This window comes from Nicotiana tabacum, chromosome 21 (genome assembly GCF_000715075.1).
Source record: "Nicotiana tabacum cultivar K326 chromosome 21, ASM71507v2, whole genome shotgun sequence".
In the NCBI taxonomy this organism is placed as follows: Eukaryota; Viridiplantae; Streptophyta; class Magnoliopsida; order Solanales; family Solanaceae; genus Nicotiana; species Nicotiana tabacum.
In genome coordinates, this window is record NC_134100.1 from 26,848,365 (window position 1) to 26,920,453 (window position 72,089).

The 72,089-nt window shown below is 40.7% G+C and overlaps 2 protein-coding genes across 5 annotated transcripts; one reads left to right on the plus strand and one right to left on the minus strand.

The window, feature by feature from the left end:
* Window positions 1–24,855: 24,855 nt before the first annotated feature.
* Window positions 24,856–25,797, minus strand: LOC142175170 (uncharacterized). Its single transcript, XM_075241749.1, has 2 exons — window positions 25,338–25,797; window positions 24,856–25,010 (listed from the first exon to the last, which is right to left on the minus strand). The coding sequence occupies exons 1-2, from the start codon at window positions 25,795–25,797 to the stop codon at window positions 24,856–24,858; spliced, it is 615 nt and encodes a 204-aa protein (XP_075097850.1).
* Window positions 25,798–34,291: 8,494 nt separating this feature from the next.
* On the plus strand, window positions 34,292–39,682 carry LOC107824384 (phototropic-responsive NPH3 family protein NPY4). 4 transcript variants are annotated; one of them, XM_075241544.1, is made up of 5 exons: window positions 34,292–34,434; window positions 35,271–35,708; window positions 36,852–36,921; window positions 37,042–38,217; window positions 38,620–39,682. In XM_075241544.1, the coding sequence occupies exons 2-5, from the start codon at window positions 35,647–35,649 to the stop codon at window positions 39,190–39,192; spliced, it is 1,881 nt and encodes a 626-aa protein (XP_075097645.1). In that variant the 5' UTR covers window positions 34,292–34,434; window positions 35,271–35,646; the 3' UTR covers window positions 39,193–39,682. The 4 variants fall into 4 exon arrangements, with proteins under 4 accessions (XP_075097645.1, XP_016506616.1, XP_016506640.1 ...); XM_016651130.2 differs by having other exon boundaries at window positions 34,425–34,599; XM_016651154.2 differs by lacking the exon at window positions 34,292–34,434 and adding an exon at window positions 34,521–34,685.
* Window positions 39,683–72,089: the final 32,407 nt, after the last annotated feature.

Genomic DNA, 72,089 nt, shown 5'->3' on the forward strand with positions numbered 1-72,089 from the left:
TGACTAAAATTCTGCAAATTGTAAAACTACGCTTTATTATTTGAAACTGCTCATACTCAACAGGTATAAAAAATCAGTAGGCAAATGGATTAAGTTCTTTTACACTTTGGTCTTAACTCAATATTGCATATTCACTACTCGCCTAGATATCTTGTTCTAGAGTTCCTCTTAAATATCTGAAAACTGTTGTTTGAGATGTGCACTTACTTGTTTTGTTTGTGGAGGTAAAATGTGAGCCTTTAATTATTTTCTCTTTAATGCAGTCCTAATTGTTTTTTGTTGGCGCCTAGATTTTTCTCCTTTAAGTACCTTAGGATGGTCTAGACCTACCTAAATTAGGGGTCCTAAATACCTCCAGGGCCACAAGGAAGGGACGAGTAATGCACGCATAGGATATTTTTCAAGGTTGCTAGAACGCTTTAGGCTATGACCAAGGGGAGGGAATTGGGTAGTAAGGATATAATGACTACGCGCTAATGTCACGTGTAGCCCCTCATTGAGGAGTGATTAATGGGCATTGTGTGAGTATGATCCTATAGGCTAACCAACCTAGGAACTCTCTTTCCCAACTCCTGTTGCTTAAATAAATTTACTTTTCTTTACATATGTGCAAGTTGTTCAAACCTCTCTCCTGCTCCCATTACCTGAATCATACCTGTGCTTAGAATGTAAAACATGCTTTTATTTGCGAATATTTGTTGAAATTGTTTACTTGCTAAAAGACTAATTGACACAGTTTAAGTTAGGTCGGGACCCACCGTTATGGACTCCGAGGGGTGCCTAACACCTTCCCCTCAAGGTTATTTTGAGCCCTTACCTTAATCTCTGGTGGTGCAAACTAGTTACATGAGTTAACCGCTCTAGGTGCCCTAACACACCATAATCCGTTAGGTGGCGACTCTTCAAATACCCAAATCCTAAAAGGAAACGAGTTGTTCCTAATGAATGTCAAAACTCGGACTCCGCGAGGAAAAAGGGGACGTGACAACGCCACCCCGCTTTCCATGGCGCCTCCCCCTGGTGGTGAGGATGTGGCGGTAAAGGAAGGGTATAGCCTTCCCACCGTAGAAGAGATACTACCGAGAAACCCCATTTCTCGGAATGATTTCCTTAAAGAGCATGTTCCTTCTCTTACTCTGGTGATTTCCAAGACTGAGCAGGCTCAGCTAGATGATCTTTGATCTACGTATAACATTCCCTCCCATGTTGAGATGGTTCCAGCCGGAAGGGACTTCGTAGATGTCACAGACCGAGATATTATTCCTTTTACATATACCCCTTTATGATCGGCCACTCTTTCCCCCTTCTTTCGTTAGCGGAGGAATTCTGTCGGTTTTATGAGGTCTACCTGGCACAACTTTCTCCGTACACGTACAAAATATTTTTGGTATTGACGAAGTACGTGGATTTGGCAAGGTGTGAAGTTGGCCTTCATCACCTTCTATATTTTTTTCCCCTAGTTTTCATAGGGGAACTATGATACATTTGAGGCACCGTAGGACCAAGTGGCTGGTTGTCGGAATGGATGACCAGGCAAGCCGCAGATTTTGGCATAAATACTTCTTTGTTAGAATCAAACATATGGTGTCGGACCCCACTGGATTCCCAAAACGGTGGAATCATAACTGTAGGTGTTGATACTTGTAGTTTACTTTCGTTCTTTCCAACTTTGTGCTTATTTGTAACTCCCCCGTGCAGTTTTAAGGCGTATACCTTATCCCATCGCCAGTATCGAGGACTGGGTAGCCCTCTTATTACCTCACGCAGTGGAGACTCGAGATTGGGCCGCTTTCATGAAGCGCTTTGGGCCGAAGGTTCCATCTGGTAAATGCTTTTCTGTTTTGACCTTTGGCCATTTGCCGCCGTTTATTGATAAGCTTTCTGTAAGCACGTGATTTTTGCTTTACGAGCAATCGCTCCAAAAAAAAATAAAAATAGTAACAAATGGTTTCGCTGTACAAATGTTTGAGTTTTCGTGACATGTGTTGTTAGTCATTTGTGGATCTGTCCATTTTTGCATTTAATCATTAACAAACAAAATATGTATGTCAGGATGATTAAACCATAATTCAGTCAGTAAAAGAAAATTCAAAAATAGATATATATGTGTGCATCGTTTGTTCTAGGTTTTTAACTTACTTAAATAATTTTGTGGTAATTGTGTTAAAATGTTGCATTGTTGTTTAGTTTTAATTTCGTTATTTATTATTTTTATTTTTATTTTTTGTTTTAAAAGAAAAAAAATGAAATTAGAAAACAAAAGTGAAGGAAATCGGTTTGGGCCAAAAATTAAACAAAATAACTGGCCCAACTAGCACTCAGGCCCAGTCCAAATCCGGTTGCCCAGACACCTCCTGAAACGACACCGTTTCAGGCCAATCCATCTCAGCCGTTCTAATCAATCCAATCCAACGGTCCAGGATCATTTTCAGCAACCCGTGTTCAAACCCGACCCAAATAACCAGCCTGACCCAACCCCTCACTTAAACCAAACGACCCCGTTTAACTACCAAACGACCCCGTCTCATTTCCCACCCTCAGATCCAAGCCGTTGAGATCATATGATCTAACGGCTCAGATCCGATCAACCTCCCCATATATAAACTCAGCCCTTACCCCGCACCCCCTATACCAACCCCACCCTTCATCGTCCCCAAACTCAAACCTGAAACCCCCCGAACCCTAGCAGCCGCCCTAGTCTCCTTCGCCATTAAAGCCGGCGGCACGAACGCCGGTGACCACCTCCTGAACACCCTAAGACCCCCTCACTCTCCTGAACATGGATCTACTATCCATTTGCCTCGAATCACTTTCGTTCGTCTCGAATCTTCATTTGAAGATTTGAGTCGAACCCGGACCTACACCAAACCTCACAATCTTTGTATCAGCCACTCCCCTGACCTTCCTCGTGACCAAACCAAGCTTGGTTTGGTCCGAATCTACCCACAACTCCCTAAAAATCAAATCTGGGGATCCAAAACCTAGAACACTAATAGCCTTGGAATCCGGCCGGTCTTGACAAGGGTTTGAGGTCTAATAGACCTTAATCAAGGTGTTCTCATGTGAGAACACCCTGATTAAAGTTTGTTCGGCCTCAAGAGTTCGAAGTCGAGTCAGATTTGGGTTCGTTTTGATTTCAAACTTTTTCGGTAAGTTTCCTTTTCTCTTTGTTTGGTTCTGATTAAGTCATTAGCATGCTTTGTGGTAATTGCTTGTTATTTCCTGATAGTTTCTTAATTTCTTTCTTCTCTGTAAAGACCTTTTATTTGGTCGATTGTGTTCTGTGTATGATTTAAATGTATCCTATGATAAGCATGTCCGATTAGTATAGTCGTCGCATGAATAAACTTATATAGGTTCCCAGTAATTGAACACAAAATTGTCTGATGCCCTTTAGGTCCCCGAACGTATTGTTTATATGAGCGACTGATTATTACCTGCTATAATTAGTATAGTCGACTCGATAAATGTCGTTGATTAGTTTCTATAACTAATGAACCGAACGAGCTAATAAGGTCGCATGACTACTTGAACGTTGCCACTAACTGAATGCCCCAGCATTGTTTAAAATAGTTGGTTTGCATTGTAAAAATGACTGAAAAGGTTCAGTCCAGGCAGTCTTAAATCTGAACTTTCGCCAGTTCAAAAATGCCCTGAGGCTGCAATAGGCAGGGCAGTAATAATCAAGGTTAAGCAGGGGTATTCTGGGGTGTTAAAAAGGGCAGAAAGATTAGTTTAAATGAGCTGACAAGTAGGGTACTGATTTAGGATTAAACTAATACCAATGGGGAGCAAGACATAAGAGTATGGGGCTTGAAATGAATAATAAAATGATGCCCATAACTCTTGATTAAACAAAAGACCAGGCGTGGGAAACAAAGGGGCTGGCACCAAAGATGCTTAGGCATGGGCTTAAAGGGTATGGGTATTCTGCCAATTGGCAGGGGAGGCAGCTCAGCTGCACTAGTTCATTTGGCCTATAAATAGGCCATTTGAGAACTTAAAAAGGGCTGGACTTTTAGTCTTCCGAAAAGGAAAAAAAAGGCTGGAATTTTTAGTCATAAAGCTGAAACTTTTAGTCTGAAGAAGGGTTTACTGAGTCTAAAGAAAGCTGAAAAACATAAGTTAGTTTCCGAATAGATTGTAACCAAACACCATCTGAAAGTTGAATAAGAATTCATATTGGTCAAGCTGCCTTGGCCAAGTTCTGTCATCTGCATTGACTGAGCTGTTTGTTGGTTGCTGAACTGTTGGTATTTGCTGCATTGAACACTCTTTTACTTCTGGGGTTTCATTACTCTTCGTCTGGAATTACTGGTTTGGCACTCGACCATTCGCTGGTTTCTTTTGTTCTGGGAATTATTGTTGGTTGTTCGTGGATTACGGAAAACATTTGGTGTTTGGTTTGTTGCTGTGCTGTTGCTGTGTACCTGTTGTTGCTGTGTTTACTGCATACTGCCCAGCTGATCATTCCTTTCTTCCTTTCATTTCCTTACCAGGTACACAATTGATACCACCAATGTAACTGAGAGTTTGAGCATGAATGCAAAAGAGAGGACCTGCAGATTGTTTTTATATATACATGAACTGTTACATTAAATGTCATGAAATAGTTACATTTTCGTTTGGATAATAGAAGTAGCCTACATGCTCAGTATATCAATGTAGGTTAATGAATGATAGTCATGTATGTATGCGGTTAGGTGAAAAACATTCCCAGTGTAATAAGTTGTATTTTAGACTTAGTCTGATGGTGTAGTATATTCTCTAATGTAGGCCCAATAGGAAAACTATCCACATGAGTTAAAGTTCTTTCCCTTTTTGCCAAATTGTCACATATAAATTGATAAAGAACAAAGAATCAGTTCTAGGCCTCAACCTCAGGAAGGCCGAGCCTAAATCGAAACAAATCAGCTAGGCATGTATCGGGAAAACAGGGGCCCAAGTCTGGCCATCTCGCATGAGCTGGGTTTGGGCCCATAATTTTCGACTAGTTGTCCATAAGTGCAGTCACGTTTTATTATTCTGTAAAAGCACTTTAAATCCTGTTATAAATAAGCTCGCAAGCATGTAATCGACTAAGGCTATTTACTGCTTTCGATTGATAGAGACAAACACGACAAGAAACGTAGTTGCTATAGGATATCCTTTAAAAATAACAACGAGATGAGCCTCGATAAAAATAAACAAAACGCAGATGCGGGGCCCTTGTTAAATATATATTATTGAAGCATTTAGTTTCCAGGACGGGTTGTTTAGCAAATCTCACAACCCTCCTAAAATAACAATACGTTAGACTCTTTAGGACGCACCTTAATAAATCTTACCTTCGTAAACTCGGGTGCACATTGATGTGACCCAAATCCAAATCTCAACGGAGTCAAAAGGTGTCGACGACCACGGGTACATTGATTGTAACGCGATTCGAGATACATTTTCACAACGTTGCAATTCTTGTAAAAACAATAATAATAAAGCGGTTAAAAGTTAGAATTTGCATATAAGGTCATACTTGTATAAAATCAGATAATCAAGCCGAATATAACAGTTGAGCGACCGTGCTAGAACCACGGAACTCGGGAATGCCTAACACCTTCTCCCGGGTTAACAGAATTCCTTATCTAGATTTCTGGTACGCAGACTGTAATATAGAGTCATTCATTTCCTCGATTCGGGATTAAAATTGGTGACTTGGGACACCCTAAATCTCCCAAGTGGCGACTCTGAAATAATTAAACCAATCCCGTTTCGATTGTCCTTTAATTGGAAAAAACTCCCTCGCACCCCCTGCGGGCGCGGAAAAAGGAGGTGTGACAGCTCTGGCGACTCTGCTGGGGATCTAAACCCAGAACCACTGGTTCAGGGTTAAGAATTCGAGCTTAGAATAATTGTTATTATCTGGCTTTATTTATTATCTGATTTTATTACATGTTTTGAGCCTAATGTACTAAATGCTACTTTTACCGCTTTGATATTATTTGAACTGTACATATCAACTGTGCCGAAACCTTTTCTCTTCTTACCTCCAGGGAGAAGCTCGCTGGTCGAGACTCCCTATTCTGTTAGTGTCAATACCTAAAATAAGAAAGAGGTCGGACAAGTTACAAAGCCGGACGATCTCGCGGGTCCCCGGTACGTAGCCCCCTCCTCGACTCGGGTTGTCCGCTCGGTTACACAGTCTAGAACAAATACCCAGGTTACGAACCTAGAATAACTTGACTTCATGTCGGATCCCTAGTAGGAACGTTTATTTGCATCATGTTGCATTTGACTTAGGGGACTCAACACAGGGGTTGGGTCCGTCTAGGACAAGCAACTTGAAAAGAAAAGACCCCCCTGTTGCATCCCATTTGTTTTGCGCATTTATTTGCATCGGTTCCGCATGCTGACCGGTTCCTAGAAAAGGAAATTTTTTTATTTTCCTTTTATTGAAAGTGAAAAAAATATATAAAATTTATTTTTTTTCTTTTATCACTTTCAAAATCAAAAAAAAAAAAAGGAAGAGAAAGGGTATTTATTTTAAATGTTGTTTTTTTCATAAATTCAAAAATGTTGTTTCTTTCATAAATTCAGACTAATAATCCAAATATTGCCAAAAAATAATAATAAAAAAAATATATAATAACAATAATAAATATTTTCTTTAGCCTTTATCTCTCTTCATAATAATAAAAACGCTTATTCTTGATTTCTAGATTTATTTGATTTTTTCTCTCTATTTATGATATCTCGAACTACGCCGGTTTGATTCTCACCGGATGTGAGATACGTAGGCAACCCTCGTCGGGTTCAACCCCATTTTTTGCTAAAATAGCCAAAATCAATAAATAAATAATTAAATAAAAAAAAGAAAAAAAAAAGATGTGTCGAATTTTAAAAGTCATAAATAAGTTAGGTGATGTTGTTGTGTCATAAATAGCCGAATGTTCCCGAAAAGGGACGCCGGAAGGCTGACTTTGCATAAACAGCCACCTTTGGGTCTTGTTTAGCAGTTGACCCACACAGCCTTAAAATCTTCGTCCCCGAAGTGTTTAAAGGCCGTGTTCAAAACTTGATCCCCTTTGTAAAATATTTTTGAGTCAAGTCGTTTTGTTAAAATCACCTTAATAAATGTGCAGGATGAGCACGATGCAAAATGAACATTTTTCAATAATGACCAAAATCCCTGTCAAGCTACGGCTATGGTGGAATGATCTAGGTGTTGAAGGACAAAATGAGGTCAAGAAATATCTGAAAGGTCTCGTGGGTTTGTTGGAAATCCAGCCTCGGGGAGATATCATAAGAGCTTTGGTTACCTACTGGGACCCGGCGCACAATGTTTTCCATTTCTCTGATTTTGAACTCACCCCGACTTTGGAAGAAATGGCCGGGTACATCGGAAATGCTGAACTTCCGTTGAGGCAAAAATACTTGGTCGCCCCAAGAATTGTCACGGTACACCGGTTCCTAGATTCATTGAAGATACCCAGAACGGTCCACAACCCGGATCTGGCAGCCGTATTTTGTACTCCATGCTTCATATATGATAGATACGGTCATGAGGGGGGGTTCAATAATCCGATCAACAAACTGTGCAGCAAAGGAGTTCGTCAGAAGTGGGACGAGCACAGACGGGTAGCGTTCATGATAATGTTCCTAGGCCTTCTGGTATTCCCAAGGAAAGATGGAAACATTGATTTGAAGATATCCGGGGTCGTCAGCACTTTACTCACGCAAAGGGACAGTACTCTCGCACCTATGGTGGTGTCCGATATCTTTCGAGCTCTTACAGCTTGTAAAGCTGGGGGAGATTTCTTCGAAGGTTGTAACTTGCTCCTACAGATATGGATGTCCGAGCACCTCTGCCATCATTCCGAGATTTTGAGCCATGGTTCCCCGGAAAAGACCCGCATAGAAGAATCTTACACAAGAACCAAAGAGATCAGCTTGCCCAAAGGAGTCCTGGCATGGACCTCGTTCTTTCAAGCTCTTACTGCCAGCCAAATACAATGGACGTTGGGATGGTTGCCTGTTGATGAGATCCTGTATATGTCTGCAGCTAAAACTCATTTCTTACTAATGGGGCTTAAGAGCATTCAACCTTACGCACCCTGCCGAGTTTTGAGACAGTTTGGAAGATGCCAGACAGTACCTCATGAGGAAGATCTTAGCACTCAAGCACTTGAGATAAGTCGTGACGGACAATTCCCAGAAGTGAAAATTCGCCAAGTCTGGAGTGAGTGTCAATATTTGAAATCAGATACTTGCGTGCGGGATCGAGCCAAAGGTGAGACGGCACCAGGTTACCTCGCGTGGTATAAAAGGGAATTTGAGCATGAAAGGCCAGCTAAGAGACCCCATATCCTGAATTTCGCTGAAACATCGCGAAAACAATGGGATTGGCTAGCGAAAGAAAGAAGCTATTGCGCCGAAATCAGCAGGTTGAAACAACAAGTGGAAAGCTTGAAATATGAGCACAATGTGCAGGCTGCTGCCAATCTGGGAGAGCGGAACAGGTTAATTCAGGAAAACAAAATGCTCAGATCCCAGATCCAACAGATAAGGATGAATGCGGATGAACAGCCAAGGCGTCGATCAGACGAGCAGCTGATAAAAAGGCTAATAGGTGAAATCAGGGAATGGCAAGATGGTTTGGAGAAATCCGAAAGCGTCATAGCAGAGCTCAGGGCACAGTGGGATACACGAGTAAATAAGCATCGCCGATGTTTGAACCAAGTGAAACATGACCACGAGAAGACTGTTGCCAAAATAAAGAGAGAGATGGTTACACTTAAGTTTAAAGCAGTTAAGCGGGCCAGGGATTTCCAATTGGAGAGTAGATATTGTTACGACCTGTTGGCCCAAATGAAGACAGAAGTACGGCAGCTGAAGAATCAACATATACAAGACTCACAGGTGTTCAAGACGTGCAGTGATCAGATAAGACACCTACTCATAGAGAAGAAACAAGCCAGAGATAAGATCAGGGCCATTGCCCATGCCATCATCAGACGGTGTCGGCGGTGCGAAAACATGACCTGCGTTACCGTTCTCCCAGCAGTGATGGGTTATGTCAAACAGACCATGCACGAGTTGGAGCAGCTCGAAAGGGATCTCGCACCTAGAACCGCGAAAAGGCCGAATGATGCCGCGCGGGTCCCTAAGTTGGAAAATTAACCTCTGGTCGAGTCTTGTTTTAATTGAGCTTTGATGCTTTCCCACATGTTGTTTTCTATTTTTCTTTCAATCAAATAGGGTCAGAGAACCGTGGAGTCTGTACTGTTGCTATTTTGTTTGAAGCAATGTGTAATAGCAAATTTTGATAATGAAATTAAGTGACTCCGGAAGAATTTCTACGTGTCTTTACTTTGAGGCAGAACTACGCCTGGTCTGATTCACGCGGGGACGTGATACGTAGGCAATCCCCATAAGATTCGACCGCTTTTAATAAATAAAGAAAAGAAAATGTAAATAAAATAAAACGCAGGGTTTCGCAAAATACTTTAAAGAGGCGAATGAGCAAACCGGGATGACGCATGTTGTTTGAAGCAAAGCATGTAGAAACGGTTAACTGCCTAGGTGCATTGCATCCTCTATGTGTTATGATCAAATCTGTTAAGCTCTAACACTAACAAAGTTTGTTGTTGTCTGATATCAGACAGTTAGTTGTTAAAGAATTCTGGCAACACATTCATACCAAACCAGATCCAAAGGACCGGTAGCAACAAGCATGACTACTTCGGAGAATAGCAATGAGGAAGAAAGGCCGATGAGCCAGTTGTTAAAAGAAGCGATGGAAAAGATTGAAAGGATGGGACTAGAAATGAATGCAATGCAACTAGCCCTAGCCAAAACACAAAAGAGTCCTGAAACACTGGGACACATGCCGGAGTACCCTCACTCTGGCCCTTCCACAAGCCGCCCAAATCCCCTCTATCATCAAGAAAGAAGCCCTCATGATTCCCAAGCTCCACCACCCCATCAACCTCTCCCAACACCCAATATTCCCATTTTTGTGGGACCTACATCAGCCCCTTTGCAGAGAACGACCAGTGAGCCATTGTTTCAGGCTCACGATACCCAATACTATCCCCCCGAGCCTACATTCCATGCACCCGAACCACAGGCTTACAATCCCCATTTGGAAGTACCGGCAGAGGTTGAGAAGCCGGTTAAGGCCCCTGAACAGGATGAAGTGTTGAGAAAGTTCAAAAGCCTGGAGCAATCCTTCAGGAACTTGCACGGGCTGGGCAATCAAGTCAGCGTGGCATACAAAGATCTGTGCCCTTTCCCAGACGTCCAACTCCCAGCCGGGTTCAAGATGCCCAAGTTTGATTTATATGAAGGGCACGGTGATCCCATGGCACATTTGCGGGGATTTTGTAGTAAAATGAGAGGGGCAGGAGGCAAGGACGAGCTTTTGATAGCTTATTTCGGCCAAAGCCTGAGCGGATCTGCACTGGAATGGTATACCAGGCAGGATTTCAGCAGGTGGTACACGTGGGATGACCTGGCGCAGGCTTTTGCAGGTCATTTCCAGTACAATCTGGAGATAGTCCCTGACCGTCTCACGTTATTGAGAACTGGGAAGAAACCCGGGGAAAGTTTTCGCGAGTTCGGGTTCCGCTGGAGAGAACAAGCAGCTAGAGTCGATCCTCCCATGAGAGAGGGAGAGATGGTGGACTATTTTTTGCAAACATTGGATCCAACCTACTTTGGTCACTTGGTGACAACGGTTGGAAAATCTTTCAACGAGGTGGTCAAAATAGGGGTCATGATAGAAGAGGGTTTGAGGTCGGACAAGATCTTGAACTATTCGGCACTCAAGGCCACAACCCAGGCTATTCAAAGCGGCACGGGAGGTGCATTGAGAAGAAAGAAAGAAGAGGTTGCCACGATCGAGGCAGGCAGTTGGTCCCGGGCTGGCAGGCCGCATTACAACTAACCCAGGTCTCACAAGTCAAACTACCCATACAACCCACCACAAAATTTCTATCCACCTCGAGAACCACATTGTTCCGTACACCAAGCCCAGGTATACACTCAGCCTCCGGTTCGCCCACAATGGCGCGCACCGGCTCCCCAGAACATATATGCACCACCACAAAACACCTACCCTCCACCAAGGGCATATAGAAACCCTTCAGGGGCAGGTTTCCGGGGAAATCCAGATGCTAGGAATGACAGGTTGCGGAAGCAAAGAACCTTCACCGAACTGGGAGAAACCTACACCGCTGTGTTCCACAAGCTGTGGCAATTGGGTTTGGTTAGTCCTGTCCATACTCGGGAACCAAATCCCCTACCTCAGAATGTAGATCGATCAATCAGTTGTGAATACTGTTCAGGGATGCTCGAGCACGATACCGAGAAGTGCTGGAAGTTAAGGCATGCCATACAGGATCTTATTGACACCAATAAGATCGAGGTCCAGACACCGGAGGCTCCTAACATCAACCAAAACCCACTGCCAGCGCACCACGAAACTCACATGATTGAGTTGGTGTGTGAGGGAGGAGAATTAAGAAAACCCTCACAAACAGTGATGATGATCCAAGCCGCCCGAAAGAAGTCTTAACCAGTGGAGGAACAAGTGTACAGTCGCAGGGAGAAGGCGTCAAGCCGGTAGTGATATTGGGGAAGAGCCCGTCCATCATAGCAAGCAAACCCGAGCCAAGCAAGTTGGTAATACCAGGGATCCTGCCCACACCGGCAGTCGTGTTGAAAGGGGTATGTAGAGAACGGGTGACCATAAAGCCTGTGGTCCAACTGCCGATGATTGACAGCAGGGCTGTGCCTTGGAAATATGAAAGGGCAGTGGTGACGTACCAAGGAAAACAGGTGGAAGAAGTCAGTTGTGAAGCGCAAGGGCTGACTCGATCAGGTCGATGTTTTGCTCCGGTGGAGTTAAGAAAAACCAACCCAGTGGCAACCAAGAAGCCAGTGTCAGAAGAAGAGGCTGAAGAATTCCTGAGGAAGATGAAAGTACAAGACTATTCTGTGGTTGAGCAGCTGAGAAAAACACCTGCCCAGATCTCACTATTGTCATTACTCCTCCATTCTGAGGAACATCGTCGGGCCCTGTTAAAGATATTGAACGAGGCTCATGTACCCAGTGAGATTTCTGTAAACCACCTGGAAACCATTGCCAGCAAGATTTTCGAGGTGAACAGGGTAACATTCTCAGATGATGACCTGCCGGTGGAAGGTACGGAGCACAATAAAGCTCTATACCTAGCTGTCAAATGTGAAGACTCGGTGGTAACCCGAGTATTGGTGGATAACGGCTCAAGCGCCAATATTTGTCCATTATCCACCCTGGACCAGTTAAAGATTGACCGTGGAAGAATCCGGGAGAATAGCATCTGTGTCCGGGGGTTTGACGGAAACGGAACAGCCACTGTGGGGGATGTTGTACTTGAACTGACCATTGGGCCAGTCCTATTTACCATGGAATTCCAGGTGTTAGATGCCACAGTTTCTTATAACCTGCTGTTAGGACGACCCTGGATTCATGCAGCTAAAGCGGTGCCTTCCACCCTACATCAGACAGTGAAGTTCGAGTGGGAAAGACAAGAGGTCGTGTTGCACGGCGAGGATACAACATGCACCATGGGCGGAACCATTGTACCTTTCATAGAGACCACTGATGACAAAGGTCCTTGGGTCTACCAGATTCTCGATACAGGGTCGGCCAACAAAATTTCTGAAGGAGAAATCATCCCTCACCCTAGGGTAGCTGCCGCAGCAGTCATGATGGTATCAGAAATGCTGGGTAATGGATTTGTGCCGGGAAAAGGCCTGGGAGTTGGACTTCAAGGGATAGTCCAACCTGTCTCCCTTCCTAAGAATCTGGAAACTTTCGGGTTGGGGTTCAAACCAACCGCAGCAGACAGGAAGCAAGCGCGAAAAATGAAGAAGAGGGCCTGGTCTCTGCCTAAACCAGTGCCACGCCTCTCAAGGTCTTTTGTTAAAGCAAGTGCCAAGGGGTCAGCGATCCCAAAGATTCGAGGACCTTTGATCGGCATAAATGAAGACCTGAATCAGAGTTTTGAGAGACTATTCGCGGATGTCAGTATGGTGGAAGCTGGAGAAGGTTCCAGCAGAGCAGAGATACAATTTGTGGGGCCTGAGGCCAAGATCAACAATTGGACGGTTACTCCTCTTCCGGTCCGAGGGGAGTCTTGGTAGTAGGCTTTGATTAATGTTTTGTTTGTTTGTTTGTTCGGATTACTCAAGGGTGTAATCCAAATTTTACTTTCGTTTTTGTAAAAGTGTGAACCCTTTTTATCCCGCAAATTTAATAAAGTTCTTTTCTTTTGTCCCATTTTAATTTTTGTTTTGTTCTTTTTCTTTCTGAACAGTTCTCTTTTTACTGGTTCTAATGACATGGCATGCACAGCGGATCTTCGACCTAGTCTAATAAATCAATCTGAAACCGACTCAATGATGCAAAAGGTCGTTTGTGACGATGAATCTGAATGTGACGAAGGTGAAGCCTTCGAAGAAATAAACCGAGAACTGTGCCAATTTGAAGAGAAACCTAAGCCTAACCTAAATGACACCGAGGCTGTAAATCTAGGAGACGCTTATAATGTCCAAGAGACCAAAATTAGCATCCACATTGAGCCGAATGTCAGAACAGAATTGATCAAAACTCTCAGGGAATTCAAAGATGTTTTTGCCTAGTCATATGATGATATGCCTGGATTAAGCACCAATTTAGTGGTTCACAAATTGCCCACTGACCCGGCATACCCTCCGGTCAAGCAAAAACTAAGGAAATTTAAAACAGAAATGAGCGTGAAGATCAAAGAAGAAGTGATTAAGCAATTGCAATCGAAGGTCATTCGGGTCACTCGGTATCCCGAGTGGTTGGCCAATGTGGTACCAGTCCCAAAGAAGGATGGAAAAATCAGGGTGTGCGTTGACTACCGCAACCTCAACAAAGCAAGTCCCAAGGACAATTTTCCGCTACCCAACATTCATATCCTGATCGACAATTGCGCTGGGCGCGAGATCGGATCCTTTGTGGATTGTTATGCGGGTTATCATCAGATCCTAATGGACGAGGAGGATGCTGAGAAGACAGCGTTTATTACGCCATGGGGAACCTACTGTTATCGGGTAATGCCGTTCGGGTTAAAGAACGCTGGGGCAACATACATGCGAGCAATGACTGCGGTGTTTCATGACATGATACACAAGGAAATTGAGGTGTACGTCGATGATGTGATCATCAAATCTTGGCGTCAGGAGGACCATGTAGCAGACCTAAGGAGATTTTTTCAAAGACTCCGGAGGTATGATATCAAGCTTAACCCGGCCAAATGCGCATTCGGGGTTCCATCAGGAAAGTTGCTAGGATTCATCGTCAGTCGACGGGGGATTGAGTTAGACCCATCCAAAATTGAATCCATCCGAGATTTGCCACCGCCAAGGAACAAAACAGAGGTAATGAGTTTGCTGGGTAGACTCAATTACATCAGCAGGTTCATCGCTCAACTCACAGCAACTTGTGAGCCCATATTTCGGCTGCTGAGAAAGGATGCTGCAGTAGGTTGGACGGCAGAATGTCAGGAGGCTTTCTACCAAATCAAAGGGTATCTGTCTAATCCACCCGTATTGGTCCCGCCTAAGCCCGGGAAACCCCTAATCCTTTACCTGACGGTCTTGGAAAATTCATTTGGTTGTGTACTGGGGCAACATGATGACACAGGAAGGAAGGAGCAGGCCATCTACTATCTCAGTAAGAAATTTACAGTGCATGAGGTCAAGTACACTCAACTCGAGAAAACATGCTGCGCCCTAACTTGGGTAGCTCAGAAATTGAAGCACTACCTGTCTTCATATACTACGTATCTCATATCCCGTTTGGACCCATTGAAATATATATTTCAGAAACCTATGCCCACGGGAAGGTTGGCAAAATGGCAAATTCTGCTCACCGAGTTTGATATCGTCTATGTGACGAGGACAGCCATGAAAGCCCAGGCACTGGCAGACCATTTGGCAGAGAATCCCGTTGATGAAAAATACGAGCCCTTAAGAACGTATTTTCCTGACGAAGAGGAGAAGCATACGAATGAGTTGGAATTACCCGAGGAACCGGGTTGGAAGCTTTTCTTCGATGGAGATGCAAACGCAAAAGGGGTTGGAATAGGAGCAGTACTCATTTCTGAAACAGGACGGCATTATCCTGTTACGGCTCAACTACGCTTCTATTGCACCAACAATATGGCCGAGTATGAGGCTTGCATTCTGGGTCTGCGCCTGGCTGCTGACATGGATGTCCAAGACGTCTTGGTCTTGGGAGACTCGGACCTCTTGATACATCAAATTCAGGGAGAATGGGAAACACGAGATCTAAAACTCGTACCATACCGACAATGCTTGCATGATCTGAGCAAGCAATTTCGATCGGTAAAGTTCAAACACATCCCGAGAGTTCACAATGAGGTTGCGGATGCCTTAGCCACCTTAGCATCAATGTTGCACCACCCTGACAAAATGTATGTTGATCCTCTACACATCCAGGTCCGTGATCAGCACGCCTACTGCAATGCCGTAGAAGAAGAAGCAGATGGCGAACCCTGGTTTCATGATATCAAGGAATACCTCAGGATGGGGATATATCCGGAACATGCCTCTGGAGACCAAAAAGAGCCCTTCGGCGTCTGTCGAATGGTTTCTTCCTCAGTGGGGGAATATTGTACAAAAGAACCCCGGATTTGGGATTGTTGAGGTGCATAGATGCCGGGCAGGCAACGTCGGTTATGGCAGAAGTACATGCTGGAGTTTGTGGACCACACATGAGAGGATATGTATTGGCAAGAAAAATCCTTCGAACAGGGTGTTATTGGCTAACCATGGAACACGACTGCATCACTTTCGTGAGGAAATGCCATCAGTGCCAGATACATGGAGATTCAATTCATTCTCCGCCAACAGAGTTACATACGATGTCAGCACCCTGGCCGTTTGTAGCATGGGGCATGGATGTCATTGGGCCCATCGAGCCAGCAGCATCCAACGGTCATAGGTTCATTCTAGTGACCATTGATTACTTCACCAAATGGGTTGAGGCTAAAACCTTCAAATCAGTAACCAAGAAGGCAGTGGTGGACTTTGTTCACTCCCATATCATCTGCAGATTTGGGATCCCAAAAGTAATCATCACGGATAACGGTGCGAATCTTAATAGCAGCCTGATGAGAGAGGTATGCCAACAATTCAAGATTATACACCGCAATTCCACCCCATATCGTCCCAAGGCGAATGGAGCAGTCGAAGCAGCCAACAAGAATATCAAGAAGATACTGCGGAAGATGGTGGAAGGATCCAGACAATGGCACGAGAAATTACCTTTTGCCTTGTTGGGGTACCGCACTACCGTCCGGACTTCCGTAGGCACAACTCCTTATTTGTTGGTGTATGGAACTGAGGCCGTGATACCAGCGGAGGTCGAAATTCCGTCCCTTCGAATTGTCGCTGAAGCCGGGATTGATGATGATGAATGGGTCAAAGCTCGATTGGAACAGTTGAGCCTGATAGATGAGAAAAGATTGGCAGCAGTGTGCCATGGTCAGCTGTACCAGAAGAGAATGGCAAGAGCGTATAATAAGAAGGTGCGCCCCAGGAAGTTTGAAGTAGGTCAGCTGGTATTGAAGAAGATCCTCCCACATCAGGTCGAGGCAAAAGGCAAATTCGCCCCAAATTGGCAAGGGCCTTATATCGTGACCAGAGTATTGTCCAACGGTGCTTTGTGTTTGACAGATGTCGAAGGTAGATGTGTCGACATGGCTATCAATTCAGATGCAGTCAAGAGATATTATGCGTAATTTCTTTAATTATGGCAATTGTTCGGTTTGTTTGTTTGTATTTGGCATTTATTGGATAATGAGATGACGGAGGCAATTCTTTCTTCTACCCAAACACTGTTTAACCCTTGCTTCCCCCTTTGAGCCTTAAGTTATTCTTTCATACCCCTCTTTTGGAATCAATAATAGGAAAGACATGAAAAAAGAAGAAGAGAGAAAAAGAAAGAAAAATGAAAAGAAGGAAAAGAAAAAAAAGAAGAAGATAAAATCACAGGAAATACAAAAACGTGGGAACTACGTTTGACCTGATTCCTCAAAGAGGATACGTAGGCGCCTCACGGCTCGGTCATAGTATGCATCATAGTAAATATAGGATGCATAATGTACATAGTGTGCATAATAGGCACAATGTGCGTAACGCACATAGCTCAACATAAGCATAAAAAATAAATTCCCCAAGCAAGAAAACTGGGGCAGAGGTTATGTTTTAAGTTCCAACAAAGGTTTGATTCCAAAAGTTGTAGAACATCACCCTTCAAATTGTTTTCATTTTTGTAGCCTTTCTTCAATCCTACACCAAAACCAACATCAACATCCAAAAGACCTCCCGATCAATGTTCGAGAGATGCCAAATCCGGCAAATAAGGTCGAGAATAATACACTGATCCCCAGCAAAGAAGAGGATCGTAAGACTGGGAATGAGTTGATAGTCAAAAGAATCCCCGGAAGAGAGGTTCGTATCTACAACACCCCGGATCCTCGAAAGAAATAAAATGAGAGAGCCTTATCGGTGAAAACCTTCACAGGCACCGGGAATACATTTTAAGTTCTAGGTCGCCCACCAGTATAATGCGGGAATACATTTAAGTTCTAGGTTGCCCACCAGTATAATGCGGGAATACTTTTAAGTTCTAGGTCGCCCACCAGTATAATGCGGGAATACTTTTAAGTTCTAGGTCGCCCACCAGTATAATGCGGGAATACTTTTTAAGTTCTAGGTCGCCCACCAGTATAATGCGGGAATACTTTTTAAGTTCTAGGTCGCCCACCAGTATAATGCGGGAATACATTTAAGTTCTAGGTCACCCACCAGTAAAATGCGGGAATACATTTAAGTTCTAGGTCGCCCACCAGAATAATGCGGGAATACTTTTAAGTTCTAGGTCGCCCACCAGTATAATGCGGGAATACATTTAAGTTCTAGGTCGCCCACCAGTATAATGCGGGAATACTTTTAAGTTCTAGGTCGCCCACCAGTATAATGCGGGAATACTTTTTAAGTTCTAGGTCGCCCACCAGTATAATGCGGGAATACATTTAAGTTCTAGGTCGCCCACCAGTATAATGCGGGAATACATTTTAAGTTCTAGGTCGCCCACCAGTATAATGCGGGAATACTTTTTAAGTTCTAGGTCGCCCACCAGTATAATGCGGGAATACATTTTAAGTTCTAGGTCGCCCACCAGTATAATGCGGGAATACATTTTAAGTTCTAGGTCGCCCACCAGTATAATGCGGGAATACATTTTAAGTTCTAGGTCGCCCACCAGTATAATGCGGGAATACATTTTAAGTTCTAGGTCGCCCACCAGTATAATGCGGGAATACATTTTAAGTTCTAGGTCGCCCACCAGTATAATGCGGGAATACTTTTAAGTTCTAGGTCGCCCACCAGTATAATGCGGGAATACTTTTAAGTTCTAGGTCGCCCACCAGTATAATGCGGGAATACATTTTAAGTTCTAGGTCGCCCACCAGTATAATGCAGGAATGCATTTTAAGTTCTAGGTCGCCCACCAGTATAATGCGGGAATACATTTTAGCTCTAGAGTTTGGAATCAGTAGCCCCACCTGAAGACGGAAGGTTACAACAGAGATCCCCAAGCAGGAAACAATAAAATCCCCAGCACTAAGAAGCAGAAGGCTGCAAAAGCAAGCGCACATTCAAAAGGAAGAAGGAACACGTCTCAGAAGAAGCAGTTTGAGAACGCTATGGCATGCCCAACATGACGATTCTGATGAAAAGTCATACCGCTGAAGAAACCATTGAAAGATTTAAGGAGGAAAGCCATGTTCCCAGCAAATCAAGCAAAGTGATGAGAACTGACATTCAGAAAAGGTGAAGGGTCAGCATCATCTCCAAGTTCACAAAATAAAGGCGTCAGAAGAAAGCGTTAGCCGACAAGAAAGCAAGACAACAAGAACAAGTTGGAGATGGATGAGATCTCATACTCTAGCTTAACTTCTTGTTTTTCCTTTTAGAGCAACGTAACAGGGAGATCGGTTGAGCAGTAGCATCCTACAGCAGCATGCGACAGCGCGCAACAGCAGCAAGCAATACAGTCACACGGTAGTCCCAGCTACCAAAATTTCCCGAACTACATTGACCTGATTCCTGTTTCAGCCCAGGATATGTAGGAAACCTCTGAAGCAAAGGTTCGGTCAAATCTTTTTCAAAAAATGCTTCACACGGAGTATTCGGACGGGCAAAAATCGCTCGCTTATCTTTGCGCGAAAACCCTTCGTGTCTTCGTGCAAAGAGGGGCAGCTGTAAGCACGTGATTTTTGCTTTACGAGCAATCGCTCCAAAAGAAAATAAAAATAGTAACAAATGGTTTCGCTGTACAAATGTTTGAGTTTTCGTGACATGTGTTGTTAGTCATTTGTGGATCTGTCCATTTTTGCATTTAATCATTAACAAACAAAATATGTATGTCAGGATGATTAAACCATAATTCGGTCAGTAAAAGAAAATTCAAAAATAGATATATATGTGTGCATCGTTTGTTCTAGGTTTTTAACTTACTTAAATAATTTTGTGGTAATTGTGTTAAAATGTTGCATTGTTGTTTAGTTTTAATTTCGTTATTTATTATTTTTATTTTTATTTTTTGTTTTAAAAGAAAAAAAATGAAATTAGAAAACAAAAGTGAAGGAAATCGGTTTGGGCCAAAAATTAAACAAAATAACTGGCCCAACCAGCACTCAGGCCCAGTCCAAATCCGGTTGCCCAGACACCTCCTTAAACGACACCGTTTCAGGCCAATCCATCTCAGCCGTTCCAATCAATCCAATCCAACGGTCCAGGATCATTTTCAGCAACCCGTGTTCAAACCCGACCCAATAACCAATCCGACCCAACCCCTCACTTAAACCAAACGACCCCGTTTAACTACCAAACGACCCCGTCTCATTTCCCACCCTCAGATCCAAGCCGTTGAGATCATATGATCTAACGGCTCAGATCCGATCAACCTCCCCATATATAAACTCAGCCCTTACCCCGCACCCCCTATACCAACCCCACCCTTCATCGTCCCCAAACTCAAACCTGAAACCCCCCGAACCCTAGCAGCCGCCCTAGTCTCCTTCGCCATTAAAGCCGGCAGCACGAACGCCGGTGACCACCTCCTGAACACCCTAAGACCCCCTCACTCTCCTGAACATGGATCTACTATCCATTTGCCTCGAATCACTTTCGTTCGTCTCGAATCTTCATTTGAAGATTTGAGTCGAACCCGGACCTACACCAAACCTCACCATCTTTGTATCAGCCACTCCCCTGACCTTCCTCGTGACCAAACCAAGCTTGGTTTGGTCCGAATCTACCCACAACTCCCTAAAAATCAAATCTGGGGATCCAAAACCTAGAACACTAATAGCCTTGGAATCCGGCCGGTCTTGACAAGGGTTTGAGGTCTAATAGACCTTAATCAAGGTGTTCTCATGTGAGAACACCCTGATTAAAGTTTGTTCGGCCTCAAGAGTTCGAAGTCGAGTCAGATTTGGGTCCGTTTTGATTTCAAACTTTTTCGGTAAGTTTCCTTTTCTCTTTGTTTGGTTCTGATTAAGTCATTAGCATGCTTTGTGGTAATTGCTTGTTATTTCCTGATAGTTTCTTAATTTCTTTCTTCTCTGTAAAGACCTTTTATTTGGTCGATTGTGTTCTGTGTATGATTTAAATGTATCCTATGATAAGCATGTCCGATTAGTATAGTCGTCGCATGAATAAACTTATATAGGTTCCCAGTAATTGAACACAAAATTGTCTGATGCCCTTTAGGTCCCCGAACGTATTGTTTATATGAGCGACTGATTATTACATGCTATAATTAGTATAGTCGACTCGATAAATGTCGTTGATTAGTTTCTATAACTAATGAATCGAACGAGCTAATAAGGTCGCATGACTAATTGAACGTTGCCACTAACTGAATGCCCCAGCATTGTTTAAAATGGTTGGTTTGCATTGTAAAAATGACTGAAAAGGTTCAGTCCAGGCAGTCTTAAATCTGAACTTTCGCCAGTTCAAAAATGCCCTGAGGCTGCAATAGGCAGGGCAGTAATAATCAAGGTTAAGCAGGGGTATTCTGGGGTGTTAAAAAGGGCAGAAAGATTAGTTTAAATGAGCTGACAAGTAGGGTACTGATTTAGGATTAAACTAATACCAATGGGGAGCAAGACATAAGAGTATGGGGCTTGAAATGAATAATAAAATGATGCCCATAACTCTTGATTAAACAAAAGACCAGGCGTGGGAAACAAAGGGGCTGACACCAAAGATGCTTAGGCATGGGCTTAAAGGGTATGGGTATTCTGCCAATTGGCAGGGGAGGCAGCTCAGCTGCACTGGTTCATTTGGCCTATAAATAGGCCATTTGAGAACTTAAAAAGGGCTGGACTTTTAGTCTTCCGAAAAGGAAAAAAAAGGCTGGAATTTTTAGTCTTAAAGCTGAAACTTTTAGTCTGAAGAAGGGTTTACTGAGTCTAAAGAAAGCTGAAAAACATAAGTTAGTTTCCGAATAGATTGTAACCAAACACCATTTGAAAGTTGAATAAGAATTTATATTGGTCAAGCTGCCTTGGCCAAGTTCTGTCATCTGCATTGACTGAGCTGTTTGTTGGTTGCTGAACTGTTGGTATTTGCTGCATTGAACACTCTTTTACTTCTGGGGTTTCATTACTCTTCGTCTGGAATTACTGGTTTGGCACTCGACCATTCGCTGGTTTCTTTTGTTCTGGGAATTATTGTTGGTTGTTCGTGGATTGTGGAAAACATTTGGTGTTTGGTTTGTTGCTGTGCTGTTGCTGTGTACCTGTTGTTGCTGTGTTTACTGCATACTGCCCAGCTGATCATTCCTTTCTTCCTTTCATTTCCTTACCAGGTACACAATTGATACCACCAATGTAACTGAGAGTTTGAGCATGAATGCAAAAGAGAGGACCTGCAGATTGTTTTTATATATACATGAACTGTTACATTAAATGTCATGAAATAGTTACATTTTCGTTTGGATAATATAAGTAGCCTACATGCTCAGTATATCAATGTAGGCTAATGAATAATAGTCATATATGTATGATGTTAGGTGAAAAACATTCCCAGTGTAATAAGTTGTATTTTAGACTTAGTTTGATGGTGTAGTATATTCTCTAATGTAGGCCCAATAGGAAAACTATCCACATGAGTTAAAGTTCTTTCCCTTTTTGCCAAATTGTCACATATAAATTGATAAAGAACAAAGAATCAGTTCTAGGCCTCAACCTCAGGAAGGCCGAGCCCAAATCGAAACAAATCAGCTAGGCCTGTATAGGGAAAACAGGGGCCCAAGTCTGGCCATCTCGCATGAGCTGGGTTTGGGCCCATAATTTTCGACTAGTTGTCCATAAGTGCAGTCACGTTTTATTATTCTGTAAAAGCACTTTAAATCCTGTTATAAATAAGCTCGCAAGCATGTAATCGACTAAGGCTATTTACTGCTTTCGATTGATAGAGACAAACACGACAAGAAACGTAGTTGCTATAGGATATCCTTTAAAAATAACAACGAGATGAGCCTCGATAAAAATAAACAAAACGCAGATGCGGGGCCCTTGTTAAATATATATTATTGAAGCATTTAGTTTCCAGGACGGGTTGTTTAGCAAATCTCACAACCCTCCTAAAATAACAATACGTTAGACTCTTTAGGACGCACCTTAATAAATCTTACCTTCGTAAACTCGGGTGCACATTGATGTGACCCAAATCCAAATCTCAACGGAGTCAAAAGGTGTCGACGACCACGGGTACATTGATTGTAACGCGATTCGAGATACATTTTCACAACGTTGCAATTCTTGTAAAAACAATAATAATAAAGCGGTTAAAAGTTAGAATTTGCATATAAGGTCATACTTGTATAAAATCAGATAATCAAGCCGAATATAACAGTTGAGCGACCGTGCTAGAACCACGGAACTCGGGAATGCCTAACACCTTCTCCCGGGTTAACAGAATTCCTTATCTAGATTTCTGGTACGCAGACTGTAATATAGAGTCATTCATTTCCTCAATTCGGGATTAAAATTGGTGACTTGGGACACCCTAAATCTCCCAAGTGGCGACTCTGAAATAATTAAACCAATCCCGTTTCGATTGTCCTTTAATTGGAAAAAACTCCCTCGCACCCCCTGCGGGCGCGGAAAAAGGAGGTGTGACACTTCCCTGTGATGTCAGGTCATAGGGCTTCCAGGAAGAAGGCCCCAGTCCCTGCATTTTGCTAGGCTGTCGCATGGATGCAATTTATCTTGGCTGAGTCCGTCCGAGGGGTCCATGCTCAGCCCCTCCAGACTAGAGACTCATCTCGTGACATGATTATTCGGGATGAGATCTCCCCCCGACCAGTCTATCACCTTGTGAGCGAGCACTCTAATGGGGATGAATCTCCATCAAGGAAAAGGAGGAGGGTAGAAATCGGGAAGAAAGTCGCCACTAATACTAGAAAGAGCAGAACTGGTACATCGGAGATGGCATCGGTACCTGTTTTTATGGCAAAAGACATTTTGGCAGGAAGGTCTCCTCGGACTGAAGGAATATACCAAGGAGGGGGATTTGCGCGTTCTTCCGAGGGCCAAGCATCATCTACCGTTGGAGGAGGCGTACACGCCGAGGGCGACGGTTCGGGTTCAGACGTCGACCCAGAAGATGTACGAGAGTTCTTAGACCGTCATACTCGTGTAGAAGTAAGGATGGAGGGTTCTGACCGACATATTGTCGTTCCTGGAGACTACGACTTGTTGTCGAATAGTGATCAAGCGACTTCGGAGATTTCGTACCTTTGTTGATATGTAACTAATGTTTTTCAAGGTGGGGATACCTTGTTTCTGCTTCAACTAAAGTTTTGTTGATATAGTAAATCAGAGATTGCGTACCTTTGTTTTCGCGGACTAAAACCGCGCTTACCGCGACTTCGGAGACAACTAGGTAGACAAGGAGGCATTGGCCTGGATCTACCTTGGCGAGTAAGGGTGGTGAGGACAAGTAGGTTTTTAGTTTTCTCAGGGCGTCGACATACTCCGAATTCCACTGGAGCACGTTATCTTTCTTTAGCACACTGAAAAATTTATGAAACCTGTTTGACGATCGTGAGATGAACCTCCACAGGGTGGCAATCCAACCTATCAGTTTTTGTACCTGTTTTTTGCTAGTTAACATTTCCGGTATTCCTTCGATGGACTTAATCTGATCTAAGTTAACCTCGATGCCTCTTTGCGATACCAGAAAACCAAGAAATTTGCCCGAGGTTACACCGAAGGCACATTTTTTGGGGTTTAGTTTCATGTCGTACTGCCTTAATATGTCGAAGGCTTCCTTTAGATGATCGATATGATCTTCTTTCCTTTTCGACATAAACAGCATGTCGTCGATGTAGACATTCATTATTTTTCCGAGTTGATCTTTGAACATCTTGGTGACCAGTCTCTGATACGTCGCCCCTGCATTCTTTAATCCAAATGGCATGACCTTACAACAGTACATTCCTTGGTGAGTGATGAAAGTGGTTTTCTCCTGGTCTTCTTCCTCCATGAGGATCTGTTGTACCCCGAGTAGGCATCTAAGAAGCTTAGCAGCTCGTGTCCTGTAATTGCATCGATGAGTTGGTTGATGTGTGGCAATGGAAAGGAGTCTTTTGGGCATGCCTTCTTTAGGTATGTGAAATCTATACAAATCCGCCACTTTCTGTTTTTCTTATTCACTATGACCACATTGGCGACCCACTGGGAGATATTTTGATTCTCAGATGGAGCCATTTGCGTGCAACTTATCGATTTCTTCGCTGACGGCTTCGTTGATTGCGGTGTTGAACTTCCTCCTTATTTGCCGCACTGACGGGTAGAGAGGGTCAGCATTCAGTTTGTGCGTGGCGATGTCTTTCGGGATACCTGGCATATCTGCATGGGAGAAGGCAAACAGATCAGCATTGTCAGTTAAGAATTTACGAAACTTACCTGGTTCTGAGAGGTTGTGCCCGATATAGAGACTGGACGAGACTGATTGCATGGCTTGTATCTATGGGAGCCTTATGATAGCGTTGTAGGCTATATCTTGGTCCATGACGTGAAACGTCGTTTCCAGGGTGACTCCTCCGGCTAGGACGGGTAGCACTATCTCTCCAGAAGTCCGCTCGACTACATTATTAAAACCTATTAGTGCTATGCAATGCGGTATTATTTTATCTTCGAGTCTTATCTGTACAAGGACTCGAGAATGGATAATACACACGCTGCTCCCGTCATCTACCATTATTCTTTTTACATCAGTATCTGCAATACGTAAAGTGATAACAAGAGCATCGTAGTGAGGGAAATACAAACCGTCAGTATCTGACTTATCGAAGACGATACTATCTTCGAGGTCATCATACCGTTCATGAGTGATTGACCGTTTGAGTTTGTGTGCAGTGGTGAATTTCACATAGTTGATTGTTGTGTCATCGCCCCCGCCGATGATCATATGTATAGTGCGATAAGGAGAAGACAGTTTTGGAGGTCTTTGGGGTTGTTCGCGTCCGCGGGCAAAGTTAGCCCGTCCTCGATCGCTCAGTAATTCTTTTATGTGTCCCTGATTTAGCATTCTCACTACCTCCTGCCGCAGTCCAATGTAATCTTCGGTTTTGTGACCCCTTTCCTGGTGGAATTCGCAGAGAGCATTCGGCTTCCGAGTGCTTGGGTCGGACATTATCTTTTGCGGCCATTGTACCTTTGTACCGAGTTTCTCTAGTGCGTACACTATTTTTGAAGGAGAGACACAAAATTGTGAGTAGATAAGAGCGGAGGCATACCTTTCTCGTGTCGATATGGCGCTGCATGTCGAGAAGGAGCATCTGTGTGCCGCGGAGGAGGTGGGATAGATATCCTGATGTAAGGCTGCTGCCTTTCTCGGCCGAGATGGTATCTCGACTGATCTCTTCGACCGTCGTTGCGATGATCGTTCCTTGCTTCAATTTGAACTAACGTCAACTGTTGGATCAGACCGTTGAGGTTTTCCTCGTCGGCTCTTACCTCGGTGTAGTAGGCATTATGGATTTCTTCCCACGTGGTTGGAGGGTATTTCATGAGCCTGCTTAACAATTTTCTGGTTGCTCTCGACCTGTTCCTGTTTAGTCCATTCTGGAAGGCTGCTACCGCCATTCCCTCTGACACATTTGGCAATCTCATTCTTACCCTGTTTAACCGAGCTAAGAAGTCCCTCATCGTGCATCTGCCTAACGGAAAATATGTCATTTACTCTGGCTTCTACCTTTTTGGCCCCTGCATAGGTGGTGACAAACTTGTCTGCCATTTCTTCGAACGTTGTTATCGAACATGCCGGTAGTTTGGAGTACCAGTCCAGGGCTACCCCTATTAGGTTTTTGCCGAACTTTTTCAGTAGCACCGATGGTTCCTGTTCTTTCGAAAGATCGTTATCTTTTACGATCGTGACGTAGTGGATGATATGATCTTCTGGATCGGTAGTACCGTCATATATCTTCAGGTATGGTGGCATTTTGAAGGTCTTTGGAATGGCGTATGGGGACGCTTCTTCATTGTATGGTTGCTCGACGAATCGACTAACATCCCATTTTGGCAACAGCTTTGGAGCGCCTAGTATTTTTTCAACCCTCTCTTGGTGTTCCTTCATCTGGTCACAAAGTGCCTTATTCTCATTTTCCATCTCCTCCATTTTCTTTAAAACGGCTACGAGCGTGTCATTACCTGCATCAACAGCAGTATGAGTGTTACCTGTACGGGGGACATCTCGCTCATCAGCGATCGTGGTGACATCTACATGTGCAACATTCATGTTATCCCTTTGGGCAGGTTTATCAAGTATGTTGTTCAGAGTACTTGTTAGCCATTCTTCTAGTAGTCTTCTAACTGCCGGTGGTGCCTCTCCTATTGTAGATATGGAGGCTTCCTTCTCGCGCGAAGCAGTTACGCTTTCCTGCGGTGGAGGTGAACCGTCTCCCCTGGGTGTGGTGTTTGGTGTCCCGTTTTCGTTATCTTCCCTACTGTCTTCGTTGGTGGTATTCAGGATGTTGGTTGTGACACCTACTCTTACTTTTAGCGTTGCATATCCTTTTCCTGCCATTGTTAGTTTGTGCAAAGCTAGAAAGATGTGACTATCCCTTTCTATGATCTAGATGAAACTGAAATCTAAACTGAAGAAATCCCCACAGACGGCGTCAAATTGTTTGGCCAAAAGATGTCAAAACCATTTTGATTAGAACAATTAATGATAATGATGAGGTCAATCTTAGTCAAGCACAATAAAATCTAGATCAAGTGATGGAAGGAGTTTAGCAAGATGAACAATGTAACAAATATGTTGAAATCAAATAAATGCTCATAAATGTGAAGACTTAAATACGCAATGAAACCTTAATTGATGAAATCGATGTAGGGGGGATAGGTGTAAGATGATTGTGGAAGCTTAGGATTTTCTCAGATGAACAAGACCGTTGTTGCATTCACTCCCAAATAATACTTTTAAAAAGTGTTCTTTTGTCCTCTTTCTTTCGTCCCCTTTTTCTTCACTCACTCTTCCTATTTATAAGAGACAATCTCCCAAGAAACTCTAAAAAGTACAACATTGAGAATATTCAAAAGGCATATTCTTACTGTCTCCTAATAAGTTTATATTATAGTGGACGTCACGTGTCGACTGACCGTCTTTGGTCGTGCCTTTTGCCACGACGACCATCAGCCAATGCATCATAATAACCTCGTTCCTCGTCCTACTTGGTAATGGTCGTGGTTGCCAACTTTAAACCCATACAGTATTAAGGTTTGATTAAATTTAGATTTGCATTGAAAAATCCCACATTGAAGAATAAAGCGTTTTTTAATAAAAGTAACATCATGCTCAAGGCTCCGACTCAAAATCTTTAATTAAGACGAAGGAATACTTACGCAATCCTTCCTTGTTGGTGCAGGTGTAGAAACAAAACGTGTTGGGTCTAAATAGAAAATAATTTTTTTAAGGGGTATGAAAAAAGCTAATATAACCGTTAAATGGGACGGAAGGAGTATATGTTAAGGTGAATGAATGTATATCTCTTTGATAAGAAATAATTTGATTACCTGATAAATTGCAATAAATAATCTAGTATCACAGAATAGTGACAGTGTGAAGTATCTTTACATTTTTATGGAATATAACTTAAAATCTTTTAAAACATCAAAGAGAGAGAGTGTGTGTATAAATCTCATTTTTTTCCTCGATACCTAATGAAGCACTAATTTGAACATAATTTTAAACCTTAGTCAGAAATTAGGAGTAAATATGCTCACGTTCTCTTGGAGAATTTGGGCACGTAAAGTTAAACAATTAACTATAAATTTTCTATTTTATTATTAATAAAATATTTTTTATAATTACAAAAATATTATGATAAGTTTAAAATCACAAGTGTGAAACACATTTCTATCTTTTTAAAACTCGTATTGAGTTAAATCTTTCTCGTATTTCCTATATTCTTATATTGCTGTTATTTTGTTATTTTATGGTATTTTATGTTATGTTATAGATTTTATGTTATTTTATTATGAGTCTATTGATAGTACTAATATAACGTCTTTTGTTACTTTCTTGAGCCGAGGGTCTCCTGGAAATAGCTTTTCTGCCCCTCGGGATAGAGGTAAGGTCTGCGTACATATTACCCTCCCCAGACCCCACTTGTAGGATTATACTGGGTTGTTGTTGTTGTTGTAGTATTACATAAGTATGTCAATGGAAAAGGGATGAGGATAGATGATTGATTTGAAAAGAATAATCTTAGCAAAAAGGTTAATTACACAGCTCAATGCCATTGTGTATAGGAATGCGTAAAAATGCCAAGAAAATAGCGTAGAATGACAAGGGAAATTTGAAGTTTGGGGCATTCGCATGCGAGAAGTTGAAGGATAATGAGAAAGACTTTACGGGAAAGAGAAAAGGGGAGGTGGCCACAATTTGTCCATTAGGTGGAGAGTGGATATCCACAAGACCACCTTGTAGTTAAAAATTACCTCTACATAAATGTTTTTAGAAGAGGTTCATCCTTCCATCAAATAAACGAGAATTCTATTGATTTAAAAGAGGTTTCGAATTAAACATCCAAACAATGAAACATTAGCATACGGTCCACTTTCGGAGTGCATTTTTCCAAGAGTTTAAAGGTCCAAGTTTGCCCTTGTACTTTACAAATTGAGCATATTTGTCCTTCGTTAATACTTCAGTATATATATGCCCTAAAACTGAGCACATTTGTCCTTCATTAATACTTTAGCCCATATATATCCTTCTTGTCACGTAGTTGGACCATATATGCCCTTTTCGAAATGGAATCCACCCAACTAATTAGCCCTTTCGTTAATTGTATTAGGGTGCATTACAAACATTATTTCCTTTTTATTAGTACTTGTTTTCTTTACCTTTCTCTTTTCTTTCTTCTTTTTTATTTTCTTCTCTTTTTTTCCTTTTCTTTCTCCCATATCCAATTTCCCCCATTGCTGATGCCTTCTCCATTTTCGTCACCAATTTCACTTAACAAAACTCATAATTCCTGTTAATTTTACTATCAATAGTGCCACATGTTCTTCTGGCCTGAATGAGATAAAAATTATCGAAGAAATTTTTTCGGTGGTGTTAATTTGGTGAAGGTAAGATGTGATTATTCAGATTTTGAAGGCCTTGTTCCCTTCAGATCTAAAGCTCCACAATGAACAACACCTTCAAAATCTGAACAAGCTATACTCCCTTCAACCAATTAATACCATCGAAAAAATTTCTCCGACAATTTTTATCTCCTTCAGGTCAGAAAAAACCTGTAGGGTTTGTGATAGCAAAATTAGAGGAAATTTATGAATTTTGTCAAGTGAAATTGGTGACGAAAATGGAGAAGGCATCAGCAATGAAGGAAATCAGATATGGGAGAAAGAAAAAGGAAAAAAAGAGAAGAAAATAAAAAAGAAGAAAGAAAAGAGAAAGGTAAAGGAAAAAAGTACTAACAAAAAAGAAATAGTGTTTGTAATGTACCTTAGTACAATTAACGAAAGAGCTAATTAGTTTGGGTGGATTCCCTTTCGAAAAGGGTATATATGAACCAACTATGTGACAGTAAGGACATATATGAACTACAGTATTAACGAAGGAAAAATGTGCTCAATTTCGTATAGTACAAGAGCATATTTAGACCTTTTCTGTGACAGTAAGGGCATATATGTGATAAAGTATTAACGAAGGACAAATGTGCTCAATTTCATATAGTACAAGGGCATATTTGGACCTTTATTAGTCCAATTTTTTTTTTTACTATGGTGTGATATTGTTTTTTTAAAAGTAATTTTCATACAAGAATCTTTCAACTACCAAAATAAACTTTATTTATACACCTAATAATTTCTCCCTCAAATTAAGTTTCATGTAGCGCACCACCACGATCCAAAGGTCTATTGTTGTGTTCCAACATCAATGAAGTTGTGGATATTCAAATGTATAGTCTTGGATAATATTCATCTTATGAACTAGATTTTGGGGTAAACTCAATATTCATTCTCTCATCATGACATTGAGTCATACCCATCCAATTTTTTGATACACGTGATGTTAGGCCCATCTTATATTGGTAAAAATTACACGGAGCGTCCTATTTGGTCGCCCCCATTTAACTTATACCTATTTTTTTTAAAACTTTTAATTTATACCCACTTCTTAAATAACTTCGGCCTCCTTTCTCCTCCTCCTTCTCCATCACCATCACCATCACCCGACTAGAGAGAAAAAGGTCACTATCTCAATTATTGAATAAACATTGACTTCAACATATCACAAACTCAAAATTCTCCTACAAACTCACTTACAATACCTGTTGAAAGAATAAGGCAATATAAGAGATTTAAAAAAAAAAAAAAAAGAGCGAAGAAAGACAGACAAAGTTCCCTAATTAAATGAAGCATGTTTAATTTGTCATCTTTTAATATAACTTCATTTTGGTGTCTTTTTCTTCTTTGTCATCAACGGGAATGAAACGTTAGTTTTCCCCTCACACCTGCACACCAAGTAAATCGCCTAAATGCCACATTATCTGTAACAGCTCTAAAACTCAAAATGGTGTTGTTGCCACAAGAACAATGTACTTACAAATAAAAAGTCAATTACAATACAAAAATTTCAGCTCTAGAGCCCGACTACTAGAATGCTGAAGTTTTGCGTGATTGTCTTTGCTACTTCAGCCCCGTGTGCTGAAGTTATGCGAAAAAGCGAGTACGCTTGCAATTTTTTTTGCAAAGCAGGCATAAGTTAAAATGTAACACAAAAAGAGAGTATAGATGCAAATCCCCTTATATTGTTCATACTCTACATATCCGGTCCAGGCAAGTGGTGTTAAATTCCCACATCAATAGAAATGTGAATTATTTGCATTTTTATATGATCGTGTATAATTTTCACATCATAAACTAGTGTATAAGGTTGAATTAGAAACAATGTCCATTCCTTTATCATCTCACCATAGTCCAAGGGTCAATTCTCAAGATTTATTTGTGCCTACCACATGGTCGAGCATTTATGGCCATCAAAGCCTAGAGCTTATCTTTTCTTTTGCGTGTGCATTTTCAAGCTACTTATGACTTGATAAAGGTAGAAAATTAACCCCAGCGTCAATCACTTTGGCATCTCCAATTATTAATTATACTTATTTATGATATTATTCACGTAGTTTTCGAATATGTTATATTAATTAAAAAACTTATAGAATTTATGCCCAAATTCGCAAAGAAAATTATGATTCGACCGTTATATTTTGACTCTTTCACATCGAATGGAAAAAAAGTTATTATTTATCAGAAAAAATTACTGATAATTATTTTATAAATGGTATTATAATAATATTATTTCTTTTGTCAATGCATAAAAATAATTAAACTCTAGAATAAATTTGGGAAAAGAGATAATAACTAGAGAAATGAGATGGAAACCACTATTATCAAAGTACACTCAGAGGCGGAACTACCATGTGAAACACGGTTTACGTGAACCCGTGGTCCTCGGGTTAAAGTATGGATATGATGTACATAATTTGAAAAAAATAGATATATATACTTGATGGAACTCATGGTTAAAAGAGACTAAGTGGTGCATTAGTTTTAATCTCTTATTTTCAATAGCCTAAGGTCAGGGGATCAAATCTCTTACCAACGTTTTGCTTTAACTTTTTTTTTTTAATTTTTTTTAAAAAAGTAATAGTGAATCCATCTTCAAACATCCTAGATCCGCCGAGTGGTCGTTATCTCTCGTTTAAACAATGCGTACAAAAGCTAATCTTGTTTATTTGGGGAAAAAGGGGGCAACAAATTCGAGTATGTCAGATTGGCGTGCCTGACACTGTAGAACAATTTTCACAAAAAGAGATATTAAACGATCCTTATTAGCTCATCATGCAAAAAAGAAGCTAACCCCACTGAAACACAGTTAGAAAGAGGCAAAATACAGCTATTCTTTGTTTTGCTCTTTCCCCTCGATCACACACTTTCTTTTTAATCGGTTTAAAAAAGGTAAACTTTTTTATGTCTATTATTTTTTATTACTTCCTTCTAACAAAGAATGAGAGTTTTGGAGCAATATAAAAATTGTATCTGTATAATCTATAAGTTATATATTCGAGTAGTAAAAACAGTAATTAACATTTGCATTAAGTTAGACTGTTTTTATTGTACACCTAAGAGTGGGGTCCTTCTCTAGACGGTATACGAACTGATAATACTTTGTACATCCGGCTGCCCTTAATTAATTTTTCGAACAAATGACATATTTGTTTTAATATTTAAAAATAATTTAAGTTTTAAGTATAGTCAGACCCTATGTTATGACATGTTTAACATTAAAGTTTTAGAAGTCCGTGTCAAGCCAAACTATTTCATACCTTTTTATATACAACAACAGCAACCCAATATAATCTTACTAGTGAGATATGAGGAGGATAGTGTGTACGTAGACCTTACCCCTACCATGGGTAGAGAGGATATTTCCGATAGACTCTCGGCTCATTCCTTCCAAGAACTCTCCACCTTGCTTTTGGAGTGGCTCGAATCTTGATTGGAAGTGGATCATGCTCACTACCACCTTTTTATATATAGAAATAATTTACGATTAAGGGTCTGATTTGTCCCTTTACTATCATAAATAGGTCTTATTTATCCTCCGTTTAAGTTTTCTATCAAAAATAACCCTACAGTTATACATTAGGGTCTACCCTTACACGTTAAAAACACCATCCCTTCTTTTAAAATCCACTTGGCATCCCCTTATTGGACCAACTGACACGACCCATTTTTTAAATTCAAACCTGTCTGATCCCAGCAACAAAACTACACCCACCTATTGGATTGGTTTTGGTTTTGTATTTTAAAAATACGATCAAATTTGATTTGGTTTTGGTTTTAATAAAAAAAATAACCGAAAAAATCGAACCAAACCAACTATAAAAGTAGTTATTTTAATTTATTAACCTATATAAAATTTCTAAATTTTTATGGTGCATATTAGCCCGTCCCATTTTAGTCTAGTTCTTTGTTGTTATAACAATATAGTTATTTGACTCGTGACACTGAGATATATCTCCATAAGAAGATAAATGCCAAACCAAATTTGATTGGATTTTTAAAATAAAAAATCAAAACCAAACCAATGAATGTGTGTAGTTTTGTTGCTGGGATCGGGCATGTTTGAATTAAAAAAATGGGGCGGGTCAGTTGGTCCAATAAGGGGATGCCAAGTGGATTTTAAAAGAAGGGATGGTGTTTTTAATGTGTAAGGGTAAATATGACCCTAATGTATAACGGCAAGAATATTTTTGATACGAAACTTAAACGGAGGATAAATAAGATCTATTTATGATAGTAGAGGGGCAAATCAGACCCTTAACCGAATAATTTAACTCAAGTTTCCTATCTCATACTTTTTATTGCAATTTTTATAGTTATAAAAATATTTATGACGTATTTTAAATTACAAACTTCAAACTATTTCTTTTTTTTTTCTTTCGTACATTTTTATTATATTAAATCCATCATATAAAATGGGAGGAAGAGTGTAATTTTCTTGAGTTCTATTTTTGAGTGGAAGAGAAAATTAGTAAAAAGTAAGAAGTGGTGGTGGGGGCGGTGGTGCTGATTCTAAAGTGAAGTGAAAGATAAGATTTTGGAAACATTCTGAGCTTTGGATTTTTGTGAGAACATTGTGTTGGTGTTGTGGCAGGCAAAAAATAAGGAAAACAACTCATCTTTTTGATGGGTCGTTGTTTTGTGTTTTTGTTGGTTTTGATAGCTAAATAATAGTAGTGGTGAGCAATTGAAGGTGGTTCTTGGATTTTCTCTCAAAGTTGTACTACTTACTTCACGTCACTTAATGCTTTTACACTGTATTTGCACTGTTTTTCAAATGCTCTTTTCCTTTTCATACGTAGCTGAAATTTTGATGATTGCATTGCTCTGCATGAAAGTTAATTTAACAGCTTCTTTGGTGAGTCCTTTAAATAATGAATAGTAAAAAAATCCATTTTTCTTCTCTTATGTTTTGACAATGCATGTTCTATAAGTTTTTCTTTGGTATGTATATATTATACGTATATTTTATACAAAAATATGCATTTTCTGATTTTACATCAGTTTCTGCAAATGGGGTTTGAGCCCTTCTGATGGTTTGTTGGTTTTCTTTTTGGCTTGTTTTCATTATACGTTGTGTTATAAGCAGAGTTCATGGTTTGAACTTGATAGATTCGACTTTTAAGTTTCTTGACAGTGAATTCATGGTACTATATTATTGACTATTGTAATTATGTGGTCAGAATTTGATGTTTGTTGAAATTTTAGTGTATTTTTTTAAATATATATCTATACTTCATGTCGTTATTTCTATTATTTTTTGTTGATAGTACTCATGTATTGTCTCTCTTTTCATCTTCTTGATTCTGCCTACACTCTACCTTCTCGTCTAGTGTCGTGTTATGTTTGTTGAGATGCTACGTTTTAGGAATTTACTTTTTCCATTGCCAATATGAACCACTTTTTTTGGGTCGCAGTGTATGTTTGTTCATATTTGTACAATTTTCTAGAATCAGTTGATGCATTTTGTTGAAAATTTTAGTGGTGGTCTTCACTTCATACCATTCTGATGTGTCTTTGCTGTGACAGGTTTTTCTATTTCAGAGGAATGTTGATTATGGTGTTTGCAAATTGTTTTCTCAAAAAAGGCAATTTGGAAGTTTTCTTAAATATATAAACATTTAGAGTGGAGGGATTTTGAAGATAAAGAATTAGTGGAAGGGCGGTGGTTTCAGTGGACAGCAAGTGGGGTTGCCTCAGATTTTCAGAACTATGATTAGCATTTTTTGCCAGACGCAGAGTCTGTTGGTTGCGATTTAAATACTAGCATTGGCTAGCATTGGCGGATTCAGAATTTAAACGTCGCGAGTTCTGAGTTGAAGAGTCATTTCCTTCTTTTTGTTTGCTGAATTAGTGGAAAGCTCCGAATTGAAATACCGGAGGTGAAGAGAATTTGTCCCTGAAGATGAAGTTTATGAAACTTGGATCCAAACCTGATCAGTTTCAGACTGAAGGAGATAATATCAGGTGAATAATGGACTTAATTTGGTGAATGTTGTTTAGTTCTTTCCCAGTATACTCTTCTTTTTGGATTTGTTTATTCTGCATATATGTCTTATTTCTACCTGACTTTAAGTTTGATGCCCTAAAAGGGTAATCATTTATCACTTATTAGGTAATTACGAGTAAATTTCTATGATAAGGATTAATAGGTTACTTGGTAAAATAATAACCTACTGTGAAAGGTTAAAAATCACTGAATGTGAAATCATTTCCAGATGATGTACTTTTTTATTACTATATTGCTATGGCTGTTAATTTTTGTTGTCTTCGTTTAGGCAAGTTCTTTCTCACACATATTACAGACACATAAAGCACATCATACTGTACAATTTTGCTTGTTAGATGAAAAACGCTTACGCGGTTATCATTGTTTAAATGGTAAATCTATCTTCAACTATTTGATTGAGTGAAAAATTGAAATTCTGATAGTAGTAGCAAAAATTAAAATTAATGTTTGCACATCGGTAGGAGCAATGTGACATAGAGTGGCAATAAATGACTTACGTGCCTATTAGATATTAAATATCTTTCTTGAAACTATATGCTTTTAACAATTTTAGACAATCAAACATCAGGAAATGATTCAAGAAAATTGTGATCTTGAAAAATGTTTCCTTTTTCAAACTAACTGGACCTTTATGTTTATAGTTTTCACATCTATTGGCCTTTCGAAGAGCTCCTACTGAATATTAATTTCCTTGAGCAATTCATTTATCGTGGATCAAAAGTATCGCCAAAAGCAAGTATTTCTAGTTGCTTTACCTATCACACAAGAATTAACTTGCATCACTGACTTAATACTTGGTTCCTGACCTCTTTTCTAATATTATCATAGACATATCCAAAGCAAGATAGATAGTGAGGCGTTTGTTGCTTTCGATATCTGGTCTATTACATTCTAGCCCGATAATTTTGATGCCTCTTAACTCAATTGTACTGATATCGGTGTTTATAAATCTAGTTGTGTTCTTTTGAGCTAATAGTCTGATACCGTGTTGATCTAGTTGAAATCTTTTTCAGAGAGAAGTGATGTGGATAGTTTTAATTGAAGATTGTTTGCTAAGTTTTTCACTAGCCATATGATGTATGAACTTTGTATATATTCAGGTATGTAGCAACTGAATTGGCAACTGACATGGTTATCAATGTTGGAGATGTGAAGTTTTACCTCCACAAGGTATGTAGCCTTTCTAATCCGTATTTGTAGGCTGTTTTCTGCATGAGAAATAGCAAATGTACTATCTTCTCCAGCCAAAATATTATCTGATAACACTGATTGCAATACAACTTCCTCCAGTTTCCCCTTCTGTCGAAGAGTTATAGCTTGCAGAAGCTGGTTGCCTGTACAAATGAGGAAAACAGCGATGAAATCAACATCCATGATATTCCTGGCGGACCTGCTGCTTTTGAAGTATGCGCAAAGTTCTGTTATGGTATGACAGTAACTTTGAATGCATATAATGTCGTTGCAGCTCGTTGTGCAGCAGAGTACTTGGAAATGTACGAGACAGTTGAGAAGGGAAATCTTATCTACAAGATTGATGTTTTTCTTACATCTAGCATCTTTCGGAGCTGGAAGGACTCTATCATTGTTCTTCAGACCACAAAAGCTTTTCTTCCCTGGTGCGAGGAACTAAAGGTCGTTAGTCATTGCCTGGATTCCGTCGCATCTAAAGCTTCCATAGACACGTCAAAGGTGGACTGGTCTTATACTTATAACCATAAAAAGCTTCTATCTGAAAATGAAATTGATCTGCACTGCGACGTAGTGAACAAGCAACAGCTTGTTCCAGAAGACTGGTGGGTTGAGGACCTTTGCGAGCTTCATATTGACTTGTATAAACGGGTCATAACAACCATAAATGCAAAAGGAAGGATGTCTCCAGAAGCAATAGGTGAAGCGTTGAAAGCATATGTCAACAGAAGGCTACCTGGATTCAGCAAGGGTAAGATACAGGGAAGTGATCCTGAAAAGTATCGGTATCTGGTTGATACGATTACTTGGTTACTGCCCGAAGAGAAAAATGGTGTTTCGTGTGGTTTCTTGATCCGACTGCTGCAAGCATCTATTGCGTTGGAATGTGGACAAACAGTGAGAAGTGAACTGAAGAGGAGGGTCGGCCTGCAGCTAGAAGAGGCAACAGTAGGTGACCTTCTAATTCGAGCTCCAGATAGTGAAACTATTATGTTCGATATTGACCTTGTACAAGACCTTGTAGAGCAGTTCATGCTCCACCAAAAGAACGGTCAGATTGATTGTCCTGCAGATAATAGATTCCCGGATATACTACCTGCGTTTGCATCAGACCGTTCCAGGGTAAAGGTGGCTAGGATAATTGACGGATACCTTGCTGAAGTTGCTAGAGATCCAAATCTACCTCTATCGAAATTTGTCAATCTTGCAGAGTTGGTATCTGGTTTCTCCAGACCATCCCATGATGGGATTTACCGTGCTATTGACATGTATCTCAAGGTATCCTTTTGCATTTCTCTTGTTTGAATTACAGTTAGTAACTTCTGTTTCAATTTATATGACGCACTTTTCTTATTAGTTATTTTCATTCCAAAGAGAAAATTTAATTTAAACTTTTCATTTTACTCACTTTACCCTTAACGAGAAGGTTTTATATCTAAACAAATGTCATTGGTCCTGCAAAGCTTTTACCTCTTAAGCTTTAGGACCACAAATTTTTTTAGAATTTTTTTTTTCTTAAACTTCGTGCCGAGTTAAACTATCTTCTATAAATTAAAATAGAGGGAGTAGTTATGCACGTATCTGAATTAAATCGAGTTAATTAGTGAAACACACCAAATTTCTGTGAAGGATTTTTCATCAAGGATTATGAATGATCTTTGGAGTATTTTCTTTTGGTAGGAACATGGGATTACGAAAAGCGAGAGAAAAAGAATTTGCAGGCTGATGGACTGCAGGAAGCTATCAGCTGAGGCCTGCATGCATGCTGTACAGAACGAGCGCCTTCCTTTGCGAGTAGTTGTACAAGTTCTGTTCTTTGAGCAAGTCAGAGCAACAACATCATCCGGCGGTGGCAGCACTCCCGACCTAACTAGATCAGTTAAGGCTTTGCTCCCAGTGGGATCTCACGGGAGCTCCACTTCTGTTACATCCAACACTGACGAAGATTGGGATGCTGTGCCCACTGCCAAGGAACTTAAAGCTCTGAAAGGTGAGTTTGCTTCTCTAAGATTGAGAGACAGGGAAGGTAACAATGGTAGTGACTTGAACAACATGAAAACAAATGCGGAAAAAGTTGATAGTAGCAAAGTGAAGGGTTCAATGATATCGAAAAAGATGTTCTCAAAACTGTGGTCAAATAAAGATAGACTAAGTGAGAATAGCAGCTCAGATACATCAGAAAGCCCATCATCTTCAAATGCAGGGGAAACAAAGTCTACCCCATATAGAAGTAGGAGGCAATCTCTGTCTTAGTATTAGCTGCAGAGCAGCCCCAGGAATTTGGTTCAATAGTAGGAGCATAATGTGTGATCAGTGGATTAGACGCACGTCATGGGTTCGAATCCTGCCGCGGACTAAAACCTGGTGTTTAAGTGGAGAAGAGTAGAGGGGTGGGCTCATTACTCACCAACTTTCGAGCTGTGTGCTTGCTGGTCCTCGGAGATTTCTCGGTTATCAAAAAAAAAAAGGATTAGCTGCTGAGCAAATGAAGTTTTCCTTAGCATGTTAAATGTTTCACTACCTATTGAAACTAGGATTGTTGAAACTAAACCTGTCACTAACCCTGAAATGGAAAAGAGAGACCTCTAAATATTTTTGTACTTATTTGATTCTATTTCATTTGCAAGGTATATCAGCTTAGGACTGCTACTGTATCCTCTAATTTCTAGCTTTTCCAATGAACTCTATAATCCACCAATATGTATAGCTTTTCACCGTGATTATAGGCTATCTTTTTTAGGATTAGAATTGGTTTTGGACCTGCGTTTTAGTTCTTTGTTCTGGTTTAAGTGGTTGAATAACTGTGGCAGATAATTAACAAGATCTTTGTTCAATTTTTGTTACTTGTCATAGTGTGGTTATGATTAAACACGTTCCTGGCGAATACTGAAAGTTTAATTATTGAATCCACATTGCGTGGCTGGTATGATGAAAAATATGTTTTTGAGAATTATATCAATCTTTATGCTTGATTATCAGAAAATATCTTTCACCAAAAGGTGGAAAATGACTTTGCAACTAATTGAATCTCACTGCTTTATGTGAACATTATAAAATTATTACCAATCATTAATTAGAGTACCACTTCCACTTGTAAGTTTGTATATACGATAATATAAAAAAATGTAAAGATCAATTTTTCATAAAATAAAATACGATAAAATAAATCACAGAGATTTTGAACGTGCTAATTGGGAGCCAAAATTGGTGGAACTGAAGATTTCTCTCTAAACAATCGAGAGAGAAAACACCAAAATCTTCGATCAATCACTCACGCGGTGTTTGGCTAAGCTTATAAGCTGGTCAAACTAACTTATAAAACACTTTTCGGCTTATTTACGTGTTTGGTAAAGTTAAAAGTGCTTATAAGTCAAAAGCTATAAGCTGGTTACCCCCATCTTATGAATTTTTATCTTATAAGCACTTTAAGTTTGACCAAGACTTTTATTATTTTATCCTTAAAATATTCTTTTTTAGAACAAAACTCATAGATCGATACTCACTGCCTCAAGTAATTTTTCAACCTAACACCTCCCTTCCCCCCATCCCCGGCCTCTTCAAGTTTGCAATTCTCATTGACTATTTAAGTCAATCAAATTCTCTATTCCTTTGCATATTTGTATCTATGTGATTGTGTATTAATTTTTGAACTGTACATAATAACTGAGGACATATCAAATTTTTAGTGTATTACTCTAGAAGTGTTGCGCTGATGAAGACAGTGTTTGTTTCTCTTCAAATATTTTGTCTTATTTAGGTTTATTTTTTATTGAAAAACTTTTGTCAATTTATTATTATAACGTATGATTATATGCTTATCATAAACTATATTATATTTATCATAAATATTATCTTATCTAAACACGATTATATTTAAAATAAAATGACAAATAGAATATTTTGTATTTGAATCGATCTCGAATCTAAAATTTTGAAGAATTTACGCTCTTATAAGTGTAAACAGTTCTAAGGTTATTTAAGTCATTTTAACAGAAAAAGAACTTATCAGCACTTTTTTATCAAATACTGCAATAACTTACTATTAATTCAGCACTTGTATCCAAACACGTAACTGCTTATTTATTAAATCAGTTTTAGCACTTAAAATTGCTATTCAGTACCTAATGCTTATCAACTATTTCAAATCAGCTAATTCAAACGGGCTCTCAGTCTCTCAATAATCAACGAGTCCAAAACGCTTTTGATGTTTTTTTGGACAAAAATCACTTTTATACTGCTTAAAAAAAGTTACATAAATGAGTAAAACGCAGTACTATACTGCGAACTACGTTAACGGAAATTAGTCCGTTAAAGTAAAACGCAGTACCATACTGCGTTTTACTTTATTTTTTTATTTTTTTGTAATTCGCAGTACCGTACTGCGTTTTACATCAATTTTTTTTTGTAATTCGCAGTATAATACTGCGTTTTATAAAGCTGTTCGCAGTATTATACTGCATTTTTACTCTGGTTTTTGGCCCACCAATAATGAACTGACATAATAATAATTCAATACATAAAACGTAGTATTGTACCGCGTTTTATATTCGGACTTGCCTTATTTAAAGGCGTTTCAATTTTATGAAAATTCATTCAATCTTCAAACTTACGTTCATACTTCTCTCTTTTTCTTATCAATCATTTTTTTACAATGTCTGAAGTGGCAAAAATAAGGGTTTCACTATATTGGGGGGGGGGGGATGAGGTTGTGTTGGAGAATAACTCTATGAGGTATAGCTCACCTCCACAATGTCATGTTAAATTGCCGCTTACTATGGAGTAAGATAAATTGGTATCGTTGTTACGTAAAAAAATGAATGAGAGGTGGCGTTCGGTTAACCTTAAAATAACCGATAGATTTCCGTATTCAGTGACTCCGCAGAGGTTTGCTTATTATTCTGAGTTTAACATTTAACATCGAGGATGATGAAACCCTTAGAGATTTTTTGCGGATTCCGGATGAATACAGGGAATTTATTGTAATAAAATTATTGGAAATGTACGTCAAGGTGGAAGACGTTCCCAATAATGAGGGCGTGCATAGTAGGGATAACCCCCGTCATCGGGTGGTTATTCTGGAGCAGTTTTTGCCGGACAAATTGCTGATGAAAGAGCTTGCCTTGATTTAAACTTGTCACCACCAGCAAATGAGCAGCTGCAAAATAATTTTTCGACTTTATATAATCAATAAGACGACTAGTAAACTTCAATTCCGTGGGTGCTTTAGCGATGTTTATTTTATGTTTTAATTGGATTTGTATTAACACTCATATTTTTCATAGGGGGTACCGTCCGGATACGAATTTTACAAGTTATGACCCCGCCCCTAGTTGGAATATGTGTATTTTTGGAGTATTGGACCACGGTGGTCCATCTGGGAGTCATCACCAACAAGCAAATATACATCATGAAACGTCAAGACAGTACAACTTGTAAGTAAAGTGATATAGCTATATCTAAAGTATTTATCTAGTTGGGTATATTATCATTTTGTTATTTTTGTGCAGTGAAAATGAGATTCTTGAAGCTCCTAACCTCACACAGTTGCCCATAGATGACGTATTTACTCGTGATTTGGCAGATGCACAGAGTCAGGAAGATGATAGTGATTATGACAACAATGCGGATGAGTCTGGGGATGACACACCCTTCCATGATGAGGGTGATGAGGAGGAGGAAGTGAATGTTGAACCTGAGCTGACGAGGGAGCATGTTCCTCCACCTCCCGCTAGACCAAGAGTGTACGAGTCCCACGTGCCATTTCATGAGCGGAATATTCCCTACCTTGATAATTTGCCAAGCATGCCGAACGTGGATGCCCTTACAAGGGATGAATTTCGGTCAGGGATGTGGGATGAGTCTAGACCAGCTATTCTGACAAAGGGCATGTATTTCCCTGATAAAGCTCGCTTAATTAGGGCTGTAAAAATCTACAGTATAAGAGAGTGCCGTGAGATGACAGTAAGTGAGTCAACTACGGAGAAATACAAGGTTGTATGTCGTAGAGACTTTATGGGTTGTCACTGGATGTTGCGTGCCACCAAGAAGAAATCAGGTTTGTGGAAAGTGGGTAAATTTATTAGCGAGCACATATGTGAAATGGACACATACAATGAGAATCACTTCAACTTGGATGTGGACTTGATTTCTCTTGTCTTGATTCCATATTTGGAAGTGTCCATTAGGTTCAAGATTAAAGAGTATATTACAGCCGTCCACCAGGAGTATGGTTGTACTATAACCAAAAGAAAGGCATATCTCGGTCGCAAACGTGCCTTTGAACTTATTTATGGTGACTGGGATAAGTCTTTTTCAAATCTGCCCAGGTACATGGCCGCACTGCAACACTTTAACCCCGGGACTGTTGTTGAATGGAGGCGTGAGCGGAGTCCGGACAGACCCGTATATATTTTCAACTATGTGTTCTGGTCATTTAAACCAACAATTGATGGTTTTGTGCATTGTCGTCCTGTTATTTCCATAGACGGTACTCATGTCTATGGAAAGTATGATATTAAGCTTTTGATTGCAGTTGCAGTAGATGCCAACGAGAAAATATTTCCACTAGCTTTTGCAATATGTGCCAACGAAAGTGAAGAGACATGGACGCTTTTTTTTGAACCACTTGAAGCAGCACATTGTCAAACAGCGTTCAGGTATTTGTCTAATATCAAATCGGCATGGTAGTATTTTAAGTTCTGTACGTCACTTGCCTGAATGGCAGGAACCATATGCATACCACCGTTACTATGTGCGTCACCTGAAGGCCAATTTCCAGAAGAAATATCCTGACAAGGCATTGCATGACTTAATGTGGATGGCTGCAACTGAGCACCAGCAGTGCAAATTCACGAGGCATATGGAAGCGATCCGGCCATTAGAACCACGAGCCTATACTTGGTTGATGGGGCATGAGCTTCACATGTGGACATTACATGCTGATGGCGGAAGACGATGGGGAGCCCTCACTACAAACGTGTCAGAGTCATTCAACGGCTTGTTGAAGTCTGCCCGTGGACTGCCTGTCACTGCCATGGTCCGCATGACATTCAAACAGAGTGCGGAGAGGTTTGTTGAAAGGCATGCAGCTGCATCAGCATTGATGGACAGGGGTGTTTAATTTATGCCAATACCCATGAGAAGATTTGAAAGGTCGAGGAGGCGAGCACAGTGGCATTCATTTATTCAGTACGATCATGAACGAGGTATTTTTGAAGTTAAGACCGCTATCCGTGGACATCGTGGGAATAATCTACAGACGGTGAATGAAAATAGAAGGTTATGTTCATGTGGGAAATGGACCATCTACCATATTCCGTGCGCACATGCGTTGAAGTGCTTTCAACAAGTTGGATATGGGGCAACAAACTATATTGATAGGCAATACAGTGTTGCTGCATACATAGACGCGTATAGTGTGAAGTTGCAACCATTAGGTGCTGAGCATTATTGGCCGCCGGAACCTTTTAGATGGTATGTAACAAGGACTATTTGCGCAAGCTGCAAGTGCAAAAGAGAACGCGTATACGGAACCAAATGGATATTGGTGACACCGTTTATGCGCGTAAATGTGGCATATGCTCGCAAACAGGACATGACCGTCGTAAATGTCCTTAAGGTGTTGTGCGTGGCGGTGGTAATCCAGCTCCTGGTGCAAGTTCGTCGAATGTACCCAACTATCAAGGATACCCCTAGTCTTTTATTTTGGTTTTTTTTTGTAATACGTGTTTGTACTTGTGTATGTTACAATATATATCAAATAAAATTATGTTCCACAATTTGGAATAAGTGAAGAAAAAGTTGTTTAATTGTAGGAAAATATAAATAAAACATTACTACAGCACAAACACAAACATAACAGGACAACATAATAAAAATACATGAAATATGAAAAATACACTAAACACATACATGCCAATGTTTAGTCCCGGTTGCCATTTATTCTCCGCTCCAACCACTTAAATCGTTCTTCTATTCGTTCTTTTTCTTCTTCTACCTCTTTCAGTTTCGCCTTCACCTCCGCAAGTTCACGTTTATATTTTTCTTTTCGTTTCATTTTGTGTTTCACAATTCCATTGTGCTTTTCATTTTTCTTCTCCCACCTCCTTCAGTTTCGCCCTCATTTCTACAATAATTCTATCGCTTTCTCTTTGTGTTTCACGTTGGCATAAACACATATTATGAAGAAACTGTAGTTGTTCTCTGTAGCATTCCTGATAACATGGTTCATCAACCCATTCATCAAAATCACAAATAGGTTCGCCGGGAACCTTGTATAACTGGTTCATACAGCACCAGTAGCGACGTCCAACTTCACCACCGTCCCAACAATTTTGCATCGAGCATTCTTTTCCACAGTTGCACTTTGGTGGACGAAGAGGTTGAGCCATTTAATGAAATATTTGCTTTTAGTAAGAAAAACCTTACTTTTAATGAAATATTTGCTTTTACTAATTTTTGAGCACACAAAATAACTACAATGATGCCGTTATTTATAGGCGAAAAATTTAATACATAAAGTGTGGTATAGTACTGCGTTTTATGGAGTTGTCTTGTCGTTCTGAAAAAGATGAAAACCATGTGAAAAAACTGGTTTATTGCAGAAAATTTAATACATAAAGCGTGGTATAGTACTGCGTTTTATGGAGTTGTCTTGTCGTTCTGAAAAAGATGAAAACCATGTGAAAAAAGCTAGTTTATTGCAGAAAAATTTAATACATAAAGCGTGGTATAGTACTGCGTTTTATGGAGTTGTCTTGTCGTTCTGAAAAAGATGAAAACCATGTGAAAAAGCTGGTTTATTGCAGAAAAATTTAATACATAAAGCGTGGTATAGTACTGCGTTTTATGGAGTTGTCTTGTCGTTCTGAAAAAGATGAAAACCATGTGAAAAAAGCTGGTTTTAGTTATCCTTTGTGCAGTGATGGTTTTAGTTCTACTGTTTGTTTTTGTGTTACGTTTGCAATGTTTGTGTTTCTTGTGTACTGTTTAAGTAAAATTGTTGTTCAAACGCAATTAAAATAAAAATGTTGTTAAAAGATAATTGTTATCATTATTTACATAATGCACTATTTACACAAGCTAAAAACCTAAGTAAATCAGTGAGTCCCGCAGCCTGTGTGCTTCAGTGCTGCTGCTGGCCTGAGTCGCATCCCCTGTCGCCTGGGTACACTATCTCGATCATCATCATCAAGCCGCCTCTTTATGTGAGGATGTGCAGCATCATCGACACAACAACTGGCAGGATCAGAAGAATAGGTCGTCGGGCCGTCAACAACCTACAAAACAAGTACTAAACTTAGCAGGTGACAAAGTATATTTGTATTGTACGTGTTAAGTCAAAAAATATATTCCCACCGTGGTCTCGTCGGCCTCCTGAATATATGCATCCGTGGTGTCCTCATCAAAGCATGTAGTGGCCACAAAGATGGGTTGGGACGAAGCCTTCATACAAACCTTAAAAATTAATTAATGGCAGCTCATTAAGGAAAAGAAAACAAATTGAAATTTTAAAGTAATACAAACATACCTGCGCCTGTGGTAGATCCGCATCAACCACCGGGGATGAGGCATAACTCAACCTGCGCCCGCCATCCACGTCCCGGGTGGGCCAATCCTCAGCTGCGGTAGATGGGCATGTAAAGTACTGGTATACATCTCCGTCGAATGTACTCGTGATCGACAATGCTCCTGACGGGGTGACCTGGGATGCTGGCAGAGATAGCTGAAGGCTGTACGAAGGCATGCTGCTGGAAGGCTCATCTTCCCGAGGTATATAACCCGGCTGATCATCTCCAAGTGCCAAAACTCCAAAGTCCTCATCATGTCCCTCAACATGTGGGTCGATAGATGCCTCAACGCCCCATTGCTGGAGACCACCTCCTCGCCGTCCCCCGCGACCCCGTGGGGCACCCCTACCTCGTGGGGCACCCCTCCCTCGTGCCCTACCCCTGCCTCGTGGGACACCCCTACCCCGATGGTAGTCCTCTAGCGCCGCATACTGAGCCTCGTGGTCCAACCTCGCGGCATCTCTCGCCTGAAACAGGGTCCGACGAGCCAACTGTGCCACCCGCCGGCCATAGTCAACGACTGTAGGGATGTCGGTATGCTGCTGCATCTCCTATCCCAACTGGTAGAGGTGATGATGGCCAATATCCTGTGAAATATTTAAAATATTAATTAAATAACGCTATATCACAATTATACGATATTAATAAGCCAAAAAACATACCAGTTCCTCGTATCTCCCGGCGTACGGTCTGTAGCACTCGCCAAGTACATGAATGGGGTTCCTGATAATCAGTCGGGTGTGACGGCGGTACCATGACGAATACATATGAATAGTGGCCTCCTAGGTAAATGTAGGTGTTGGCGGAATACGGTCAGCTCAGTGCTCCTCCCAAATAAGGACCTGCTGCTCTAGCCATCCCATATATATATCGTGCTCTAGCCAGCCTGGAACGGTCATCCCGCTGATAGTGTATAGCCACCCATCCAGTATCCCTCGTATAGGATGGGGACGGTGAAACTGGCGAAGCACACGCTCTGTGGCATGATACTCAACCATATCGAAGAAGATCATTGGGGCGGAGGTGCTCCAAAGCATTCGATCGACTGAGCAATAAACGGGCAGCTGAGCTACCACTCGTCGCTGTATGGCGTCCAGATGAACTGCCAAATAATAACATAAAAGTGAGTATGCGCAACACAACTCAATTTAAACAAGTAAGTATAGGTACATATCTACCTGTCCGTCCACCAGCATATCTAGCACATCCCTGATAAGGGGAGATTATGATGAGCATCGGTCCCTCAGTAGTTCCCACGCCGGAGAATCCACCTAGAAGCTAGAGGGAGAAACGGATAAGCCTCACCAGGCGCAAGTGCTGGTAGAGGTGGCTGCAACGACATGATCCGCTGCCAGGCCCAAACCTAAGATAAAAGGTTGATGTAAAATTTATGAGTCATTTCGACCATATAGAATTCGGAGAAATGAACAGAGTATTCGAAAATGTTGTCACCTGTAGGAGGGGCAGAAAATCACATATGTCCACCGCTGGGCCCATGCTCGCCCGGCACATGCTCCTATACAGGTATGCGAGAACAGCAGCACCCCAACTGTACTGGGGTAAACCATCCAACTCCTGAAGATGATGGAGAAAGCGCATACTCACTTTACTCCCCGAAGTGTTCGGGAACAAGACACACCCGAAAAGCAGGAGCAGCGCCAACCGCGTGTACCTCTCAATATGGAGATCCTCCGTCTCGCCGGTAATGTCTGGGTGCAAAAACGCCATATGATCTCTGATGGCTGACAAAGCAACGCGACTGCCCCCAGCGTCACCCTGAGGTCTATAACCAGTAAAATGCATCATCATATCCAAAAATTGTGCACGCGTCATGGATCTAATGTACTGGGGCAGTGCTACGACCCGTCCATCTATGCGTAGCCCATACAAAACCTGAACATCCTCCAGCGTGATGGTGCCTCTCCAGTGGGCAAGTGAAAAGTGTGCGTCTCCGGTTGCTACCGCTCCACCAAGGCCGTGATGAGAGACCAATAAAGCTGCATCCGTCCAAGCTCAAAAATCGTATAGAAGCTCGTAGCCTGTAGATGCGCGACAACGCGGGCATGGAAAGGATGCTCCCCGATGAACTGCCACAAATCGTTAGGTCTTCTGGGGCGGAGAGGCTGCATCGATAGCTGTCCCTCCCATACAAATGAGGACCTATGGTCGCCCTGCAACACTAGTAGCTGATCCTCGGCAGGTCCGGGATGCGCAGGCGGAGGAAAGTCCATGTCGTCTACTATAATTTAAACAAAATTAATTGTGTGTGTTAGCTTAATAAATTAAATAATTAATTATGTTTAAAATTGGATTGAATAATTATGTACGGGTTCCAGGCTCGATATTTGAGGCCCGGTAGCACCGAGTTATCCTTAATTATTATACGTGTTAATTTCAACAAAATTAATTGCCTGTTAGCTTAATAAATTAAATAATTAATTATGTTTAAAATTGGACTGAATAATTATGTACGGGTTCCAGGCTCGATATTTGAGGCCCGGTAGCACCGAGTTATCCTTAATTATTATGCGTGTTAATTTCAACATTTTTAGAATTGTGCCTGTTAGCTTAATAAATTAAATAATTAATTATGTTTAAAATTGGACTGAATAATTATGTATGGGTTCCAGGCTCGATATTTGAGGCCCGGTAGCACCGAGTTATCCTTAATTATTATGCGGTGTTAATTTCAACATTTTTAGAATTGTGCCTGTTAGCTTAATAAATTAAATAATTAATTATGTTTAAAATTGGACTGAATAATTATGTATGGGTTCCAGGCTCGATATTTGAGGCCCGGTAGCACCGAGTTATCCTTAATTATTATGCGTGTTAATTTCAATATTTTTAGAATTTTCTTAGCTTAATAAATTAAATAATTAATTATGTTTAAAATTGGACTGAATAATTATGTATGGGTTCCAGGCTCGATATTTGAGTTAATTTTACAACATATATTAATTTGTTACTTTTGTAAGTTTATTGTTATAAATTAAATAATTAATTTTGTAAAGTGTAATTGGAGTTACTACATACTTAAACTACATAGACTCTACGCTAAAAGGCTCTACATTTTACTACGCTAAAAGGCTCTATATTTTACAACACTAAAAGGCTCTATATTTTACTACACTAAAAGGCTCTATATTTACTACACTAAATATTTTACTACGCTAAAAGGTCAATATTACATATAAAAACAACTAACATAAAATACAAATATGAACAACAAACAAAATAAATAATATTAATTTTTTAACAATACAAATAATTTATCAAATTTTAATAACTTTTTGTACCAAAGCTAATAAATCAGTCCGAGTATAAATAAGATACAAATTTAAACACAAACATAACACAAATTAACATGGAAACACATTAAACAATACAAATATGCATGTACTATACGAGTTTCGACATAAACAAATCGAAATACCTTGATTTAAATTTTTTGAATTTGATTGAAATCGAATTTTTGCACCCGAAAGAAGGAATCCAAAGCTTGTCTTGTATGTGGGACCTACACTCCTTGCTCTTTAGGTGACTGGTGGGGCCAATTTTTTTTTTTTAAGTTTGTCGCGGGGTGGGGGAGGAGGGGGGGGACCAGAACAATCGAAATTTTTAAACAAGAAGGGGCTGCGTTCAGTGGTCCAAGGAAGAAGAAGGGGCTGCGCTTTATAAAGTTGTTCGCAGTATTATACTGCGTTTTAGGTAAAACGCAGTATAATACTGCGAACAGCTTTATAAAACGCAGTATTATACTGCGAATTACAACAAAAAAAAAATTTGATGTAAAATGCAGTACGGTACTGCGAATTACAAAAAAATAAAAAAATAAAGTAAAACGCAGTATGGTACTGTGTTTTACTTTAACAGACTAATTTCCGTTAACGTAGTTCGCAGTATAGTACTGCGTTTTACTCATTTATGTAACTTTTTTTTAAGCAGTATAAAAGTTTTTTTTTGTCCAAAAAAATATCAAAAAAGTTTTGGACTCAATAATCAACTCTAACTGACCCACAGCCGGAGACCAATGAAAGGGAGCTCACATACCAACAAAGAGGAAGATCTCCTCATGTGCAGCACACAAAAATCAAAAGAGGCCGACACTAGTATGGAAGCACAGGTAAGCTACAGGGAGACAATAACCCAAAAATCAAACCTTTTCTCTAATGGGTTTCGACTGCACACTTTTTACCAACCTGTCCCTGGAGGAAGAAAAAGATAACACAACAAACCACCCAAATTTCATGCCTATAATAACATCGGACAAAGATAGACTATATGAACCTTGGAAACAATCCCTAATCATCAAGCTACGACAAACGCATGGGCCACAACTTACTGTGCACAAAAATACAAAAGTTTTGGAGCTCAACAGAACTCCTGAACCTCATAGATCTAGGTAACGATTTTTAACTGATACGATTTACATCCATTTATCTCTATCACAAGGCCCTAAACCATGGACCATGGTTTATTCGTTCACAATTCATTACAGTCAGAAAATGGACACAAAAATTCAACCCATCACATCACTCTTTCCACCATCTGGATACATCTTCAAGAACTACCTAATGAATGCTATGACCTAAAAATATTGAAAAAAATAAGACAACTGATTGGGAAAATTTTAAAGATTGACAGCTGCGTTACCATCACGACAAGGGGACGCTATGTACGGCTATGTATTCTGGCCCCCTTAGGAAAACCTATACTAAGGAATGTCATGATTCGAAAACACCTACAAGAAATAAACTATGAAGACACAAACCCAATTTGTACTGTTTGCGGATGCTTGGGTCATAACCTATATCAATGTCATACAAGGAATCTAACAACAACAAAAACTGATGAGCAATCTTCCACATATGCGACTACCGGACAGTGGAAAACGATTTTCTATGCCCAAAAAAGGTACGCCACTACAACCCTTGATCCACAAAAAATTGGGAAAGAAAATATTGGAAAAGAAAAAATTGAAAAAAATGAAGGAAAAATTACTGTTGAAAAAATAGAAAAAAAAGGATGAAAAAGAAAAAGGAAAAGAGAAAAAATATTACAAAAAATATACAAAGTCCGGCGGCCTATGACTTCTTCACACCTAGCACTAATGTTACACTAGGTACAAAAACCTCAAACTTGGAGGTCAAGATTGAAAAAAGGTCGAACACCTATCCAACACCTGAAAGGTCAAATATTACTCAACAAAATATCTTTGGCATCCTGAGTCAACTAGATTTGGAAAATAAATTACCAAGGATAAAAATATCTAGACCAACCATAACTACTGCTTTAGCCACCACATCATCAATCATACATCACCAAGAAGAAACATGCACCCCATTTCTAATTACAGCATCCCAAATGAACTGCCCTTCCAATAATTACACTACACCACCAATACCCAAAACAAATTTACTAAAAAAGAAACTGCTTCGCACACAAAATCACTGTCCACCCCCTGTTTGAACAAAAAGTTTGAGACTATTTTGCCAACGTCAATTATCGATAATAAAGAAGGTAAATTTTAGCCAAGTATAGTCAACTTCAGATCTAAAAGTGTATAACGAGAAATAATGAAAGGTACGAACATCTCGTATCTGTTGATGTCATAATCTTATCTCCGATAAGAGGAAAAAGGAGTTTACATTCTTAAACAAAAATGGAAATTGTAGGAGAAAGAGTCTCGAGAAAAAGCTCCATTTTCCAGAAACCCCCCCTTCTATATATAGTTCCTGGAATCTTTCATCCAGCGGTCTTTGACTAACATGATCCTCTGCGACGGTCCTTCTTGTCAGTACAGTAACGTCTTTGACATATGCTGCCAATGATTTGACCTCAAGGTCGGTCGTGGTACCTTTCACTATTTTCTCACCTGGGTGAGACCCTGGCTTGGTCGACCGCTATGGTCAGATTTTGACATATACAATTAATCCCTCCGTCCGTCGAGGTCGTCCCTTAGCGGGCTTGATGGGCAGATTCTGTCGATTCGAAGGTTAGGAGAAATCTGACTGTACACCTTTGAGCGAGATTTTTTTTTGGATCGAGGTGATAATGTACCACTTCAATAGTGCCTTTGGATCGTCGCATCCGTTCGGAGTTGAACCGTTGTGCTGGTTCGAAACATCGTTTGTAATTGCTGCCATTATGACACATGTTTCGGGAGACTTGAACTGTTTCTCATGCCCTATCAGTTTTGATTGGTGACTCTTGGGTTTCCCGCTTGAGGCATTTATGTTCCTATAAATATGGGAAAACACCATTCCACTGGTACACTTTTTCGATTTATCAAAAGAGTTTTGCGAGTCTTCATCTTCTCCGATACTTCAGATTTTTGATTCACTCTCCTCTTAGTCGGAAATTGACATCACCATCTTCTCTCTTACTTCCCTTTGTTCATTCGCTCTGTTTAATCGGGACAATTGGCTGGTACTTCTTCCCGCGCTGACAATCTTGCCGCAGTTCCGGCACTAGAAAATGATGCTCTTGCTCTCGGAAGAGTGGAAGTGGTGGAGGATGAGGGGTCCCAACAGTGGCCAAAATATTGCCCCGCCCGGGGAAGTCATGGACCGATTACAACAGCCCTGCCGAAGAGGAACCGAAGCTTGTTTCCTCTGTTATGGATGAAGCGACGATTGCAAAGCTTAAGACCAAGTGGGGGATTCCGCACCACGTTGAGATGTTGCCATAGTAGGAGATGATATTATACCTTTCAATCGCCCAGGGTATTGTGCGTTCTACGCATATCCCTTCATTGTCGACTATACGCTTCCTCAGCCTTCCTTGGTGGTAGATTTTTGCCGTTTCTACGAGGTATGTCCGGCTCAACTTTCGTCGTACTTGTACAAATTGTTCCTCATGTTGTTCAAGTTTGCAGAGCTTGCCAGTTGGGAGATCACTCTGAAACACATGCTCAATACTTTTGCCCCTCAACTTATTCGAGGCACAATGATTCACATGCGCCATCGAGGAACGAAAAGTCTGGTGGTTAAGATGGATGATAGGGCCAATCTTCGTTTCTACGAAAACTATTTTTATGTGTGGACTGAGCACCTTGTGGAGGACTCTGCAGGGTTTCTTGAGAGGTGGAACTTCGCACGTAAGTTTCTCTTTGTCGGAGTGGTAGTCGGCCACTTTTCTTTGGGGAGTACTACATTGTTTTTTCTTTTGCTGCCGCGAGACTACCCATACGCCTATTGATGATATCTACGAATGGGTGAATGCTATTCTTCCTCATACGATGAGAGTTTGTAAATGGGCGTCATTCTATGAGAAATATGGACGTAAGCCCCTTACTGGTAAGTCGATCTACCACAACTTTTCTATTTTTCGCCTTACAATCTGACCTTGTTACTTATACGACCATTATCGTTATCAGGGAGAGTATGAAGGGCGAGGGCTCCTCCGCTTGCATTCCGCTAGTCGATATCTTTTGCTCGGCCTGCACTAAGGTCTACTACCCGTCCTGCTGTGAGGGCTACCCAAGCTGAACCTATAACCAGAGCTGTGTGTATGGAAGTTGTTCCCCAATCTAGGACTCCGGCTCCTACTGCCCGCTCAACGGATGAGTCCTCCCATGCTAAGGACAGAAAGGTCCGTCGAAGAGACGACGGGTGGAGTCTGAAATGGCACCTCCAGCCGCGGTATATTCAGAGGGAGACCATCCCTTGACAGCGTCTGAAATGGGTGATGATGCAAACCTAGTTGCAGAGGTAAACCCGATGATTGTGACTGACCCGACAGCAGAGGCTTTGGCTGCTGTGATTGATTAATAGACCACCACAACTGGGAGTCGGGATCCCGAGGCCGTAGTTGCTACTTTGGGTGGGCCTTCGTCTTCTGGACCGAGTTGTGCTTCTTCTTTAGCTGCAGAAAGAGGAAAGGGTGTCGTGGTCGACGAATAGGAGTGTGAGTGAGATATTGATGCTGATGATGTCAGTATGTTCGAGGAAGGCCTTACCCGTATGGTGGTGATGGCGGGAGGTCCATCCCGTATACTAGAGATTCCGTCGAAGATTAACCTCCTGGGGGACACGGAGGACTTGGTACCGCAGTTTGACCTTTTGTGCTCTGCCGCTGAGTGTGAGGCTCTTTGGGACGTTCGTGATGTTGATTTGATGCACGAAGTGGCCGCTATGGGCTTGAAGGTAAGTTTCTCCTCTTTCTTTTTGTGTTCCTTTTGTCTTTGGCATCCTTGACCTTTACTGACCCTTTTTGTCTTTTTTGGGCTTTTAGACGTACATGCTGGAGATTAAGTGCTCGCAGGGCTGGCACTCGAGCCAAAATTTTTCTGATGATGTTGGAGAAGTATCGGCGCTATAGCCAAGTGTCGTAAGATACATAAACGGCTAAGGGCGAATGCCAGTAATCAATCTCTCGGCGAGGAACTGGAGAGGAGGGATCAGGAGCTGATGCAGGATATTCGCAAGAATAGCAAGCTCGAGGAGCTACTTCATGTAAAGGACAAAGAACTTGAGTTGGGAAAAGGGGTCGCCGCAGAGTGTGAGCATCTTTAGGCGAAAGTGCAGTCGTTGTCGTCCGAGTTGGATCACAATGCCATCAGAGTCGAAGCTTTAAGTGCAGAGTGGATTGGGAAATTAACCGAGCTGGAGAGAAAGGTCTCCGAGTTGGAGAGTGCCGAGAGTACCTGGGCGTCAGCTTTGGCCAGGGCGGCGACTTTAGAGGACACTATCTGTGTCCTTCAATCCAAATAGGAGTCTGAGAGGGCGACGACTACGCTCAGGTAGGCGAGGCTTGAAGAGCGTATTGGCGACATTGACCGGGAAGCTTTAACCTTGGGATATTGGGTCGTTGTTCTTGAGGCTGAAAAGGCACAATTGTTGGCCCAAGTTGAATCTGCCTCCGCCGTTGTTCCTCGCCATTTTCATGAGCTGTGGGTTCATGTCGAAGCCTAACAGGACATATACAGGAGTTTCTGGGATGCAGGCAATATTTCTAAGACCGTTTATGAAGGGGCTGGGGCGAAGGTGCGAGAGGCTCGTGTTAACTGTGGTTACGATCCTGCGAGATCAAAGGCCGACAAGGATATTGATGTTGAGGGGAAATTTCTTGGAGATGGCGATGAGGAGGACGGTGATCATGGCGCCGAGTAAAAAAAAGTTGTTATCTTTATTGTCTTTTCTTGTTTGTCGTTGTTTGTGTTGTTTTTTTTTGTATTTTTTGTACTGGTCCAGTTTTAGCCGTGTATAATCTGCGGCCATTTGCACAACTGTTTAAATAAAAGGAGCTTTCATCGTTGTATGCCCTTTGTATTTCTCCCCCTTTTGCTTTACATATCATTGGCATAAACTTTCGAATTTCCGTATGGTGGATTCCTGCTTTTTCAGGGAAACCTTAACCGGGCAGAGTAGGACTTCATCATGTGAGTTCGAATAGAGTCTCATTCGATTCGCCTATTTGGGCGGGATCAGCTGGTGACTTATTGCTTTAAGTAAATTCGCCCTTGACTCATACGAGTTTATATAGTGGGTTCGTTGTTTTGGACAAAGTTAGTCTTGACTTGAGTCGTTCGAGTGGGATCAAACAGTCGTTGATTCGGGCAAAGTCACTTCTTCTTCTTCTTTTTTTTATACATATTCGAGTGAGGTCGAACTTGGAGTTTGTAGTGAAATAATTTTTTTAGTAAGTAGAAGAAAAAATATACGACGACGACCGATAGCTGCAAAGGCATTATTGAGTTCAAGATAGGTCGAACTTTTCCTTTTGTGATGGCCCTTTACCGTAGGGATGTTGTTTCGAGCTAGCATCGAAATACTATCCCATTACGATTCAAACGAAGTCGATCTCCCCTTTTTATTCGGCGATGGCCTTTGGCCGTAAGGATGTTATTTCGAGCTAACGTCGAAATGTTAATCCAATGTGGTTTGAACGAGGTCGAACTCTTCTTTTCGGTGATGGCCCTTGGCCGTAGGGGTGTTATTTCAAGCTTACGTTGAGATGTTATCCCAGTGTGGTTCTACTGAGGTCAAACTCTTCTTTTTGATGAAGACACTTGGCCGTAGGGGTGTTATATCGAGCTGACGTTGAAATATTAACCCATAGTGGTTCGAACGAGGTCGAGCTATTCATTTTGGCGAAGGCTCTTGGCCATATGGGTGTTATTTCGAGCTGACGTCGAAATGTTAACACGTTGTGACTCGAGCGAAGTTGAACACTTCTTTTTGGTGATGTCTCTTGGTCGTAGGGGTATTATTTCGAGCTGATGTCGAAATGTTAACCCGATGTGGTTCAAACGAGGTCGAACTTTTATTTTTGGTGATGACCTTTGGCCATATGGGTGTTATTTTGAGCTGACGTCGGAATGTTAACCCAATATTGTTTGAACGAGGTCAAACTTTTCTTTTTGGTGATGGCCCTTGGCCGTAGTGGTGTTATTTCGAGCTGACGTCGAAATGTTAACCCAATGTGGTTCAAACGAGGTCGAACTTTTCTTTTTGGCGATGGCCCTTGGCCGCAGGGGTGTTATTTCGAGCTGATGTCGAAATGTTAACCCGTTGCGACTCAAGCGAGTTCGAACTCTTTTTTTTGGCGAAGGCTCTTGAACGTAGGGGTGTTATTTCGAGCTGACGTCGAAATGTTAACCCAATATGGTTCCCAATTTTTGGAGAGTTTCGGTTGTCCTCTGAGGGAGTCCCAGTTTTGCTTAACCTCTGCATTTCCTGGGTGATTCCTAGTTCTTGATTCCTGCGTTCCCTGGGTGAGTCCCAGTTTACTTAATTTTGTTTGTATTGAAGAGTGTAATGTTGGAGAGTATAAAGAGTTGCTATTTTGCTCACGTCCGTTTTATGTATATATTGGAATTTCCTTATCTAGTCCCCTCATCGTCTGGCTTGGAGGGCTCGTCGGTAGGTGGGGAAATGAATTATCCTTTGAACTTGGTGACGTCCCCCTCTTTGCCTCGTTTAAAACCTCCCGAGAAAACCCAATTGGGACAACACCTGGGTGTGGGAAAAGGAGTACAACTTAAGGGACGTCATTTTCCAAAAGTTGAAGTATGAGATGGGCGATATTCTAGTTATTCTGTAGTGGTTTTCCTTCCATTCTATGGTTGGGATGCTCTTTTGCTCGCTTGCCTATGTGACACTTGTGTTCATGTTTAAGCAAACAACAAAAGGTAAAACCAAATGAGATTTTCCTTACCTCGATCCAATGAGTCGATTAATAAGGGTAGCCTTATAAAGTTGCTTGCTCTGTCTGGCGTTTAAGTGGTTGGACTGGTGGTTTTTAGATTTGGCGACCGTATTCAGCTCTCCGTTCTTTTTTGAAAGCGCCCTAGCTCAGAGTGGGTTGGGTTCGTCTTATCTTGTTCATGGATCATCCAGTGTGTGGGGGGGATGTCAGAGTAGGGCAGGATGTGCCCGTTCTTTGTAGGATCGCGCAACAGGTGTCGTCTCCTCTTGTGGGATTTGCGTAGATATTGGTTGTAGCTTTTGTTTTTATGTAGCATCATGATCTAGATTAGCATGTGAGGTTTACTTACCTCTCTTTCTAGTGGGTGATTATGTTTCACCGATTTTGGATCTGAAGGAGACTAGGAAATTTGGCTAAGAAATCCCCACAAACGACGCCAAATTGTCTGAACAAAAAGTTTGAGACTATTTTGCCAACCTCAATTATCAATAATAAAGAAGGTAAATCTTAACCAAGCATAATCATCTTTAGATCTAAAGTATAACAAGAAATAATGAAAGGTAGGAACATCTCGTGTCTATTGATGTCATAATTTTATCTCCGATAAGAGGAAAAAGGAGTTTACATTCTTGAACAAAAATGGAAATTGTAGGAGAAAGAGTCGAGAAAATCCCCCTTTTTCAGAAATCCCCCCTCTGTATATAGCTCCTTGAATCTTTCATCTAGCGGTCTTTGACCAACATGATCCTCTGCGACGGTCCTTATCGTCAGTACAATAACATCTGTGACATATGCTGTCGATGATTTGACCTCAAGGTCAGTCGTGGTGCCTTTCACTATTTTCCCACCTGGGTGAGACCCTGGCTTGGTCGACCTCTATGGTCAGATTTTGACCAATACACACCCACCAAAAATACATATAACAAGGAAACACACATATCAAATCTACCACAACAACAAACAATCTCCTATGCATAATCAAATACCATGCACAACACTTTTAGTATGGATACTACCCATACTACTACCCCTAAGAAGCCTACCATGCAAGAAATAATTACCCATTATGAAACCTACTCTAAACGTATCACCTACACTGCCTCTGAAAAGTCCCATCAACCCAACCCTTACTCAATGTCACCGTCTACACCACAATAAAACTAGAACCAAGGCCATTCGGTCAATCCTACTACACATATCACTACCAAGGAAAATCACAACCAAACAGCTAAAAATGTACTACCACCACTGTCGCCACCACTACCCACACCACAACAAAGACAACGAGTCTTACATTCCCTACCAACACCACTAAACTCACACAATCAACTATTATTTTCAAATGACAGTAATCCGAGTCCCAGTGGTTATGAATAACACACCCAACGCTGTAGCAGCTCTGCAACAACCACTACCAGTCCCCTTGCTGGACGTACATGGCCTTCGCCAACATGCACAGGTTTTTCTAGAGAACACACATGACCTCATAGAACAGCTCCAACATGGGTGGGGTCCAGATGCAGGGATCCATGGAGACATTGTATGCTCAGGAAATAACAGCCATGGAAATGCTGAACCATCTAAAAGCTGCGATGCAACAGGCACCACTAGTCCACGAAGTCCACTAGGTAGAACAAGCTCATGAGGTCCATCAGGTTCATACACCCCCACAAAATAGTTGGTTTCTCTCATCATCGGAAATAGAGGAGATCAATATTCCATAGAATCTGGACATAGAGGAGAATACAATACCGCTAGAGCCATTGTCCCCTTTGAACCAGGAAGGGGATATCATAATCCTAATGAACCCAGATATGCATGCACCAAGCATCCTAGATCAAATGCTGCAACACATCACACTAAAGGAGTCACTCTCGACAACACTCCATGAAAACAGAGAAGAACGATTCTTCATCGGTACCAAAGAATGTACTAAGAATTGCAATGAACGTTCTCACATACCCCTACTCGATAATTCACAAGTATGACACACTGATTCTACCAACTCTGACGGAGGAAGACTTGCCATTACTAGTGAACAATGGAGAAGATCACCCACTGATCGCACTCCTGTGTATGTCATTGGCTTTAGGTGGGAGCTCACGCATAACCAATGAACCAAAAATAAAGATCCTCCTTTGGAACTGCAGGGGCTGCAATAACAAAGAATTCAGATGCAACTTCAAAGATATTATTAACTGGAACAACCCATCAATCATATGCTCTCGCATGCAGAGTCACTATGATCTCATGGAATTTATTAGCTTCACTGGCCTGTTTGAAATTAGCACAGATGGATTCTTAGGTGGGGTTGTGCTAATATGGAAACAAGAAGAGTTAGAGAAGGACCCGGGGGCAGTCACTGACCAAGAAATTCATGATAATATTCAGGTTAGTAGAACATCAAAACCATGGCTACTATTTATGGTTTATGCTAGCCCTATTCTAGTTAATGGGAAAATATTATGGAGTAACCTAGAAATAGTAGCCAAAAATAACAAACATCTGTGGAAGTCTCCAGTGCCTCCAAAAAGTTTGGAGGAAGGCCCATCAACAATAAAAGAGTTGTTGCCTTTCTAAACTGGCTGGATACATGTGATATGATTGATATAGGATTGCGGGCCTAGGTTTACATGGACAAATAAAAGGACAAAAAAGGCACCAAATTTTAGAAAGATTGGACCGTTTTCTTGGCAACTCCGACTGGGTAGAACTATTCCCAAATGCCACTGTCACACATATGCCATGCACTCACTTGGACCACTGCCTTCTCCTACTTAACCTGACAAAGCCTATTTATAAGTCAACACATGTTTTTCGTTTTGAAACAATGTGGCTTAGTCATCCGCATTTTAATAATATAGTGAAACAACATTGGGAAAATAATAACAATTACTTCCTCCGTTCCAGTTTATGGGAACCTATTTCTTTTTTGTCCGTTCCAAAAAGAATGACCCCCTTTTAAATTTCAAAATAATTTAGCTTGAACTTCCAATTTTACCCTTGATGAGAAGTTTTTATAACCACACAAATACTCTAGCATGTTCACCACCACAAAATTCAAAAGAATTATAGCCATACAAACATTCTGACTTGTTTAGGACCACAAAATTTAAAATTCTTTATTTTTTCTTAAACTTCGTGCCCAGTCAAACATGTTCACATAAATTGAAATAGAAGGAGTACAGAACTGCCATATTATCATTCACAAACTACATGGAAGAATGGAATAAGAATATCTTTGAAATAAAATCCCACTTCCACCATAACCTAGAAAAGAGTCTAATCAAGGACTATAACATAATCCTTCAGAACTAACAATATTTTGTGATGACCCAATAGGTCATCTAGGGCTTTAACCCTTAATTCTGTATTTCAAAACCTCAAATAGCTCCTTTGAGCCTTTCTCATTTTGCGTGTGCAGTCTGTGCCTTTTTACGGAAGGTTTTTATGTAAAAAATTATTAAAATGTGAAATCGTGCTTTAAAACTCACTTGGTTGACTTCGGTCAACATTTTAAGAAAACGGATCCACATTTGTATTTTGACGGTTCCGGTGGGTCCGTATCATGATTTAGACTTGGCTTGGAATCAAATTCGGAAGTCTCTAGCTCGAATTATCGTAATTTATTAAAAACTAGAAGCTTAAAGGTTAAAGAATTAAAAAGTTTGATCGAAGATTGACTTTATTGATATCGGGTTTGGATTTTGGTTCGAAACTTGTTATAGGTCCATTACTGTATTTATGACTTATCTGCAAAATTTAGTGCAAAATGGAAGTGATTTGACGTGATTCAGACGTTCGGTTGTTAAAATGAAAGTTCTATTGAAAATTTCATTTGTTTTGGTATCCGATTCATAGTTCTAAGTGTTAGGTGTTTTGATCGTGCAAGCAAGCTCGTATAATATTTTTGGACTTGTGTGCATATTTGATTTGGATCCCCCAGGGCTACAGATGTTTTTGAACTTAGAAATTCTGGTTTTCTTTAGCTTCTATTGTCATCTGGTGTTCTCTTTTTTGCGATCGCGAAGAGTAAATTGGGCTAGGGTAGATTTTTCCTCTAGGGAATGCGAGGCTGAGGACGCGAACGTGAAGCAGTGGTGGGATCACCCTTCGCAAATGCGTCCATCACTATGCGAACGTGATGAGTAAGGGGTTTGGGTGGGGAGTATGGGTTTGTTTTATGCAAACACGAGCTCAGGATCGCGAACGCAATGGCCAGGGGGATAGACTATTGAGAACGGTTCAATGTGTCCCAAAGAAAGGGGCATTACGGTGATCACCAATGATAAGAATGAGTTGACTTACAAGAATGGTGACCGGTGAAGAGTGTGCATGGACTATCGTAATCTCAACACAGTCACGAGGATGGACCATTTTCCACTTCCCTTCCTAGATGAAATGCTTGATAGATTGGCTGGTCGTGCTTTCTATTGTTTCCTTGATGGGTATTCCGGCTACAATCAAATTTGTTTTGCTCCGGAGGATCAAGAAAAAACTACTTTTACATGTCCTTATAGTACTTTCGCATTCTCGCGGATGCCATTTGGGTTGTGCAATACACCAACGACTTTTTAAAGGTGTATGATGGCAATCTTCACGAACATGGTAGAGGATTATCTTGAAGTCTTCATGGATGACTTTTCGGTAGTCGGGAATTCTTTGATGATTGTCTAGCAAACTTTGATAAAGTGTTGGCAAGATGTGAAGAAACAAACTTGGTGCTTAATTGGGAGAAATGTCATTTCATGGTTAAGGAAGGCATTGTCCTTGGCCACAAGATTTTAAAGAATGGCATTGAAGTTGACAAAGCAAAGATTGAGGTGATTTCTAAACTTCCACCTCCAACTTTAGTGAAATACGTGCGGATTTTCTTAGGCCACACGGGATTTTATCGGTGTTTCATCAAGGATTTCTCTAAAGTGATAAACCCATTGTGCAAACTTTTGGAGAAAGATGCCAAGTTCCATTTAATTGATGAGTGCATAAGGGCCTTTAAATTGCTAAAGCTCAAGTTAACTACTACTCCCATTATCACCGCTCCAAATTGGAGTGCTCCTTTTGAACTTATGTGTAAAGCAAGTGATGTAGCGGTCGAGACTATTTTGGGGCAATGCATCAACAATATTTTTCATCAGGTCTATTATGCAAGTAAGACCATGAATAGTGCCCAAATCAACTACACCGTTACAGACAAAGAACTCATTGCCATTGTGTTTGCTATTGAGAAGTTCTGCCCGTACTTGATAGGTGAAAAAGTGATTGTTCACATGGATCATGCAACATTTCGCTATCTTATGAGCAAGAAAGATTCCAAAGCCCGGTTGATGAGATGTGTACTTTTGTTGCAAGAGTTTGATATAGACATCCAAGATCGAAAATGGAGTGAAAACCAAGTGGCAGACCACTTGTCTCATTTGGAGGAGTAGGGGAGGCCACATGATGGCCTTGAAATTAATGACTCCTTCCCTGATGAGCAACTCTTGGCTATTTCAATAAAAGAGGTGCCCTGGTTCACGGATCTAGAAAATTATCTTGTGAGTGGTATCATTCCGGTTAAGTTCTCTTCAAACCAAAAGAAGAAGCTCAAACAGGATTGTCAAGAGTATTATTGGGATGAACCGTACCTTTTTCGAATTTGTATGGATGGAGTGATTAGAAGATGTGTACCAGAGGAGGAACAAGTTGAAATTCTTGGGGCTTGTCATTCTTCGCCTAATGTGGTCACCATGGTGGAGCAAAAACGGCGGAAAAGTGTTAAGTTGCTATTTCTATTAGCTCACTCTTTATAAGGATGCAAGTGATCTCGTCAAGCATTGTGATGAATGTCAAAAGGCCGGTGGAATCTAAAAAAAATAAAATGCCCCTCACTACCATTTTGGAGATTGATATTTTTGATGTGTAGGGTTTTGACTTTATGGGTCCTTTTGTGGGTTCTTGTGGAAACACCTAAATCTTGGTCGCAGTTGATTATGTGTCCAAATGGGTTGAGGTCGTTGCTTTACCCAACAATGAAGCGAGAAGTGTGGTGGCGTATTTGAAGAAGAATATTTTTACAAGATTTGGTACTCCAAGGGTTATCATAAGTGATGGGGGATCGCATTTTTGCAAAAAAGCTTTTGATACCTTACTCACCAAGTATGGTGTCACTCATAAAGTCACAACCCCTATTATCCTCAAGCAAGCGGTCAAGTGGAAGTCTCCAACCAGGAGATAAAGAGTATTTTGTCCAAAACAGTGAATGCTAACCAGACAGATTGGTCCAAGAAACTTGATGATGCTTTATGGGCTTATAGGGCGGCTTACAAAACACCGATCTGAATGTCTCCATACCAGTTGGTGTTCAGAAAAACTTGTCATCTTCCGGTGGAATTTGAGCACAAAGCCATGTGGGCTTTCAAAAAGTTAAATCTTGAGTGGGATATCGCCGCCAACTTAAAGGTGGCACAATTTAATGAGTTGGATGAGTTCCAGTACCATGCATACACAAGTTCATTCTTATACAAGAAGAAGATGAAGTACCTCCATGACAAGTACATTTTGAACAAGGAGTTTAAAAAAGGTGATCTTGTGTTGTTGTTCAATTCTCGATTACGGATGTTTTCGAAAAAGTTGAAGTGTAAATGGAGTGGCCCATTTGAGGTTGTGGGTGTGACACCTTTTGGTGCATTGGACTTGAAAAATAAAAATGGTGAGCTATTTAGAGTCGATGGTCACTGGGTGAAGCACTATCTGGGAAATATTGGTGATGGCCACGTCGTGGCGGTAATTCATTTCAAGTGATGGTAATTTGCGTCGTGTCGCGACGTTAAATCAGGTGCTTCTTGGGAGGCAACCCATGTTTATTTTTCTTTTTCTTCTTTTTTAGATAGGTCTTATTTTGTGCTAACTGATTTTGAAGTGTGTTACAGGAATAAGTGTGCTTTACAGGGACTATGCTCAAAAAAATTAGCTAAGTATTGAAAAAGTGTGGACCTCACAATTTGGAATGCCACAACAGAAGGGATATGTGGACGCACAACTAGAAATTAAAAATTGCACACTCTCTGAAGTTTGCCTGTCAAAAAAATGGCCAAAGTGCGGCCACACAAGGAAATGTGCAGTCCGCACTAAAATCTGTGATTGCATACGTAAATCTGCGGTCCACAGATCATCAAAGGGTGGATGTATAACAGGTAAAAGAGTGCGAACCACAGAAGGAATTTTGCGGCTTTACTCATCTCTTGAAATATTGGCCATCCCGTTAAGTATAAATAGTAGGTCTCCTTTTACTGTTAAAACTTTATGAACTCTAAGAAATTAAAACAATGGAAAAAATAGTGCACTCAACTGCTTCACGCATCTGACACTAAATTCATCATCTTTGATCACTCCATAACACCTTCATCACTGGAATACTCACGTCATCTTTAGAATTTTTTAATTTTCTTAATTTAGTTTATAATTTGTTTAGTTATTTTAGACCAATTGTCAAATTCATAATCATGTGGGCTATAATTTGTGTTTGGTAAACTCCTATTTGCTATATGGGGGATGGGTATTTGGTTGATATAGTTTAAATAATACTACTATGTTCAGATTGTGCGTAAAAGTAGAAACCCTAGAACTCTGCCCCATTAATTTTTTAATTGTGCGGCCGCACAAAGAATTGTGCAAGTCCGCAGATCAGTAGGCTAGGACATTTGGTGTAGCATGATTGTATGGACTGCACTTGAAATTGTGCAGTCCGGAAAAATTCAACCGCGACCGCAGATCAAGCAATTCTCTGTCTTCAGAGAGTTGTCATTTTGAGGTTCCAATGTGCGGCCGCACCTAAAATTGTGCGGACCACACTTCAGATGTGCGGTTGCACTCAAAATTGTGTGGACCGCAGAATCATCACTGCAACCGCACTTCCAAATTGTGGGGTCCACACAACCCCATCTGTGGCCGCGCCAAAAATGTATGGACCACACTTCCCTACCCTATATAATATTTTGTTCTGCAACGGTCTGCTATTATACACTTGAACTATAACTGACTCTTGCTGCTGTTTATTGTAGAGAAAGGTTACATCTCCTAGTCGTGGTGATACGTCAAAGGGGAGATGTGAATCCTCCCGAGGCCGAGGCAAGAGTACTTTACCACTCGCCGTGCAAAGTGTTATAGATGAAAGGCGACAGTCGGGAGAGCTCCAAAGCCTGCTGAGTCTAGTTCATATATATTGTCTAGGGAAGCATCGGAGGGCAACTCTATTCAAGAGCAGCCTGATGCTCAATCACAACCACGACAGCTTCAGGGGAGATTTTAGCTCCGAGATGAGCTTTCCAACTCAGCAAACAGTTTCGAGGGTTCGATAGATGATAGTTAGGGTTCAGAGCCCTCATCTACACATGCCCCAAATGCACTAGCTACTACAGTTGATGATGATGATATTCTGGATGATGGTCGAGGGGTGATACCAGAGTTGTCGGCCTTGAGAGGTCGAAAAAGAATGAAGTTTGGGAAGATAGGTTTGTGAGCTTGACTACATTCAACAGATTCCAAGAGTGGTGGCCTCAGAGATCGTTCACTCTTGAGCGTCAGTTTGTATTGAAAGACTTGGATAGTTACAACCCAAATGTGTCAAGATAATTTCGGGAGAGAAAAGGGTGGACATGGTTCACTCAAAGTGTGGTGGATGCCAATGAGCACTTGGTCCGGGAATTTTACACCAATGTGGTGCATATCAAGAAGAGGGCCAAGGTGAAAACAGTGAGGAACTTAAAATTAAGATTCGATCAGAGCACCCTGAATGCATATTTAGAGTTAGAGGATGCAGAGTCGATGCAATATCTGGAAAAGTTCGCACTAGGTGACACAGCTAGCCCTTGGCTAACTGAGATTTTGGCAGCTGCAAGACCACCACCACCATGGATCACAGCAGGGGTTCCTATTCAGCGGAACACCCTCAACTTTGAAGCAAAAGGATGGCTGACCTTTGTGTGCAGTTGACTAGACCTGTGCTTGAATGAAAATAATCTCCCAATCCTGAAGGCAGTTCTAGTTGCTTCCATCATAGGCAGGTACCCAATCAATATGGGTGCCATGATTTTGGCTAACATATCTCTGGTTGGTTGGTAAGGTGACAGCTCCTACCCGTATCCCAACACTATCACGGAGTATCTTACGGAAGCGAGGGTGGAGTCAAAGAACTTTGACACGAAGGTTCGAGAAAATAAAACCTTCACTTGGTACTCTCTAAAGGAACCGAGTAACCCGAAGAACAAGGGTCAGTCGACTACTACCGTAGGCTAGACTGATGAGCCTTCGATGGTAGTTGCAGATTCAGCAGACATGCCTTCCACAACAACTGGGCTTTCTACCAGTACAACTACCATGCCTCCACTTCCATCTTCAGGGCCGTTAGCATCCGTACCCTCCACTTCTACCTTGAGGCTGGTGCCTATGCCTCCTCATCCACTTTCTACGCTACGAGTCTCCCAGATACTAGATAGCCTCAACAACTGGATGCAGACAGCTAATACAAAGCTATCTGACCTATCTAGTGCTATGGCAACACAAACATCTATCCTAGCACCCGAGATTCCTCCAATAGTGGAGGACACTTTGAAGAAGATTTTGGAGAACCAGAAGACCATCATGGACGATTTGGTGGCACATAGGGGAGTGATTGAGGAGTTTGGGAAGCAGGTAAAGAAAATGAGGAAATCCTAGGTGTCCAAGAAATCAATGGACAAATTGAGGCAAGAGGTCACCAAGATAGAAGCCGCTGGAGACCTTCCAATTGATTTGCTGATGGAGACAGCTCCAGCAGCACTAGTAGACCCAGCAGTACCATCAACACCAGTGGCACCAGCTAGCCAGTTTGAGGAGCCAGACATGGCTGCTAACATTGCTAAGACAGTGCGATAGATGTTCGCCAACGCAACTGCTTCCCGAGCAGAGGATGATGAGATCTAGTTGGAGGAGCCTGAGGGCGGTGACGCTGCTATGGACAGAGAGATGTCCAATGCTACATAGGGAGTCCTTTTTACTCTTTCCGTTCCTTTTTCTTATTTTGTGAAGTATTGGGGACAATGTTTATTCTTATTTGGGGGGGGTGTGTGGAGTTTACTTTATTTGATATTTGACATTGGTTTGTAATAACTGATAACATTTTATTTTTTCTTTTAATTATGTACATATTCTTCTCCCTCTCTATTGATGTATACATTTTCTTTCTTCCTCTCTTATTTTGTACATTCATTTATGCTTTCAATAGCTTAACTTATAGCTTATTTATTTTGTTTTCTTGGTAGTCAATGTGTAATTTAGTAGCTTCTTCTTAATCTAGTAGTTTCTTTTCATATTTAAGTGAACAATAAGTTGGTTTTCTTAATACCACGGTTCTTTCCAAAGGTAGTTTTTATATGAACCGGGTGACTCTTCCTAATGATGTATGGCGTGACAACCTTCTTAAGGGATTGAATCCATTTTTTATGTTTATGTAAGAATAGTAGTAATAATGAATAAAAAGACCTAATTGAGTCATCCTAGAAGAGTCAAACATGCTTCACTTGGTACCAACATACTTAACTGCGTGCTTATGATTAAAAATAAGTTCTTGGAAAGAAATAGCTCTAGTTAGTAACCTTCTGACTCTTGTGTTGACTTAAGCAATCATCGAGTGGTTTAGTCGAACTATTAGTGATTTTCAATCTTTAATATGGTTGTTGTGGGCCCTCGAATCTATCCTTTTTAACAATCCAGTTGTGTGAGAGGTGAGATGTTTTTGTTGCAAGTCGAAGTACCCGTGCGAATAGTCTAGAACTTGCCCCGAATGTAGTTTCTAGGTGAAATTTTAAGTTTTCTTTGGCTTGAGAAGTGATTGTAGGCTCTCCTTGATCCGCTTGAAATTGTCCATGTCCCTCCAATGTTGTTATCCCTAGTCACCCATTTGAGCCTAAAACCTTTCTCATTTGATAACCATGTTACAAGCATTTACCCGTTTTGTAGTGACCCACTCTTGGCACCCAAGCTTTCGTTAACACTCTTGAGAAATAATTGGTTAAAATATAAGTTTGGAGGAGAGACAAGGAGTTTAAAAAAGGTATCAAGGAACAAAAAGAGAAAAGAAATGAATAAAAGGAAAGGCAAAGAAAAAGAAAGAAAGAGCAAAAAGAAAAATGCAAAAAGAAAGTGAATAAGTTGAAGAGTTGGAGGGATTCAAAGAAGAGTAACAATGCAAAGCATGGAGAAAACAAAGAAGGAGAAAATAAATATCATGACCAAGAAAGAGTGATGTTAAGTCTCTCTAGTTCCCCTAAGGAAAAAAATGCCTCAAAGAGTCGGCAAAACATGAGCCAAAAAGAGAAGATGGAGTGCTTAAGGAAAGATGAACCCGTTCTATTCCAACATATCCAACCTTAGTACAAAAGCCTTCATTACATTCCGAAAAAGCCTACGTGATTTCAAGCCGAGTGAACTTACATTAGTGGTGATTTACATGAGGGGCAAGCATATGGTACGTAGATCCGTACTTGTGACATTCTTTTGAGAGAGATAAGTGAACCTTTCACAAATCTTTGAATTGAATTCTTCATTCCTAAGTGAGATATGCTAACAGAGAGTAAAGGAGGAGGAGTTTGGGATCTAAAATGACCTACATGAAAGAGCAAGCTTCATTGATGAATAAAGTCAACTCTTGATGCTCAAGTATCACACTAGAACTATTTGTGCTTAAAGCTTCATATCATTGCGTTATTGACAATTCATAAGTGTTGTGGGTAATTGTTTGTCTCAATTGATATGTGATTGATGCACCTTAGATTAGATGGAATAGCTCTTAGCTTGTGGAGGTGAAAACTACCTTATTTGCTTGAGGACAGGCAAAAGCTTAAGTTTGGGGGAGTCGATAAGTGGGGATTTTGACTACTTATTTGCGCCTTTTAACTTTTGTTTTAGTCCAAAAGCGTTTAATTGTATTCCCGAAAACTGATGAAATATGCTTAATTGCAGGAGTACTGGAAAATGAGCCACTAAGATGAAATCAAAATCAAGAGGGAGTGATTTGAACTCAAGGACAAAATCAGGCAGAAAAGGTCAAAGTGTGGACCGCAAATTTCTATCTGCAGCCGGTGATTGTGAAGGAAAAATTTATCAGAGACCAAGTGCAAAGTGCGGCTAAGAAGCTAACCAAGAGCAAAAGTTCAGAGAGTTCTCATTTCAATATTAAAGGAAGTGCAGACCGCACAGTATTGTACGACCGTAGAAGTCTGCTACGCGGCCGCACTCAGAAATGTGCGGTCCGTAGAAGAGCCCTGTGCGGCCGCACCACAAAATGTGTGGACCGCAGAATATGAGAGATGCGACCACATTTCAAAATTGTGTGTCCACAGCTTCGAATCCTGTCAAGATTGAAGCAAAGTGCGGATCGCACATGGATTTATGCGACCGCAGAACCTTCGAAAGGGCATTTTTGTCCAAAAGTTCTAGCTTTGTATAAATAGAATAGTTTCACGAAACTAGGTCAAGTTTTGAATATTCAAAGTGTTGTAGTCATTTCTTCTTACTTCTTTAGGCAACTTTAGCTTATTTTGGTGATTTAACATTAGGTTTTTATCTTTTAATATTTCAATATGAGTTTTATTATGTTTTTTTCTTTGTTTTCTTCTACACCCACTATGAGTAGCTAGATTTTTACTAGGGTTGTGACTTAACCCTAGTATGTAAACCTTATGGGTGATTAATTTTATGCTTGTTTATGAATGGGTGTGTGTTATTTAGTTAGGTTTATGCTTCAATTGTGAAATTAATGGTTGCAAATATTGATTTATGCCTATTTGACTTAGTCTCTTCTTGATAAAGAGAGTTTTAGTCTAGGTTAACTTAGATAACAAGGAATTGGATTAATTGAGAGATTGATTAACCCAATTAAAGGGTTCAATCTAGAGATAGTAACAAACCGACTTCAGCTCTTATCAACCGTTTTGGTAGATATCCATTTGGTCTTGAGAAAGCCAAATTGGGCAAAACTACTCTCTGACCGAGAGGTATTGAGTAGGCAATGTAGTGTTGTGAGCAATAATATACCCCAGTCAACAAAATAACATAAAAGTCTTGATCCCATTAGGCAAACACCTAGGTTATGGTCACAACCCTAGGCTTTTTTATATCTTTGAAAAACATTAAAAAACAATCTTCTCTAGTTTTATATCTTTAGAATTGCAATCCTTAGCGTAATTTTAGAAGTAAAAACAATACCCTATTTGTGGAAGTGCAATCTAGATACTTCACGTACTCACTCCAAATATATACTACTAATTCCTATCTCAGCTCCCTGTGGATTTGATCCCGACTCTTTGGTGGGTTTTATTATTGAAAACGACTATGTCATACCTCGTTAGAGGCATGTATTTGGACGTGATCATTGCTAGATTTTTCCCTCGGCAACGAGGAAACACAAAATAGTAGGATTCTCGTACCATGGTTCCGGCACCGATTTCTCCACCGCCCGCTCAACCAACTAGAGGCAGGGGTTAGGCATCCAGAGGTGGAGGTCAGGCCATTAGAGGTGGAGGCCAGCCATTTAGAGGCCATCCCAGAGACGTGGTTCAGAGTGGTGGGGCCTATCCGCGATGCTATGCTTTCCCAGCTAGGCCTGAGGCTGAGTCATCTGACACTGTTATCACAGGTATTGTCCTAATTTTCCATAGAGATGCTTAAGTTCTATTTGATCCGGGCTCTACTTATTCCTACTTGTCATCCTATTTTGCTTCATATCTGGTTGTGCCTCGTGATTCTTTGAGTGCTCTTTTGTATGTGTCCACACCTATGGGAGATTCTATTGATGTAGATCATGTCTATCGCTTGTGTGTGGTTATTATTGGAAGTCTTAAGACTAGTGTAGATCTCCTACTTCTTGATATGGTAGATTCCGATGTCATCTTGGATATGGATTGGCTATCACCTTATCATGCTACATTGGATTGTCATGCCAAGACAGTGACTTCAGTATTGCCGGGGTTGCCTCGACAAGAGTAGAGAGGGACTCATAGCAACTCTACCAGCAGAGTTATTTCTTATGTGAAGGCTCGACTTATGGTCGAACATGGGTTTTTAGCCTATTTGGCCTATGTCTGTGATTATAGTGTGGAGTTTCCATCCATGGATTTAGTACTAGTTCTTCATAAGTTTCCAGAGGTGTTTCCTGCATACCTACCGGGAATGCCACCTGACGGGGATATTCATTTCTGTATTGATTTGTCTTTGGGCACTCAACCAATTTCTATTCTGCCATACTATATGGCCCCGCCAGAGTTGAAAGAATTAAAGGAGCAACTGCAAGATTTTCTTGATAAGGGCTTCATTAGACCTAGTGTCTCGCCCTGGGTGCGCCTGTGTTGTTCGTGAAGAAGAAGGACATGTCGATGAGGATGTGTATAGACTATTGGCAGTTAAACAAAG

Excerpts from the sequence above, each read along its gene's own strand:
- LOC142175170 (XM_075241749.1), bottom strand. The coding sequence starts at position 25,797 with ATGTCCGACCCAAGCACTCGGAAGCCGAATGCTCTCTGCGAATTCCAC. Across the intron at positions 25,011-25,337 it reads AGATGACGGGAGCAGCGTGT|ATATGCCAGGTATCCCGAAA; the intron begins GTATTATCCATT and ends TCTCCCATGCAG.
- LOC107824384 (XM_075241544.1), top strand. The coding sequence starts at position 35,647 with ATGAAGTTTATGAAACTTGGATCCAAACCTGATCAGTTTCAGACTGAA. Across the intron at positions 36,922-37,041 it reads TGAAGTTTTACCTCCACAAG|TTTCCCCTTCTGTCGAAGAG; the intron begins GTATGTAGCCTT and ends AACTTCCTCCAG. Across the intron at positions 38,218-38,619 it reads CTATTGACATGTATCTCAAG|GAACATGGGATTACGAAAAG; the intron begins GTATCCTTTTGC and ends TTCTTTTGGTAG.